The sequence below is a fragment of the Apium graveolens genome, chromosome 4 (assembly GCF_009905375.1).
Source record: "Apium graveolens cultivar Ventura chromosome 4, ASM990537v1, whole genome shotgun sequence".
NCBI lineage: Eukaryota > Viridiplantae > Streptophyta > Magnoliopsida > Apiales > Apiaceae > Apium > Apium graveolens.
The window spans coordinates 11,122,818-11,194,906 of record NC_133650.1 but is presented as its reverse complement, the minus strand read 5'-3'; the positions used below and the strand labels follow the sequence as shown (position 1 = coordinate 11,194,906).

The 72,089-nt window shown below is 37.3% G+C and overlaps 3 protein-coding genes and 1 non-coding gene across 6 annotated transcripts; 1 reads left to right on the top strand and 3 right to left on the bottom strand.

Moving 5' to 3' along the window:
• Positions 1-12,982: 12,982 nt before the first annotated feature.
• Positions 12,983-13,089, bottom strand: LOC141723097 (small nucleolar RNA R71). Its single transcript, XR_012576089.1, has one exon. It is a non-coding gene; the product is annotated as a small nucleolar RNA R71 (small nucleolar RNA).
• Positions 13,090-39,195: 26,106 nt separating this feature from the next.
• LOC141717734 (protein NEN1-like) lies at positions 39,196-43,455 on the bottom strand. The gene is made up of 6 exons (XM_074519922.1): positions 42,964-43,455; positions 42,479-42,636; positions 41,827-41,873; positions 41,519-41,582; positions 39,852-40,597; positions 39,196-39,719 (listed from the first exon to the last, which is right to left on the bottom strand). The coding sequence occupies exons 1-6, from the start codon at positions 43,241-43,243 to the stop codon at positions 39,488-39,490; spliced, it is 1,527 nt and encodes a 508-aa protein (XP_074376023.1). The 5' UTR covers positions 43,244-43,455; the 3' UTR covers positions 39,196-39,487.
• A 1,113-nt stretch (positions 43,456-44,568) lies between these two features.
• On the top strand, positions 44,569-46,520 carry LOC141717732 (putative pentatricopeptide repeat-containing protein At1g74400). The gene has a single exon (XM_074519919.1). It carries the CDS (start codon positions 44,693-44,695, stop codon positions 45,980-45,982), a length of 1,290 nt encoding a protein of 429 aa, XP_074376020.1. The 5' UTR covers positions 44,569-44,692; the 3' UTR covers positions 45,983-46,520.
• Positions 46,521-46,658: 138 nt separating this feature from the next.
• LOC141717733 (ribulose-phosphate 3-epimerase, chloroplastic) lies at positions 46,659-52,526 on the bottom strand. Of its 3 annotated transcripts, none has more exons than XR_012573743.1 (10): positions 52,239-52,526; positions 50,364-50,478; positions 49,855-49,995; positions 49,660-49,773; positions 48,480-48,558; positions 48,189-48,298; positions 48,056-48,112; positions 47,485-47,554; positions 47,269-47,372; positions 46,659-46,936 (listed from the first exon to the last, which is right to left on the bottom strand). XR_012573743.1 is itself a non-coding variant. In XM_074519920.1 (9 exons), the coding sequence occupies exons 1-9, from the start codon at positions 52,349-52,351 to the stop codon at positions 47,323-47,325; spliced, it is 849 nt and encodes a 282-aa protein (XP_074376021.1). In that variant the 5' UTR covers positions 52,352-52,526; the 3' UTR covers positions 47,266-47,322. The 3 variants fall into 3 exon arrangements, 1 of the variants encoding a protein (XP_074376021.1); XR_012573742.1 differs by having other exon boundaries at positions 46,659-46,922; positions 52,239-52,525; XM_074519920.1 differs by lacking the exon at positions 46,659-46,936 and having other exon boundaries at positions 47,266-47,372.
• Between the last annotated feature and the right edge of the window lie 19,563 nt (positions 52,527-72,089).

Below are 72,089 nucleotides of genomic sequence, written 5' to 3'. Positions count from 1 at the left end.
GCACCAGAGGAGCCGCGGGGCTCAAACCCCCATTCCGGTGTGGTTTTGCAAAAACCCCACAACAGCTACACCGGAACCGCGCACGAGGGATCCATGCACGCCGTCGAAGGAGCAACCCCGCACCCATGAGTTACCACTGACGTTAATAAACTAAATTATTAGTTTGTAGTAACAACAATAAATTTAGCTTATCGATTTCTTCTTTAAAATTTTAAGAATTTTTATAAATTTGAGAGAGGGGTATATAAATCTAGAAATTTCCAACCAAAAAAATTAGTATGGCATTTTTGAACTTATATTTGGATAGAGTTGTACTAATCAAAACGCCTCTTGTACTATATTTGGTGTTCCTTATACCATCTGTAATGGAACTCTAAAATCATACTTTTATATTATTTTAATGTAAAAGTTTACTCCAAGTTAATTCTGAAAATCACATCATTTTGGTGTGACACCAAAAAATGCACCATTTAGTGTTCCACCAAAATTTATAGAGTTTTTCAAATTTTCAATACTATCCTTACTTCTTATATCCTTTTATTAATACAAATAATTCATTTTGTACCCAAAAAAGAAGATGAGTATGATTTCAAAATAAAAATGATTCCTTTTTGGTGTGAAATTTGGTGTGATGACTTGAAAAATCTGAATTTTGGTGTGATTTTTACACCAGTTTAGTGTAAAAGTTATACCAAATTGGTACAATGGTTTGGAGATGTTCTTACCCACAAAACAATGACAAAAAGTCATATATACAAGTATTTTGTACCTAGAAAATAGTATTTGAAGTGTTAAGAGTCAAAACAAGAAAATTACTTATAATTAATTACATGGATTATTAAAAAAATACTTAATATTAAGTACATATGATTATTGTTTCAAAAAAAGTACATACGATTATTAAGTGAGTATTATTTTAAAAATTGTGCATAAAGGTAACCAATTTAAATATGGGACATAGGCTAATCATCTATCCGCAAAAAAAATGTGTACCAAAAAAGACTCTAACATAAAAAATTTAAGCATAATAAAGTGATGATATCACTACTGAATTTACATTAATTTTTCAATATTAAAACTAATCGCGAAAATTTTTGCGAATAGATGATCGTAGTTATCACAGGGATGAGAACACTTAAATATACATAATGCATTTATTGAGTTTATTAACTTAATTATTATGAAAATACTAAACATATTTTAAAAAAATTAAATGTATATATTATTTTTTTAGATAAAATTATAAATACAAACAAGTTTCAACGAAAAGGAATATATTAAGTTACAAATGTGTGAGGTGAACGGGCAACAAACTGCGCTGCCAGAACTCGTTAAATCACAAAACCTAATCGTCGAAACACGTATTCAGCTGATCCTGCTTGTTAGGCACAAAGCATGCGCTAAATAATTCACGCAAGTATACGCGTTCGCAAGTAATATAGAATGATTTCTAGTTCATTCCCACAGATACTCTGATTAATTATATTTAATTATACTTACTCATCAATGTATGATTATTCTTCAATGCCAAGACAATAACAATTAAGATTAGTTAACTAATATTAATTACGAGAATTAAACACTTGAATTAAAAATATTAAACACACATGAGATCCTAACTTCATTACTACTTCATTCAATAGTTATTGTCATTAACCTTAGCATGTAATGGTGATGATATTAATCGAACAACACGAAACTAATAAACGCCAACTGTCGTTGTACGAGTACCATTCTATCAAGTATCCACAATTAAGATAGAAGTTGAGTAGGCATCAATTATTTTGAGACCCTATATGTCTACAGAATTTGACAACATAACGATTTAAGCACAGGTTATTCATGATGATTACACAAGGCAAGTAAAACGGTTAGAGTTACCCACTAATCATGCATACAATGCATGAACCCATGCTAGCATGGCCAGTTCTAAATCTCAAGATCCAATGTCGCTTCACAAGAGATTAACAGGCTATCTTACATGTTTGCGATGCATATAAGACGAATAAGCACAACGTATACTAGATATCATACAATCACCACATACCAAGGTATTAAACAATTAACTAAAGAAATCTATAGTAAATCCGCTAGAATCCCATGATCACGATTAGCCCATAATAGAACTCATCGTCACCATGGGTTCATATGAAAGCATGATAATAACACAACAATATAAGCCTGAAAAACACTTAATAAATAATGAAGTACGTCACAAGAATATTAAGGTTCAAAGCATAAAGAAAACTAGCATCCACAGTTACAACGAATTAAAAGAATCACAAGATAAATGAATGCTTCCTCTTCTTCGTTGTTGCATGCTAAAACGGTCTTCTCAATCTTCTTGCCCTTGCTCTAGATTTTTATTGTTTTTGAAAACGTCTTCCCATAAGGTTTATATAATATCCCAAGAGAACCAGTGCCAACATAAGTCCAATCGTACTCGAATTAATAAATTCAGATTCAAAAATTCCTCCACGCGGCCGCCTGCTAGCATGCGGTCGCCTGCTCCTGGCGCGCGGCCGCCTGCTCCTGGGGCGCGGCCGCCTGCTACCTTTCTAGAAAATTCCTTATTTTGCTTCTGTTTTTACTGATTTCTTCGCTCATCACTCCTAGACTGATTCCAAACACTTCCTTAAACTTTATTTGATGAAAACCACCTATCTAAGCAAGTTATACCCTGAAATGCAAAAACACTAGAAAACGCGTCAGATACACAAAATACTTGAGTTCAAGACACCAATTCAATCCGTTATGAGACGCTCTAAGTGGTATAAAATGCCACTTATCAGCTGTCATGACATTATTGTTCATGACTTTCTATCCTTCTCTCAGAAATTTAACTGCATCAGAAGCCAAAAATCCAAATGTATCAATTGCAAACGGTATAAAATTGTGTTGATTATCCTTACACGCCTAATCATGCTTGTTAACCTTTGTTTCAGCTGCCTTAGTTGCCTCATGGGAAACTATAAACACTCCATTATCAAACTCGTTGAGCGGGAAAACTCTCGTAAGATCAATATAAGTATATTTTCTGGTATTTCAGTTGTATATCAAAATATTAGGCGATCTAAAAGTCGATCTAACTTCCCCTAAAGAGGTAAGAAAGTTTCTTAGCTGGAATCTCGGCTCTCCGAAGAATATCATACAGCACATCTCTGACCATATTATGACGATACTTAAAACCTGGTTATTTTTACGGTGAACAACATGTTTTCCAAATACATCCATGCGAGATCAATATAAAGGACAATGTGCACCGTCTGGAAATAAGGGGATCATAAGTCTGTAGCGCAAGATTATCTGATATTCAGCTGGCGTCATACGTTGTCCTAAACCTTCTATATGAGTAGCGAGTAGAAAGTCATGTGCATGTTTAGCCCCTAAGCACTTAATGTTGTTGTTTGTCGCTCTAAAAAGTCAAACACGATATGTAGATTCTTACAAATACCGCTAAAGTCATAATTTGCCAAATAGTGTATTGGTTTTGGGGGACAGACCCTTTAGTAATTAAGACTGTCAGATCTACATCCGTGAGTATAAGCTGCAGAGAGTCTTTTGCAGAACCAAACTGTTCCCCAATGAGAACCTCATTACATTTCCGCAATATATGGTTCTACAAAGCAATAGACTGTATTCGAGAGACAACAAATGCAAACATGCAGCATATACGCCTAACCCGCCTACACGAATCGGTAAGGTAGCTAACCTCCACTGAAGATCAACAAAACCAGGTTCTTCAGATGTCACAATATTATCAAAAAAAATCCTCAAATAAGCATCAAACTGGGCAGAAGCCTCTACAAAAAATTGTGGCGGACAAGTGCGTGAAAGATAATAAAGTTGACTTAACCCCATACATGCTCTAAAAAGCACCAACTCATATTGGGGGTCATTAAGTTGCTCTAGTACCCCCATAATTTTTACGGACTTGGAGACTCTTTTTTATCAGCTTTTTTTTAATAAACCTATCATTCATGCTTATAGCTCCACCAAGAAGTCTTACACCATTTTGAGGTCGACCAATATCAGAGGAAAATAGCCCATCTTGAGAAATATGCGGATCAATACTAGGCCAAAAAACCTCCATCTTCTTGATGTTCAACCCCGATCCAAATTGAGGTGCTTCTGATTGAATGATAGACAAAGTCTTAGAAACCTGAATTGAGTCCCCAATCATAAGATCGTCATCCAAGTACCAAGCTTGTATAGAGAGATTGAAATTATCGCGTATTTTTAGAATCAATGGATACAATGTAAGGATAAAGAAGAGAGGACCCAATGGGGCTTCATGTTGTATTACACAAGCCGACCAGATGAGTCCAGTTCCCAAAAATAGTTTAACTAGTTGCCTATAAAGAAATTCTGCCCATGGAGAGATGGATGGACATTTGAGTCTAATCTCTTGTAAAATTTCCCCCTATCAATCATACTGAACTATGTGTTTACAAGAAGGTTAGTGGGAGCCATGTGGCATTCCTAGTACTATATGTAGATGACATATTACTAATAGGAAATGACATACCTTCTCTACAGGCTGTTAAGACTTGGTTGGGAAATAATTTCTCGATGAAGGACTTAGGCGATGCTACCTATATATAAGGGATCAAGATTTATAGAGATAGATCAAGGAGATTAATCGGCCTAAGTCAGAGTACATACATTGATAAGGTATTGCATCGTTTTGGGATGCAAGAGGCAAAAAGAGGATATGTCCCAATGTCTCTTGGGATAGTGATCTCAAAAGATAACTGCCCTAAATCATTAGATGATAAGGGCCGTATGAACAAGGTTCCATATGCTTTGGCAGTTGGATCTATAATGTATACGATGATATGTACTCGTCATGATGTTTCGTATGCCTTGAGCATGACGAGCAGATACCAGTCTAATCTAGGTGAGGGTCACTGGACAGCTGTCAAGAATATTCTTAAGTACTTAAAGAGGATTAAAGATTCATTTTTGGTGTATGGAGGAGATGAGAAGCTAGTTGTAAAGGGTTACACTGATGCTAGCTTCCAGACAGACAGAGATGATTCAGTATCTCAGTCAGGTTTTGTGTTTTGCCTTAATGGAGGTGCTGTAAGATGGAAGAGTTCAAAGCAAGAGACAATAGCTGATTTTACAATGGAAGCTGAGTATATTGCTGCTAGTGAAGCAGCCAAAGAGGCTGTTTGGATGTGGAAATTCATAACGGGACTTGGTATGGTTCCATCAATCACAGATCCGGTTGATCTCTACTGCGATAACAATGGAGCCATTGCGCAGGCTAATGAACCAAGGGCCCATTCCAGAGCAAAGCATATACTTAGAAGATATCACCTTCTTCGAGAAATTAATGAGAGATGAGATATACATATATGTAAAGTGCATACTGATGATAATGTTGCAGACCCACTGACTAAGGCTTTGTCGCAGCGGAAGCGCGACGGTCATACTAGTTTCATGGGTATTAGATACATGGGTGATTGGCTCTAGTGTAAGTGAGAGATTGTTAGTGTTTGTGCCCTAGAGACAACACTATTATGTTTTATTAATGACATTTGGATTATTAATATTTATGTTCTATCGATTATTCTTTTAAATAATTTATTAAGTCTTAATTTACTGTGATATAAATATTAGATTAATAAATGTCCTTGGAATATGATATGAATTCTATATCTCTAAGTACGTGACTTAGAAATGAGATTATGTGAATAGTATCGATATTCCCAAATATCCCTAGTCGAGTTTTATTATTAAGGGACAATAATAATGCATTCAGACTAGTGTGTTTGTTGACTGATAATCACATCTCATTGATCATATGTATAGTGATACTAAAATCAAAAACACAAGCAGATGTAAATATACATGGTGCCGGATAGACCCAATGTGAGATTCTACATGTCTGTTGTGTCATAAGTAATTCTTACAGTGATAATGATGTAATGGTCCTTCGACTTGAAATTATTATATTTTTATATGATGATTAATATACTTTAATTACATCAAAAATTTCCTTTGACCGGGTAATGATAAAAGTGGACTTCGGGTATATTAAGAATCGTGTGAGAAATATGAATGATCTAGAAAGGATTTAACCCTCCTAATTATTGGAGAGATATTATTGGCCTCTTGCGTGAGCTAGACTATGAAATGCGTGGCACCGCGCTCAAATGTTGATTTGAAATAATAGTCTACTCATTGATCAAGGAAAGCTGGATTAAACCATGAAGAGGATGACACATAACATGCCTCGAGTTTAATCTATAATGTTTGGTTTAAGGGATTATATTACTGTATACATTATTCACGAAAGGTTTAATCAATCACCGATTTAATTATTATTACTTGAGTAGCAAAGATGTATTACTAGATGCCACTCATTTTTTATAATTTAAATATGCGATATTTAAATTATTGCTAACGTAATAATAACTTATAGGGTCGCACAAAGAAAGCATGGAGGAATATTTAATTCAAATTCAGATTTGAATTAAAAAGGAAATTTAAATTATTTATTATTAATTAAGTTGGACTTAATTAATGGGATAAATGAATTTCGAATTTGTATATTATAAAATCCAAAATTCAGTTGTTATTTAGTAATTGAGTTAAACTTAATTATTATATAAATAGAATTTCAAATTTTAATAAACTCTAACTTGGATTAGGGTTAGGACTGTTTTTGGCCTCTCTATATAAACATCCTCAAGGCTAAAATTAGGGTTTCATTTTTATTAGATACAAACATAAAACCCTAGCAGCTAAAGGTGAGAGAGAGAGAGAGGAAAACAGGTACGTTCTTGGCGCTGGTACACGCCTCCTCCGTACCAGCTTTCGTGTGGATACCTCTACGACATAGATCGTTAAGGCGGGATACGTGGTGTTCGGTTAAAGCTAGGATCTCCTTTTGACAATCATAATCGTAAAGGTCTTTAGGGTAAACATCTCATCCACGAATTAAATATTGTTTTTCGCATGGATCCTGCGGTGGGTTTCGATTTATTCTGTTTTTACGATTTTATTTATTATTTTCGCTGCGTTTTATGCCTCGAAACCCAATACTTATATGTCCTTGCAGTTGGTCGATCGTTCTATTACATATCCACGAGGCATTGTGGAGGATGTCTTGGTCAAAGTGGACAAACTCATCTTTTCTGCTAACATTGTAATTCTTGATTTCGAGGAGGATAAAAAGATTCCCATAATTTTGGGAAGACCATTCTTGGCTACTGGCCGAACCTTGATTGATGTGCAGAAGGGTGAGCTCACTATGCGGGTGCTGGATAAGGATGTAACTTTTAATTTATTCAATGCCATGAAATTCCCCACTGATAATGAGGAATGCTTAAAACTGGAATTGGTCGATTATGTGGTTACTTCAGAACTTGATCAAATGCTAAGGTCTGATGCCTTAGAGAAGGCCTTGTTGGGGAATTCAGATAGTGGAGATGATGAAGGTGATGAATAGTTGTAGTATTTGAATGCTTCTCCTTGGAAGAGAAGGTTGGATATGCCTTTTGAATCTCTTGGAATGTCATAACTGAAAAATGTTGAGGGGCGTCTCAAGCCATCTATCGAGGAAGCTCCTACACTCGAGCTTAAACCATTGCCTGAACACTTAAGGTATGCTTTTTTAGGTGATGCATCTACTTTGCCTGTTATTATGGCATCTGACCTTTCAGGTAATGATGATGAAAAGCTCTTGAGAATTCTGAGAGAATTCAAATCGGCAATTGGATGGACTATAGCAGATATCAAGGGAATCAACCCTTCTTATTGCATGCATAAAATTCTGCTAGAGGAAGGAAGCAAGCCAACTATTGAGCAACAGAGAAGGCTAAATCCGATAATGAAAGAAGTTGTGAAAAAGAAAATTCTCAAGTGGCTAGATGCATGGATCATCTATCCTATTTCTGACAGTTCTTAGGTGAGTCCAGTTCAGTTTGTGCCAAAGAAAGGAGGCATCACAGTTGTTGCAAATGAAAAGAATGAGCTCATTCCTACTCGAACAGTCACGGGATGGAGAGTTTGCATGGATTATAGGAAGCTAAACAAGGCCACTAAGAAGGATCACTTCCATCTTCCTTTTATTGATCAGATGTTTGACAGGTTGGCTGGGCATGGGTACTACTGTCTTCTGGATGGCTATTCGGGTTATAATCATATTTGTATCACTTCAGAAGATCAGGAAAAGATGACCTTCACTTGTCCGTTTGGTACTTTTACTTTCAAGAGAGTTTCTTTTGGGTTGTGTGGTGCACCTGCCACATTTCAGAGATGCATGATGGCTATCTTCTCTGATATGATTGGTAAGAATGTGGAGGTGTTCATGGATGATTTCTCCGTGTTTGGTGATTCTTTCGATGTGTGCTTGCAAAACCTTGGCGTAGTTCTTAAAAGGTGTGTTGAGACCAATCTGGTTCTCAACCGGGAGAAATGTCTCTAGTAAAGGTCTTGAGGTGGACAAAGCCAAGGCGGGGGTCATTGAAAACCTACCTCCACCAATTTCTGTTAAGGGAGTCTGCAGCTTTCTTGGTCATGCAGGTTTTCATAGGCGGTTCATCAAGGACTTCTCTAAAATCTCTAAACCCTTGTGCAATCTTTTAGAGAAAGATGTCCTTTTCAAGTTTGATGATGAGTGTCGAGCTGCTTTTGAGATCTTAAAGAAGAGTTTAATCATGAAACATTTCATAACTTCACCTGATTGGAATGAGCCTTTTGAAATGATGTGCGATGCAAGTGACTATGCAGTTAGAGCAGTTATTGGGAAAAGGAAGAACAATATATTCCATGTGGTCTACTATGCTAGTAAGACCCTTAATGGTACATGTGGGATGAGCCATTTCTGTTTAGGCAAGGGCTGACCAAATCATCAGGAGATGTATTCCGTACAGCGAGACGGAGGGTATCTTGCGAGACTGTCATTCAACTGTTTATGGATGCCACTATGGTGGAGAGAAGATAGCAGCTCGTATCCTTCAAGCGGGATTCTTCTGGCCTACATTGTTTAAGGATGCACATCGGTTCGTTTTGAAGTGTGATCTTTGCCAGCGTGTGGGTAATATGTCTAAGAGGGATGAGATGCCTCTTAATGTGCTTCTCGAGGTTGAGGTCTTCGACGTTTGGGGAATTGACTTCATGGGACCATTTGTATCATCTTGTAATAATTAGTACATCTTGTTGGCGGTTGATTATGTCTCGAAATGGGTTAAAGTCAAGGCTTTGCCGACGAATGATGCTAAAGTAGTGCTTAATTTTCTTTATGAGCAGATATCACAAGATTTGGGACTCCAAGAGTCATAATTAGTGACGATGGACTGCATTTCTGCAATCGTAAGTTCACTGCTATGATGCAGCGATATAATGTGAATCATCGCATTACTATAGCCTACCATCCTCAGACTAATGGTCAAGCTGAGGTGTCTAATAGAGAGATCAAGCGTATTCTGGAGAAAGTTGTGTGTCCATCAAGGAGGGATTGGTCTGTGAAGCTGGATGAAGCTGTTTGGGCGTATCGAACGGCATACAAGACTCCGCTAGGCATGTCTCCGTTTCAATTAGTTTATGGTAAGGGATGTCATTTGCATGTGGAGCTAGAGCACAAATCGTATTGGGCTTTGAAGAAGTTGAGCCTTGATTTGGATGCAGCTGGTTAGAAAAAGATACTTTAATTGAATGAACTCGATGAGTTTCGACTTGAGCGTATGAGAATAACAAGATGTATAAGGAGAAAGTCAAGAGGTGGCACGATAGGGGTCTAGTTCTCAAATCATTTGTGTCGGGGCAACAAGTTCTTTTGTTCAACTCTCGTCTCCATTTTTTTCTTGGAAAATTGAAGCTGAGGTGGTCAAGGCCGTTTGTTATCAAAACTGTGTTTCCATATGGAGCGGTGGAGATTTTTGAGAATAATCCAGGCCAAGCGTTCAAGGTAAATGGACAAAGGTTGAAGCATTACTCTGGGAATACGGCAAACCGTGAGGTGGTTAGTGCCGTTTTATTGTCCATTTGATCTCGGGATTGTAAGTCAAGCTAGCGACGTAAACCAAGCGCTTCTTGGAAGGAAACCCAAGTTTGTTGTACATTAGTAGATAGAGGAAGAAGAAATCAAGAAGAAAACTCCAAAAAAATCAAAAAAATGAAAATTTTCAGTGTCTACTTAGCACGGCGCGCCTGCATTGGGAAGCGGGGAGGCCGTGCTGAAAGTACAGAGACTGTGCGCGCCCGTGCTGCCTGGCGGGGTGGCCGCGCTGGTTTTCCAGAAACACAGCGCCCACGCTAGGATAGCGTGCGGCCGCGCTGGCCCCTGAAGCTGAAAAAAATAGAAAATCGAAATTCAAAAACAAAATCAGTCTATATCCAAATTTTCCTCTCCCACATTCCATATTTCCCTCTCCAAATCAGTTTCAATTACCCCATTACTCCCATTATTCCCATAATCAATTTCCACTTCTATTCTAAACCTAATTCTCTTCCTATATATACATACACTTATACACAATCTTCGCCATCACTTCTCAATTCTCAAACACATAAATCGCTCTTAAATACATCTTTTCTCTCAAACTCATTCAATTTCAATGGCACCTTAGAGTCAAAGAACCCAAGTTAGCAGCAGCACCACCGATTCTTCTAGTGTTGGGGGTGTGAGACCCAGGTTTGCAACTCCGGAGGCTGAGGCGGAGTATACGAGGTTGCTATCGAAGCCCATATCCAAGGAGCGAGGTTTTCTGCTATCGGGGAGAGATGGTAAGTTTTTGGAGATGATTCTCGAGATGGGTTGGGTTGCTTTATGTGAGGCACCCGCTGCTGTGCCCATGAGTGTGGTTCGAGTTTTACGCGAACGCGAAGGCGGATAAGAACGTGTATTCTGTGGTTAGGGGATTTGATAAGTGGCATTTTATACCACTTAGAACGTCTTATAATAGCTTGAATTGGTGTCTTGAAATCAAGTATTTTGTGTATTTGATGCATTTTTCTAGTGTTTATGCATTTCAGGGTATTAATTGCATTTCGGGAGAGAATTCATCGATAACAAGCCTTGGCATGTGTTTAGCATTGCAAGAGGGAAGATAGGAGCAGATTGCAGTGAAGAAACGGAAGAAAAATGGATTAGTTTCCAGAAGGGGGCTGAGCGCCCGCTCAGCTCTGCTGAGCGACCGCTCAGGAAGCTGAGTGCCCGCTCGGGAATGCTGAGCGGCCGCGCAGGGTCGGATATTCAGAATTAATATTTTAGACTCCTATTTCTGTTTGACTTCCAACTTCTGAGTTAGCTGGGCTTTATGGGACTCCTATATAAGTAGATTTTAGAGACGTTTCAAAAAGGTTGGATCGTAGTATTAATCGAAGAGCGAGAAGATTAGGAAGAAGACCGTTTTAGCACACCACAACGAAGATGAAGCATATTTTCTTGTGATTCTTTATTTCGTTGTAACGTTGGATGTTAGTTTTCTTTACTTTGAACCTATTTATTCTTGTGACGTACTCTGGTTTAATATAAGTAGTTTTAGTTATTATTCTCGTGTGTTATTATCATGTTTTCATATGAACCCATGATGACGATGAGTGCTATCATGGGCTAATCGTGATCATGGGGTCGTAGCGATTTACCATGGAATTCTTTAGTTTTTTAATACCTCAGTATGTGATGATTGTATGATATCTAGTATTGGTTGTGCGTAATCGTCTTATGTGCGTCGCGAACATATAAGATAGGGTGTTAATCTCTTGTGAAGCGACGGTGGATCTTGAGATTTAGAACTTGCCATGCTAGCATAGGTTCATGTACGAGTATGCATGATTAGTGAGTAACTCTAACCGTTTTATTCTCCCTGTGTAATCAAAAGGAATAACTTGTGCTTAAATCGTTATGTTGTCAATTTCTGTAGACATATAGGGACTCAACATAATTGATGCCTATTTAACTTCTATCTTAATTGTGGATGCTTGGTAGAATGGTATTAGTACAATGAAAGTTGGCTTTTATCAGTTTCGTGTTATTCGATTAATATCATCACTGTTACATGCTAAGGGTAATAATAATGGCTATTGAAAGAAGTAGTAATGAAGTTGTGATCTCATGAGTGTTTTAATATTGTTAATTCAAGTATTAGTTAAGTGTTTAATTCTCGTAGTTAATTGTAGTTAATAACTAGTTAATCAAATTTAAGTGTTATTGTCTTAACATTGAGAAGTAATCATACATTGGTGAGTGAGTTTAATTGAACATAATTAGTCTGAGTCTCTGTGGGAACGAACTAGAAAGTATTCTATATTACTTGCGAACGCGTATACTTGCGTGTGTTATTAGCGCATGTTTTCGCCCTAACAAGTTTTTGGCGCCGCTGCCGGAGACTCGGCGTATTTGTTTAGTTTATGTACTTACCATCATTGGTCATTAGGACTCAGTGATTAAGATGTGTTACTTATTGTTTCCGGTTGTGTTTCAGGTATTTTAGCGAGCGTTTATGCAAACTCGTTCTCGAACTCGCAAGAGGACTTTAGATACGGCTGAGGAGACAGAAGAAGTTCTTGATATTCCGGAGAAGATAGATTTTGAAGATTCGGATTCAGGAAGTGAGCAGAAAGAACCATTAATCATGGGTGATCGTATTGTTCAGGCAGATCCAGCTCTGATGGATTTTTCTCGGCCTAAAATTGATGATATTCAGTCTAGCATCATGCACCTGGCTATTGAGGCCAATAACTTTGAAATCAAGCCGGGCACTATTCAGATGGTGCAGAATTCTGTTTCTTTCGGAGGTGCTGCGACTGAAGACCCCAACATGCACATAAGGAATTTTGTCGAGATCTGCAGTACTTTCAAGTATAATGGTGTGACTGATGAGGCTATCAAGCTGAGGCTTTTCCCATTCTCTCTGAGGGATAAAGCTAAGGACTGTTACATTCTGAACCTACTGGGTCTATTACTACTTGGCCATATCTTGCGCAAAAATTTCTGGTTAAGTTTTATCCAATGGCGAAGACTGTTGCTATGAGGAGTGCTCTTACTCAGTTTGCACAGCAACCTATGGAATCTATGTGTGAAGCTTGGGAGCGCTACAAAGGGATGTTGAAAAAGTGTCCACATCATGGAATGCCTGATTGGATGGTGATCACTGGTTTCTATAATGGTTTGGGCGCCCAATCTCGGCCCATGCTCGATGCAGCAGCTGGAGGCGCCTTGTGGGCCAAAAGCTATACTGAGCCTTATAATCTTATTGAGACTATGGCTGTAAATGAGCATCAAAACCCAACTCAAAGGATGATGCTTGGGAAGATAGCAGGTATTCTAGAAGTCGATGCAGCTACAGCTATTGCAGCGCAGCTCCAAGCGCTGTCTATGAAGGTCAATTCTCTAGCCACCTATGGGGTCAATCAGATAGCTATGGTCTGTGAGCTTTGTGCAGGTTCTTATGCTACGGATCAGTGTTCTATTGTTAATGAATCTGTGCAGTATGTGAATAGTTATCAGTGACAGCAGTAGCCTGTGCCAGCTACGTATCATCCTAACAACAGAATTCATCCAAATTTCAGCTGGAGTAATAATCAGAATGCTATTTAGCAACCATATCAGCAAGGCGTGAGTAAACAGTTCAATCCACCTGGATTCCAGCAACCACAACATTATGCTCAAAGGCAATCATATCCTCAATAAGGAGGTGCAGCTCCACCCTCTAGTGCTGACTTTAAGGAACTTAAGCTGTTGTGCAAAAGTCAGGCGGTTTCTATCAAGACCTTGGAAAATCAAATCGGTCAAATAGCCAATGCAGTGCTCAATCGTCAACCTGGCACACTTTCCAGTGATACTGAAGTGCCAGACAGGAAGGAAGCTAAAGAGCAAGTCAAGGCTATTACCTTAAGGTATGGAAAAGTTGTTGATGCTGAAAAAGCAAAAGAAGGAGAAGCTGAAGCTGGTGATGAAGAAGCTAAGCAAAAGGAGAAAGCGGCAGAACCAAGGAAGACTACTGTTGAACACACTCTGCCTGAGGGTAATACAAGGGAGAAATAACTCTATCCTCCACCATATTTCCCTAAGAGATTGCAACAACAAAAGCTGGATATGCAGTTCGGTAAGTTTCTGGAGGTGTTCAAGAAACTTCACATCAATATACCTTTCGTTGAGGCTCTGGAGCAAATGCCTAGTTATGCGAAATTTATGAAGAGTATTTTTTCAAGGAAGGTGAAACTGGATGACTTTGAGACCGTTGCTCTAACGGAAGAATGTAGTGCTGTGCTGCAACAAAAGTTACCTTCAAAGCTTAAAGATCCAGGTAGCTTCACCATTCCTTGCACCATTGGCAAGTTGTCTTTTGACAAGTGCCTTTGTGATTTGGGAGCAAGCATCAATCTGATGTCGTTGTCGATCTTTAAAAAGTTGAATTTGCCTGATCCAAAACCCACCTACATGTCTCTATAATTGGCTGATCGTTCTATTACATACCCACGAGGCATAGTGGAGGATGTGCTAGTAAATGTGGATAAGCTCTTCTTTCCTGCAGACTTTGTTATTCTGGATTTCGAGGAAGATAAGAAGATTCCCATAATCTTGGGAAGACCTTTCTTGGCTACAGGTCGTACCTTGATAGATGTGCATAAAGGTGAACTTACTATGCGGGAGCAGGATCAGGATGTGACATTCAATATATTCAAAACAATGAAATTCCCTACAGAAGATGAGGAGTGCTTAAAAGTAGATTTGATTGATTCTGCGGTTATGTCAGAACTTGATCATATGCTAATGACTGATGCATTAGAGAAAGCTTTAGTGGGGGATTTTGACAGTGATGATGAGGATGGCAATGAACAACTACAATATCTAAATGCTTCTCCCTGGAGGCGAAAGCTAGACATGCCATTTGAATCTCTTGGTACCTCTGACCTCAAAAATGCTGAAGGAAAGCTCAAACCATCTATTGAGGAAGCACCTACCTTGGAACTTAAACCATTGCTTGAATACTTGAGGTATGCTTTTTTAGGTGATGCATCTACTTTACCTGTTATTATTGCATCTGACCTTTCAGGTAGCGAGGATGACAAGCTCTTAAGGATCTTGAGAGAATTCAAATCGGCTATCGGATGGACTATAGCAGACATAAAAGGGATCAGCCCTTCATACTGTATGCATAAGATTCGGCTAGAAGAGGGTAGTAAGCTGACTGTTGAGCAATATCGCAGACTTAATCCTATCATGAAAGAAGTGGTGAAGAAAGAAATTCTGAAGTGGTTGGATGCAGGAATAATTTATCCTATTTCTGACAGTTCTTGGGTAAGCCCCGTGCAATGTGTACCTAAGAAAGGAGGTATCACTGTGGTAGCAAATGAGAAGAACAAGCTCATCCCCACGAGAACAGTCACATGATGGAGGGTATGCATGGATTACAGAAAGTTGAACAAGGCCACGAGGAAGGATCACTTCCCTCTTCCGTTTATTGATCAGATGCTTGACAGGTTGGCCGGGCATGAGTATTATTGTCTTCTGGATGACTATTCGGGGTATAATCAGATTTGTATTGCACCAGAGGATCAAGAAAAGACTACCTTCACTTGTCCATTTGGCACGTTTACTTTTCACAGAGTTTCATTTGGGTTATGTGGCGCACCGACCACTTTTCAGAGATGTATGATGGCTATATTCTCTGACATGATTGGAAATAATGTCGAGGTGTTCATGGATGACTTTTCCGTCTTTGGACATTCGTATGATGAATGTTTGAATAATCTTCGTGCAGTACTCAAAAGGTGTGTGGAAACTAATTTGGTGCTCAATTGGGAAAAATGTCATTTTATGGTGCGTGAAGGCATTATTCTTGGGTATAAGGTCTCTAGCAAGGGTCTTGAGGTGGACAAAGCCAAGATGGGAGTCATTGAAAATCTTCCACCACCCATTTCTGTGAAAGAAATCCGTAGTTTTCTTGGTCATGCGGGTTTTTATCGGCGTTTCATCAAGGACTTTTCAACGATATCTAAGCCGTTGGGCAATTTGCTTGAGAAGGATGTGCCTTTTAAATTTGATGATGTCTACTTGACGGCTTTCGAGACTCTCAAGAAGAGTTTGATAACTGCACCAGTTATTACAACACCTGATTGGACAGAGCCTTTTGAGATGATGTGCGATGTGAGTGATTATACGGTGGGCGCAGTTCTTGGGCAGCACAAGAATAATCTCTTTCATGTGGTCTACTATGCTAGCAAGACCTTAAATGGGGCCCAAATGAACTACACCACTACTGAGAAGGAGCTCTTGGCTATAGTTTTTGGTTTCAAAAAATTTAGATCTTATTTGCTTGGGACAAAGGTGACAGTGTTCACTAATCATGCGGCCATTCGCTATTTGGTTTCCAAGAAGGATTCGAAACCAAGACTCATTCGTTGGGTGCTCTTACTACAGGAATTTGAGCTAGAGATCAAGGATCGAAAGGGTACCGAGAATCAAGTAGCTGACCATCTCTCTAGATTGGAGAATCCTGAGTCTACTTCACATGATAAGACATTGATCAACGAATCTTTTCCGGATGAGCAGTTGTTCACAGTTCAGGAGGAAGATCCATGGTTCGTAGATATTATAAATTATCTTGTCAGCAATATAATGCCTCCTAATTTGACCACAGCTCAAAAGAAGAAGTTTCTGCATGAGGTGAAGTGGTATATGTGGGATGAACCATATTTGTTTAGACAGGGAGCTGACTAGATCATCAGGAGATGTATCCCATTCTGTGAGACGGAGGGGATATTACGAGACTGCCACTCCACAGTTTATGGTGGACACTATGGCGGTGAGAAGACGACAGCTCGTATTCTGCAAGCAAGTTTTTTCTGGCCTACTTTGTTTAAGGATGCTCATTAGTTTGTTCTAAGGTGTGATCGTTGCCAAAGAGTGGGAAATCTTACGAGAAAGGATGAGATGCCGTTAAATGTGATGTTTGAAGTCGAGGTCTTTGATGTTTGGGGAATCGATTTTATGGGGCCTTTTATCTCGTCCTGTAATAATCAGTACATCTTGCTGGCAGTCGATTATGTCTCAAAATGGGTAGAAGTCAAAGCTCTACCGACAAATGATGCAAAGGTAGTGTTGAATTTTCTTCATAAGCAGATTTTCACAAGGCTTGGGATGCCACGAGTAATCATAAGTGATGAAGGGTCGCATTTCTGCAACCGTAAGTTTACTTCTATGATGCAGCGCTACAATGTGAATCATCGTGTTGCTACTGCCTATCATCCGCAAACAAATGGTCAAGCGGAAGTGTCTAACAGAGTGATCAAGCGCATTTTAGAGAAGGTTGTTTTTCCGTCAAGGAAGGATTGGTCTGTAAAGCTCGATGAAGCTGTTTGGGCTTATAGAACAGCATATAAGACTCCACTTGGGATGTCCCCGTTTCAACTTGTGTATGGTAAGGGATATCATTTACCTGCGGAGCTTGAGCATAAGGCCTATTGGGCGTTGAAGAAGTTGAACCTGGATCTAGATGCGGCTGGAAAGAAGCGAATGCTTCAGCTTAATGAACTTGATGAATTTCGACTCCAAGCGTACGAGAACAACAAAATGTACAAGGAAAAAGTGAAAAGGTGGCACGACAAGAAGCTTTATCCTAAGTTATTTGTGCCGGGGCAGCAAGTTCTTTTATTCAACTCTCGTCTCCGACTTTCTCCTGGGAAGTTGAAATCAAGGTGGTCTGGACCTTTTATTGTTAAAACTGTGTTTTCACATGGAGCGGTGGAGATTTTTGAGAATGATCCGGACCAAGCATTCAAGGTTAATGGTCAGCGTTTGAAGCACTACTATGGAGATACAACAAACCGGGAAGTGGTTAGTGTCGTTTTATTGTCAACTTGAGTAAGGTACGTTACGTCAAGCTAATGACAAAAAAGAAGCGCTTCTTGGGAGGCAACCCATGATTTGTTGTTATAGGAACCCTTAGAAGTTAGTAACCTATCCAAAACCAAAAAAAATCAGAAAAACAGGGCAAGGAAAAAGAATTCCAGAAGACCCCTGAGCGCCCGCTCAGCTCTACCGAGCGACCGCTCAGGGGCCGACTGGGAGAAATTTTTTTAAGTCCAATAAAAATCCAAAAAAATCTGAAAAATTAAAAAACAAAATACAGCCCAATACCCACGACCTATTTCCCCATTATCCCATGTTTTTAACCCTCAAACCCACTCCTAATCAAATTTTACCCTAAACCCTACCCTATATATACATACACCTATTCCATATACTCCCCATACACTTTCAAACCTTAAACTCTCTCACATATCCAAAAACACAAATCTTAAACACTTTTTCTCAGTTTCGATGGCACCCAAGAGATCCAGGACTATCGATAGCAGTAACACTGTCCCTACTGCTGATTCTTCGAGGGGTACTGCTGCGAGGCCTCGTTTAAATGATAGGGCTGCTGAGGAGGAGTATACTAGGCTTCTGGGTAAGCCGATTTTGAAGGAGAGGGGGTTCTTACCATCGGGGAGAGATGGTGAGTTGTTGCCTATGATTGCTGAGAAGGGTTGGATTGCTTTCTGTGAGTCTTCTGAAGCAGTTTCAATGAGCGTGGTTCGTGAGTTCTATGCGAACGCGAAGGCTGAGAAGAATGGGTATTCTGTGGTTCGGGGGATGACGGTGGATTATCACCCTGCGGCGATTCACCGTGTGATTGGGAAGCGACAGAGGAAGCCCACGGAGGACCTTCAAGATTGGGACTAACGAGTATCGCCATTTTCCGGCGATTGCGATGAACAGGTATGCCCGTGCATGGAATGCTTTTATTTGCGCTAATATTCTGCCTACTTCACATGCACATGAGGTCATAGTTGAGAGAGCACAGTTATTATGGGGAATTTTGAATGAGAAGTACTATGTGGACCTTGGTGAGTTCATCTACTTGGAATTCTGAAGTTTTTGAGGGGAGCTAAGCACATGAACATCCCTTATGCATCCACGGTTACAAAACTTTTCCGAGCAGTGGGAGTTCAGTGGCCATCTCATGAGCAGTTGCAGTTATCGGCCGCTCCTATTGACTCCGGGACTCTGCATGCGATGCAGGAGTGGACCGGTGGAGAGCCCGAGGAGCATGGGCTGGGTTATCGTCTTCTAGGAGGGCGTCCAACACGAGGTGCTACCATGGCGAGGCCAAGGAGAGATGAGGTTGGTTCTTCTAGAGCTCAGGAGGGTGCTGGGATGGCTGATGCCCAGTATAGGAGGTTGTCGAGGAGGATGTACGCTATGTACGAGACATAGAGCAGCTTTGCTCAGGAGCTCACCCTTGCACTTGGGACTGCTTTTCGAGGCCTTGGAGCTGACATCCAGTGGCCAGTTTTTGGTGAGGACTCTGCATATCCGCCTCCTGATACACCACCCTCTGAGGGTGATGATGATGATCTCTCCGAGCAGGTATACCCTGTGTTCCTTTCTACTACCTTCACTGGGGACAGTGAAGATTATAAGTTTGGGGGTGGTAGTTAAGGAATATTTTATGTGTGTGTCATATAGTTGCATATTCATGATAGTTTAGTTCATATAATTGCATTTTTTTTGCCATATAGTTTTTTTATTATTTATAGCTTTATTTATCATGTCATGTAGCTCATGCATATACCATGATCCCTTTTGCGCTGATTTACCAATTAATTTGTGATGTTGATGCGAGTGTAGTGATAGCGTTAAAGTGATGTTGAGTCGTGTAGGTTGATATGCATGCTAGAAACACTTGTAATTTCACTAAGTCTTAGAGAATGCTTAAGGACTAGATTGTTGTTATGGTTTGATGGTTTTCGAGGTTAATCTATTGATTATGCTTAGAATTTTATAATAGGTTCTTAGTGATAAAAGGCATGAAAAGAAAAAATGGAGTGAAAAATGGAATTCATTGCTAATTGTGGCTAGGTGTCAAATGGCTAGTAGCCGGCTCGTATTTTTATGCGAGTAGTCTAGGGTTGAGCAAGATGGAGCGAAACGCACTTGCTCAGAAATTTTGAGAAAAAAAGAAAAAAAAGAAAAAAAAAGAGAGTTAATGCATAATTGATCACGAGTGGGCTCTTTGGTATTCGAGTTATTAAGTTCTTAGGGGACTTTGTGCCTAGTGACCTAAGGCTTTTATAGTCTGGGATCCGCTAACCTAATGCTCGCTACATAGATGCCATTGCATAAGTCTTTTGTGGACCTCACTCATTGCGAGGTCAAATAAGCATTTGTTGTTATAAATAAAAAGCATGATTCCGTAATAAGCTCCAGAAATCTTGAAGTGTTATAAGTCACTTTGTGCCTAGAATTTTTATTCTTCGTATAATCATGTGATTTTCTTGAGGATAGTTGAGTTATGATAATGGATCTAGTTTCGAAGCATATCTGTTAAGCATCTGCACACACCACGTTTCTGGCTGTATGTTTTTTGACTAATTTTGGCTTATAGCCTTACAAATGAGTATCTGTTCTCAACAATTTTCGGGGTGAGCCAGGATCGAACCCAGGATCTGGGACGACAGAGGATAAGCCCTTTACCACTTGAGCTATCCAACCGTGCTCTTCTGGCTGTATGTTAGTTTGCATGATTTGATTGAACTTTATTCGCCTAATTGCATTTGTTGAGATGTCGTAAGTTGGTTGGTTTGGTCGTAGTAAGGGGGATCGCTACATTTCATATAGATTTCATTCATGCATATTTTTGTTTTGTTTTTGAGTCTGTGACGCTTGAGGACAAGCATCGATTTAAGTTTGGGGGTGTGATAAGTGGCATTTTATACCACTTAGAACGTTTTATAATAGCTTGAATTGGTGTCTTGAAATCAAGTATTTTGTGTATTTGATGCGTTTTTCTAGTATTTGTGCATTTCAGGATATTAATTGCATTTCGGGAGAGAATTCATCGATAATAAGCCTTGGCATGTGTTTAGCATTGCAAGAGGGAAGATAGGAGCAGATTGCAGCGAAGAAACGGAAGAAAAATGGATCAGTTTCCAGAAGGGGGCTGAGCGGTCGCTCAGCAAAATGGATCAGTTTCCAGAAGGGGGCTGAGCGCCCGCTCAGCTCTGCTGAGCGACCGCTCAGGAAGCTGAGCGCCCGCTCAGGAATGCTGAGCGGCCGCGCAGGGTCGGATTTTCAGAATTAATATTTTAGAATCCTATTTCTGTTTGACTTCCAACTTTTGAGTTAGCTGGGCTTTATGGGACTCCTATATAAGTAGATTTCAGAGACGTTTCAAAAAGGTTGGATCGTAGTATTAATCGAAGAGCGAGGAGATAAGGAAGAAGACCATTTTAGCACACCACAACGAAGAGGAAGCATATTTTCTTGTGATTCTTTATTTCGTTGTAACGTTGGATGCTAATTTTCTTTACTTTGAACCTATTTATTTTTGTGACGTACTTTGGTTTAATATAAGTAGTTTTAGTTATTATTCTCGTGTGTTATTATCATGTTTTCATATGAACCCATGATGACGATGAATGCTATCATGGGCTAATCGTGATCATGGGGTCGTAGCGGATTTACCATGGAATTCTTTAGTTAGTTGTTTAATACCTCAGTGTGTGATGATTGTATGATATCTAGTATTGGTTGTGCGTAATCGTCTTATGTGTGTCCCGAACATATAAGATAGGGTGTTAATCTCTTGTGAAGCGACGGTGGATCTTGAGATTTAGAACTTGCCATACTAGCATAGGTTCATGTACGAGTATGCATGATTAGTGGGTAACTCTCATCGTTTTATTCGCCTTGTGTAATCAAAAGGAATAACTTGTGCTTAAATCGTTATGTTGTCAATTTCAGTAGACATATAGGGACTCAACATAATTGATGCATATTCAACTTCTATCTTAATTGTGGATGCTTGGTAGAATGGTATTAGTACAATGAAAGTTGGCTTTTATCAGTTTCGTGTTATTCAATTAATATCATCACTGTTGCATGCTAAGGGTAATAACAATGGCTATTGAAAGAAGTAGTAATGAAGTTGTGATCTCATGAGTGTTTTAATATTGTTAATTTAAGTATTAATTAAGTGCTTAATTCTCATAGTTAATTATAGTTAATAACTAGTTAATCAAATCTAAGTGTTATTTTCTTAACATTGAGAAGTAATCATACATTGGTGAGTGAGTTTAATTGAACATAATTAGTCTGAGTCTCTGTGGGAACGAACTAGAAAGTATTCTATATTACTTGTGAACGCGTATACTTGCGTGTGTTATTAGCGCGTGTTTTCGCCCTAACAGGATTAACGGTGGATTATACTGTGGAGGTGATTAGGGGGGTGATTAACCAGCCCGAGAGACAAGAGGGTCAGGATGATTGGGTGACGAAGACGGGGGAGGATTTTGACTTAGACTTGATTGTGGCTACATTGTGTGTCCCCGAGACTCATTATAAACTCAAGAGGGGTACGAATGAGTATGCTACTTTCCCTGTGTCGTGCATGAACAGGTATGCCCGTGCATGGAACTCGTTTATTTGTGCTAACATTATGCCTTCATCCCATGTGCATGATGTTACAGTGGACCGGGCACTTGTGGGGTATTCTGCAAGGTGATTATGTGGACTTGGGGTCCATTATTTATCAGGGGATTTTGAGGTTCATGCGAGGGAGCACTACGGGTGCTATTCCATATGCGTCGATTGTGACGAAGGTGTATGTGGCAGTTGGAGTTCATTGGCCAGCACACGAGCAGCTATAGATGCCTAGTGCCCCGATTGATAGTTCGACTATAGCAGTAATGTAGGAGTGGAATGGTGGAAAGGCTGATGAGAAGGGGCTCGATTATTCATATGCGCACTTGCCCGGTGGACGGCCAGCTGATCAGACATATGTTGGTGGTTCGGCCCAGGCTAGTAGAGCAGTTTGGAGAGCGCAGAGGGGTGAACCTAGTTCTTCACAGCAGCAGCAGCAGGATATTGAGGGCAGTGCTGGTGTAAGTTCAGCGCAGTATAGGCGCTTAATGAGGAGGATGAATGCGATGCATGACATTCATAGTCGGTTTGCTTAGGACCTTATCTAGGCGTTGGGGGACTGCATTCAGAGCCACAGGTGTTGACATCCAGTGGCCAGTTTTCGGTGAGGATGCTGTGTACCCGCCTCCTGACACTCCACCGGGTTAGGGTGATGATCCTGATTCCGAGTAGGTATGCCTGATTTCTTACTATTACCTTCACCAAGGACAGTAAATATGTTAAATTTGAGGGTGGTAGTTAAGGAATATATGTTATGCGTGTGTCTCATATAGTTGTATATTCATGATAGTTTAGTTAATATAGTTGCATATTTTCCATGTCGTAGTTTTTTTATTTTGCATGTTAGTATGTTGCATATAGATTGCATGGGCATTATATCATGATCCCTTAAGTTTACTTTATCAATTGATTTGTGATATTGATGCCAGTGTAGTGATGTTGTATAGAGGGATGTTAAGTCTTATCGAGTTGATTTGCATGCTAGAAGCAATAAAATTTCACTAAGTCTTATAGGTTGCTTGAGTGCTAGATCATGATCATGTTTTGTTTGTTTATCGAGGTTTAATCACTTGTTTATATCTAGAATGTATGATATTCTCTTAGTGGCGAAATAACATGGATATTTAAAAATTGGAGAAAAATATTAGATTTCATTGCTAGTTGTTGTGGCTAGTAGCCGACTCATATTTATATGAGTAGTCTAGGGTTGAGCGAGATGGAGCGAAACACACTCGTTCAGAAATTGAAAAAAAGAAGAAAAAATAGAAAAAAGAAAGAAAAAAGAAAAATATGTGTTATGCATAATTGATCATGAGTGGGCTCTTTAATACTCGAGTTATAAATTTCATAGGGGACTTTGTGCCTAGTGAACTAAGGCTTGTACAGTCTGGGATCCACTAACCTAACGCTCGCTACATGGGTATTATTGTATAAGTCTTTTGTGGACCTCACTCATTGCACGGTTAAATAAGCATGTTGTGTTTGTTTATGTGTTATCATGTTAGGTCACACAATACTGTAGAAGGAGGTTGAATACAGTGTTTATTACAATCAAATCGATTTCGAACACAAGTAACAGTAAACAGATATATTCAATATAATAAACTCTGTTACAATGGAATTGTTCTTTCTATGTGATGAACAAATATCACCAATAGCTGCTAGGTTACAATGTATGATCTTCTCGATAATGATAACACATATAGTGTAAACCTATGTCTGTGTTTATATAGTACACAGTTACAAGATAACTTCTAATTGATATGGAATATAATTCCGTCTCCTAAAATATATCAATCAGATATCTTATACAAGTCTTCTTATCTTCTAACTCTTTCCATGCATATCTTCTTTTGTTTTAGTCTCGATCTTCTATCCTGTAAATCAGCTTCCTTACTTAATTGTAAGTCCTCCCGCACTTAAGTCCTGATATGACCTTAAGTTCTGATATCCATCTTCTGACTTCCAGTAAGAACTGATTCCAGTAAGTCCTGATATTTAATGTTTGTTAAGATCTGAAAACTAAACATGAAATATATTAGACATGACATCTCAAATATATCTAACAATCTCCCCCAACTTGTAAATTATGCAAAAATATACAAGTTAATAGATTTGATGATGTTAAAAACATTTAAGTTCAATTGCAATAAGTGTTTAATAAGACTATTAACTACAACTTACAGTCCTTGTAGATTTACCAACATCACTGGATCAATCTGAATCCATAATGATTCTTAACAAAATCTTTTACCAGCTTATCTTCAGCTTTTCTCAGAACTTCAACTAAATGTGCTTTGACCTACATCAGTTCTTCATCTTTACTGTCACAAATTTGATAAATGGCTGTTCTGAGAGCTTGAATTGATGTTCTTTCAAGTCCATCACCAAGTCTGATAACGTTAGGATGTGAAGAATTTTCATTTAACATAAGCATCTTCCTTTCAGAATAACTTCCACCTTAGCAGAGTTCTTCAGCATAGGAATTTCTCTTCCATCATCTTCAGTAATCATTGGAATGTACTGAGAAACTTTTGTACCAGAGATTCTGAGAAGATCTCTTTTAGGCTTCAAAATGTATTCTGACCATCTTCTTGTAATATCATACTTTACTTCCAGAAGATAGTGAATATATTGAAGCTCTCTGACAGACTTCTTTAGCACATCAGTATCAGCTAGTCTGTAGGTTCTTCCATCATTGAGAAATAAGATCAATTTCTCTTTTAGATTTTCCTTATCATGAGCATCTATCACAATTTGAGCAGACAACACTTTGTCAAAGTGCTTTTGTTTGATTTGTTCATATGGTTTGTCTGTCAACATGAAAGGATCTCTTAGAGTAACTTCTACTCCTGTTTGTATCTTCTCTTCATCAGAACCTAATCCATCTCTATCTCTAGGTTGCTTGGCTCTCAACCCAAATATTGAGAGTTGATTAATCATAAGATTGGACTTTGGTTCAACTGGAGTAGCTTTCTTCCATAAAAGCTTCTTCTTATCAGCAATTGTCATCTTTTTTAAATCAACTTGAGCAATGTCAGTAGTTGATGTCTTGATCAAAATTTGATGTTTCTTTTGTAACTTACTGTTCTTCATTCTGAACAAATTGAGTAGTGTCAAAGGTTGTTTTAGATTCTTCAGTTATCTTTCTTCTCTTCAGAATTTGAACAGTTTCATCTTCAATCAAATCATCATGCATTGTAGTTTGATAGACAGGAACAGAAGAACTTATCTTTTTCTGAATCTTTAAAGGTTCACCAACCTTTTCTTTTCCTTTTAACTTAGGATCAATCTCAGTTTGTGATCTATTCTTGGACTTTGAAGCCTCAGAATTTGACTTTTCTTTGATCACAGTGCCTTTTTCCTTAGGCCTTGGAGGTTTCTTTACATCAGAAGCTTTAGACTTAAGATTTGTCTTTTCAGCTGCAAATCTAGCTTCTTCCTCCTTGAGAGTTTCAAAATCCATTCCTGGATTTTGTTTCAAAAATAATCTTCTAGCTATCTCCTCATCAAGTGTCTGGATTTTAGGATCTTTGTAATAAACAGTAGTCTACTTCCCCTTTAGCTTCAGAGTTTGTAAAAACTTCTGAGAGTCTTTAGATCCTGACTGAATCAGAATATCAGAACTTGACATCAGACTTTGCTTATCAGAACTTGACTTGTTCTGTGTAGAAGATTTGCTAACATCAGAAATTACTTTATGTGAAGATTTTCCTTGAACTTTTCCTTGACCTTGAACTTTTCCTTGACCTCTGCTCTTATCAGAGTTTCCCTGGTCATCACCTTTGTCATCCTTCTTCTTCAGTATTTGAGTAGGTGAGCATTTGGACTTAACTACCTTCTCCCCCTTTTTGGCATCATCAGGAATTAAGAGAGAGAGAAGAAGTTCAACCGAAGATTGGATTTCATCTAATTGAGCTTTCTGAGAAGCTTGATTTTGTAGGACCTCAATAATTTGGGCCTGTTGCTCCTCTTGAATCTTCTCAATGGCTTCAACTTTCTCAAAAGTAGATCTGATATATCTGTTCTTGTCAAGCTTGAGCTGTAGATATAGCTTATCAGCATTTTCCTTTAGTGTATCAACCTTACCATGAGTAATAGAATGTAGACCATGAAGACTTCTTGTACTCATAGCTGTAACCTTGAGTTGAGTCTTGAAATCAGAATTTGACAATAACTCATCAGCTTTTGACTCATGCTCTGTCAGAATTTTGGTGCTTGGAATAAAATCTGATTCATTCCACTTCTTGGTCCACTCAACTCCCCTGTGAGTTTCTTCCCAAGGTACAGGAGCATCCTGTTCAACAAATTTCTTGACCAATTCTTCCTTTCCCAGAATGGGAGCTGGTGTCTCAACAGAAACACTGTCTTCAGAACTCGAGGAAGATTCATTAGTTTCTGACAACACAAGAGTGTGTGATGCAACTGGAGATTCAGGAACAACTTCATTTAATATCTGAGCATCAGAATTTATCTCCAGAGCTGGTATAGATGGTATCTCAGCATCTAAGATTGGAGAATGAGTTGGAGATTGCTGAGCTGCTGTAGATGGTGCTTCCAGATAAAGAACAGTTGGTAAATTCAGATTATGAATATCTATTTCAGAAGTTGTAGCGTGTTCTTCAGCATCATCTATAGCTTTAATAGGAGAGACAAGAGGTGTTGACATAGTATCTTGAGCTTGAGTAGGGAATGACAGAGCTTCAATTACCATAGGTTCTGATGAGATCAGAGATTCCTGATCCCCTTCCTCAGCTTCAGTTGAATCCTCAGATATAGGCTTGGCCTTGTACCTTTCTGCCCTCATTTTCTTCAGTCTCCTTGCCAGTGAAGGAGTTTCTGTTGGAGCATCAGAACTTACAGATTTCCTCTTCAAAGTATCAGAACTTTGAGCTTCAGTTTCTTTGCAAGAAGTAACATCCTCAGCTTCAAATGTCACAGGTTCTGATGCATGAACCCGTGCTTCAACTATTTTCTCTTCACTATCAGATTCATCTCTGAGAATCATCTTCCTTCGCTTTTGTGGAGGTTGAGGAACAGACTTTGCCCTCTTGAAAATCAAGTCTTTTGGTGTCATCTCTGTAAGAAATTAAGTGAGAAAGATAGTGTTTGCAAGGTGTTTGATAAAAGTCCTGTAAGAAAACGCTTCAGAGGATATTAGAGAGAGAGAGAGAGAGAGAATAGAAGAGATTAAGAATAGAAAAGTAAGTAAAAGATTAGAAAATTTTTTAACTCCCATATATATACTCTCTCCACTCAACAGTTATATTTTTGAAGCATGGCAGACAATTTACACCTGGCAATGTCTGCACAGTCAGTAAAAAGTTAAAGCAGGAGTTAATGGGCACGGGAAATAAGCAATAATTACCGTGCACATGCAGTTTTTCAGGACAAACACGTTTACCACTAACCCTTAATGATTATGACTATTTTTATCTCACCTAAATATATTCTGATTAAATATGACCGTTTCAGTATTTACCACAAATAAGTCAAGTAAAGAATAATGCCACGTAAGCATCAAGGATTCCATCAGGATTTAATATCAGAACTTAACAATCATCATAATATGGCTTATCAACTCAAAAAGTGAATATCTTTTTCTGTGATTCTTCATACAAATACTGACTTGTTTTCTTCAGAGTTTAGTCATCAGAACTTCCATCAGAACATGTTCTCGGAATTTATGCAAATGACACTTAACTGTTTGTCAAAAATAACTTAATCACCACAGTAATTTTCATCAGTCATATGGAGTGATAGTGTGTGCATTCAGCAGAATATCAAATAAAGATTAAAGTCTGATAAACTTCAGTACATCTAAGAAATAAGGCATAACTAAGATAATTGCTTAAAATCTGTCATCAATCATGAAGTCTACTATAGAACAAATTTATGCAAGAGTCCTCCTCGACTGTTTGTGCTCATTTTATGCATCTTTTGAAATTCCTTTTTACAGTGGCTTCTCAGTGTAAGTGAGTCACAACTGCTTATCAGAATTTATGCTATTATCAGAGTATTTCTCCAGTAATCAGAGAATGTGAAAAGTCACCAAGAAAAATTTATTTGCATTTCTAATGCATATTACTTAATACCAGCAATGCACTTGGGTCTTCCCTTTCACATATTTACTCTAGATCTCAAAGGAGTACCTGACTTTTCTTTTCTTTTCTTTTGATAAGTGAGGCTTATCAGCATTTAGTTCATCCTTAAGATTTACTGACTTCAGAATTTGACAGATAAGAAGCAAAAATCTAGTTTGTGACTTAGTAATAAGATACACAAACTAAACTTGACTAAGCTCAATATCAGAATTTGCTTTTGTTAATGAGTTTCCACATAAACAACTAATTCAAACATGGGATGTCTAGTATGTTAAAGAATACTAGGTCAGCATCTAGCACAGTTATCCTCATTGGATTGAATTGTCACTGAACATTCTAAACACTTATCAGAGAATATAGATCCACATCAGATAACAATCAGGTTTTAATGAATTTCAATTTAAGCACAGATTTTATGAAGATAAGACAATATGTAAACACTGATCATAAAGTCTGATGCATGAGCACAAAAACTAAACAGATTTAGAGAAAGAACCTGAAACCATTCCAAGTTCATTTAACAGTCTTGTAAAAGTAGCTTCACATAGTGGTTTTGTGAAGATATCTGCTAGTTGTTGATCTGTTGGAATAAAATATAATTCCACTGTACCTTCCATCACATGTTCCCTTATGGAATTGTACCTAATGCTGATGTGCTTTGTCATTGAGTGTTGAACTGGATTACCTGTCATAGCAATAGCACTTTGATTATCACAGTAAATAGGTATTTTTGAAAATTCTAACCCATAATCCATTAACTGATTCTTCATCCAAAGAATCTGTGCACAACAGCTTCCTGCAACAATATATTCTACTTCTGCAGTTGATGTGGAAATTGACTTCTGTTTCTTGCTAAACCAAGAAACCAATCTGCTTCCAAGAAATTGGCAGCTTCCACTAGTGTTTTTCCTGTCTATTTTGCATCCTGCAAAATCTGCATCTGAGTAACCTATTAGCTTAAAATCTGATTCTCTAGGATACCACAATCCTAGATCAGCTGTACCCTTGAGGTACTTGAAAATTCTTTTCACAGCTATTAAGTGAGGTTCTCTTGGATCAGCCTGAAATCTTACACAAAGACAGATAGCATACATGATATCAGGTCTACTTGCAATTAAATAGAGTAAAGAGTCAATCATACCTCTGTAGTTAGTAATATCTACTGATGAACCAGTATCTTTATCTAACTTGGTTGCAGTGGCCATGGGAGTGGATGCATTTGAACAATCTTGCATTCCAAATTTCTTCGATAAATTTCTGGTGTACTTAGATTGACAGATAAAAGTACCTTCTTCATTTTGCTTGACTATAAGTCCCAGAAAATAGCTGAGTTCTCCCATCATACTCATTTGATATTTTTACTGCATTAACTTTGCAAACCTCTCATAGAGTTTGGCATTTGTAGAACCAAATATGATATCATCAATATATATTTGTACCAAAAGTAGGTCCTTTCCATGGTTGAGGTAGAACAGTGTTCTATCAATTGCGCCTCTGTGAAATCCACTCTCCAGAAGGAATTGAGCTAAAGTCTCATACCATGCTCTAGGAGCTTGCTTAAGGCCATAAAGTGCTTTGTCAAGCCTGTAGACATGATTTGGAAATTTTGAATCTACAAAGCCTAGAGGTTGTTCAACATACACCTCTTCTTCCAATTCTCCATTGAGAAAAGCACTTTTTACATCCATTTGAAAGACTTTAAACTTTTTGTGAGCAGCATAAGCCAAAAATATTCTTATGGCTTCTAATCTAGCAATTGGTGCAAATGTTTCATCATAATCAATACCCTCCTGTTGAGAGTAGCCTTTAGCAACCAGCCTTACTTTGTTTCTTGTAATTATGCCATCACTGTCAGTTTTGTTTCTGAACACCCACTTTGTGCCAACAATTGATCTGTTCTTTGGTCTTGGCACTAGGGTCCATACTTTATTTCTTTCAAATTCATTTAACTCTTCCTGCATTGCTTGCACCCAATCAGCATCTTGAAGAGTTTCTTCCACTTTCTTTGTTTCAGTCTGAGATAGAAAAGAATGATAGAGACATTCATTTGATGTTGCAGTTGTAGTTCTGACACATGCTGCAGGATCTCCAATTATTAAGTCAGGTGTATGTGATTTGGTCCACTTCCTTGCAGATTGAAGTTGACTTCTAGAACAGGATCCTCCCCATGATCCATGCTATCTCCATCAGTATTTTCTGATGCTCCCCCTGTAGTTATGCTCTCTGAGACTTCAGAATATGACTTAGATCCTTCAGGATTTGAAGTATCAGAGTTTCCAGAATTATCAGAATTTGGCTCATCAGAACTAGATGAATCAGAACTTGAAGAGCCAGTGACAGGTTCTGATGCTTCTTGAGAGTCTTAAGATGTGGTAGGATCTTCATCTTGCTCCCCCTGGACAAGTGCATTTTCCTTTGGAGTTGTTACCACAGATTCAATGACATCAGTACTTACATGATCAGAGTTTAAGTTATCTGAATTTACGGAATCAGAATTTAAATCTTCATTTTCAAATCTCAGCTGATCATGATCATTGAAATCTTCAAGTCCAGTAAGCTTCTTATCATCAAAAGATACATTGATAGATTCCATGACCACCCATGTTCTTAAATTGTAGACTCTGAAGGATTTTATGGAAAGTGGATATCCAACAAAAATTCGTTCATCAGCTTTTAGATCAAATTTTGACAGCTGTTCAGGATGAGTCTTAAGAACAAAACACTTACATCCAAATACATGAAAGTATTTCAGATTTGGCTTCTTTCTCTTCACCATCTCATATGGTGTTTTCCTTGCTTGTTTATGAGTGTAGAATTCTGTGTAAAACAAGTAGTCTGCACAGCTTCAGCCCAAAAGTAGGTTGGCAGCTTTGCTTCATCAAGCATAGTTCGTGCAGCTTCAATGAGAGTCCTGTTCTTTCTTTCTACAATTCTATTTTGCTGTGGAGTTCCAGGTGCAGAAAATTCCTGTTTGATTCCATGCTCTTTGCAGAACTCTTCCATGATTGAATTCTTGAACTCAGTTCCATTATCACTTCTTATAATTTTAACAGAATCTTTGACCAACTTATCCCGCTGTCTGACATGATCAGTTAGAGTAGATGCAATTTCATTCTTCTTGTGCAAGAAATACACCAAGGTGTACCTTGTGAACTCATCAACTATAACCATAACATATTTCTTTTTTGCAATAGACATGACATTGACGAAACCAAATAGATCAACATGCAGTAGGTGATAAGGCTCAAGAATTGATGACTCAGTTTTGCTCTTGAAAGAAGATTTTCTTTATTTTGCCTTTTGACATGAATCACAAAGGCCATCAGGAGCAAATACTGATTTTGGCAGTCCTCTCACAAAATCTTTCTTTACAAGCTCATTTATGTTGTTGAAGTTTAAATGAGAGAGTCTTTTGTGCCAATTCCATCTTTCTTCAATTGATGTTCTACTCAACAGACAAATTGCAGAATCATCAGAACTTGTTGAAAGTCTGGCTTCATAAATGTTACTATGCCTGTAACCTTTCAGAACCACTTTGCCTGTAGAATTGCTTACAACTTCACAGTGTTCTTCAAAGAAATCCACATGATAACCTCTGTCACAGATTTGACTCACACTCAGCAGATTGTGTTTAAGTCCTGAGACAAGAGCTACTTTTTCAATGATGACATTCCCAAGATTAATATTGCCATATCCCAGAGTTTTTCCCATGTTGCCATCTCCATAAGAAACTCCTGGGCCGGCTTTCTCCACAAAGTCTGAGAGCAGGGCTTTATTTCCAGTCATATGTCCTGAACATCCACTATCCAGTACTAGGATGTTTTTCCTGTTGCCCTGCAATCACAAAGACCACTAATGGTTAGTTTTAAGGACCCAGACTTGCTTGGATCCTTTGGCCTTTTTAAGTTTGTTAGCATTTGCAGCGGATTTAATATCAGAGTTTATGCTAACATGTTGTTTATCAGAACTTATATTAGACTTTGCATCATACTTTACACTAGAAGGAATTAAAGTAACTTTCTTCAAAGAAGGTTTTATTTGATAATAATCATAGTACAAACTATGATATTCCTTACAAGTATAAATGGAATGCCATAAACTACCACAATGAAAACAAGGATTTTGTGGCTTAAACCTAACAGACTGACTCTTAACTCCTGACTTAGGAGGTAAAGAGTTTATATTCTTATTCTTCCTGCAAAAAGAAGCAAGATGGTTAGAGTTTCCACAGTTATAACATTTCTTTCTAGGAGCATTAGGAACAGGCATATAATTATTGCTTTTATTCACACCTTCCTTTCCATTCCTATTTTTCCTAGCTGCCTTTACCTTGTTGACATTCCTTATTTCTTTCAGCTTATGCTTAAGCTACTTCTTAGTCATTAAGCCTATGTTAACTTCAGCTGGTTTATCCTGTTCTAATTTGTCAGAAGTTGACTTTTCCTTAACTTCTGCTACAGACTCTTTTATCTTTTCAGAATCAGACTTTACAGTTTTAGCTACAAACTTAACAGGATTTACCTTTGGCTTAGCAGTCTGTTTAACAACAATAGGCTCAATTTGTTCAGTTCCTTTTTCACTTTTATCATCTCCATAACCTAAGCCCTCTTTCCAGTTTCCACTACTTAATAAATTCTGAGTTGTTCTGCCAGAATTAGTCCAAGTCCTGATAATCTCTCTTTCTTTTTCTAACTCAGTTTTCAGAGATTGATTCAGTTTTAGCAATTCATCTCTAACATAAAAGGCATCATCTCTTTCTTTCTAAGTTTGATGGAACATAACTAACTCTTTTTCCAAATAGTCATTCATTTTCTTATAAGCAAGATTTTCAGAAGTTAATCTTTCACATGTTAAAGTTTGATCTCTGTAACTAATAAACATGGTTTTAAGATATAATCTCAACTCAGTAATATCATCAGTATGAAAAATATAAGTTGTTTGAGGTACCTTCAATTCAGCAGTTTCAGGGCTGCCATCAGCATTTGCCATTAAAGCATAATTCACCTCATCTTCAGAACTGAAGAGTCTATCCAGCTTTTCTTCTTTGTGATAAGTGCCTTGCCTTTTTCACTCTTTCCTTTCTCACAATCAGGAGATATGTGGCCTCTTTCACCATAATTGTAGCATTTGACATTTAAGTTGTCTCCCCTGTCAGACTTTGCATTTTTGCCTTCATACTTTCTGAACCCTTTCTTATCAGAACTTCCACCTTTCTTGGAAAACTTCTTTCCCCTTCTGAATTTCCTGTAGGCTATCTTTGTGATACCCTTTACCATAAGAGCACACAATTTCATCATCTCTTCATCAGCATCTACTTCAGGTAAACTTTCAGTTTCTGAATCATCATCATCAGAACTTGATGATTCTGAATCAGACTTTATGATGAGAGCCTTTCCTTTGCCTTTCTTTGAGACAGCCACCTTGGGGGATTCCTCCTCAGCTTTAAGAGCAACTGTCCTTGACTTTTTCCCATGTCTTTTGCTCCTTTGATCCATCTCAAGTTCATAAGTCTTGAGCATACCATAAATTTCATCAAGAGTAGTTTCATCAAGAGCATAGTTGTCTCTTATAGTAGTACACTTCAAATCCCAACTTTCAGGAAAAGCTAAGAGGAATTTTAGATTTGAATCTTCAAGATCATATTCCTTGTCCACCAATGACAGATCATTCAAGAATTTGACAAACATGTCATATAAGCAGTTAATGACTCATCAGCTTTTGAGTCAAAGTGTTCATACTCTTGAGTGAGTATAGTCCTCATGTTCTTCTTGGCATCTTGTATCCAAAGCATCACATATCTCCTTTGCAGTCTTGCAATGAATTACCCTGTTTGACATGACATTATCAATGGAACTATGCAGCAAATGCCTTATCTTTGCATTCTTGGCAATGGATGAGATATCTTCAGCTGTATACACACTTTTCTCCTTTGGTATGGTCTTTGCTGGCTGATCTGCAACTACAACATAGAGCTTGGTTGGCTTATGTGGTCCTTCATTAATTCTGTCAAGGTATTTTGGATCTGTAGCTTCCAGAAACATATTCATCTTCACTTTCCATATGGGATACTCAGAAGGTCTCAGTATGGGAACCCTAATAGTCTCATATCGACTGTGGGTTTGAGTCCTGTTTTAGTGGGCTTGGTTAGAGTTTCTGCTTTTTCAGACATGATTGTTTTGGATCTTTACTGTATGTGCGTTAACTGGGAAGCTCTGATACCAATTATTAGGTCACACAACACTGTAGAAGGGGGTTGAATACAGTGTTTATTACAATCAAATCGATTTCGAACACAAGTAACAGTAAACAGATATATTCAATATAATAAACTCTGTTACAATGGAACTGTTCTCTCTCAGTGATGAATAAATATCACTAAGAGCTATTAGGTTACAATGTATGATCTTCTCGATAATGATAACACATATAGTGTAAACCTATGTCTGTGTTTATATAGTACACAGTTACAAGATAACTTCTAATTGATATGAAATATAATTTTGTCTCCTAAAATATATCAATCAGATATCTTATACAAGTATTCTTATCTTCTAACTCTTTCCATGCATATCTTCTTTTGTTTTAGTCTCGATCTTCTGTCCTGTAAATCAGCTTCATTCCTTAACTGTAAGTCCTCCCGCACTTAAGTCCTGATATGACCTTAAGTTCTGATATCTATCTTCTGACTTCCAGTAAGTACTGATTCCAGTAAGTCCTGATATTTCATGTTTGTTAAGATCTGAAAACTAAACATGAAACATATTAGACATGACATCTCAAATATATCTAACATATCAATAAAAGCATGAATCTATGTATAACTTCGATATAAGAATTGAAGTGTTGGCAGTCATTTTGAGTTTAGCGTTTATTCTATTTATAACCTTGTGATTGCCTTGATGATTAGTGAGTCATGATTATTGATCTAGTTGCGATAGTATATCTGTTAAGCATCTTGCACACACGCACGTTTCTAGCTTGTAAGTTGATTTGTAGGATTTGATTGATCTTTGTGCGAATAACTGCATTTGTTGAGATGTTGCTCCTTGGTTGGTTTAGTTAATCTGAGGGGATCGTTGCATTGCATTCATGCATTTTCATTTCTTGCTCTTTGATTCTGTTTATGCTTGAGGACAAGCATTGGTTCAAGTTTGGTGGTGTGTTAAGTGACATTTATATCCACTTAGAATGTCCTATAAAGGCTTGAATTGGTGTTTTGCACTCAAGTTGTTTGTGTTTTTGATGCATTTTTGCAGTGTTTTGCATTTCAGGCATAAATAAGGGATCAAGGAGATTTAACATTGCTTTGGTGCTAAATTGGTGTTAGGAAGCTGCTAGGGATGTTTGCTCGTGGATCGCCATCTCAAACCGACCAAGAAAACAAAAATTAGAAGTTTTTCCATAAGGTCAGCGCGCCCGCGCCGGGTTGTCAGAGTTGCAGCGCGCCCGCGCTGGTGAAGCGCGCGCCCGCACCAGTCGGGATTTCAGAATCCTGTTGCAAGTAGAAGATGGATTTTCTGGGCTTCTGGCTTGATTAGGTTGTTATATAATGACAACTTAAGGTCATTTTTAATAAAAAGCACGTATTGGAGACTAAGGAGAGGCAGCGAGAAGACCTAGGAGCACAAATACAACCAAGGTGAAGAGGATCTAGTTTTTCTTATGATTCTTTATTTTAAGTTGTAATCTTGGATGCTAGTTTTCTTGTTTGTTGAACCTATACTCTTGTTTAACGTACTTTGGTTATATATTCAGTTTAATAAAGACTTAGTTATTTATACCATGCTTTCATCGGAACCCACGGTGATGATGAGTTCGGTTATGGGCTAATCGTTATCGTGGGGTTCTAACGGATTTATATATGGATTTTAATAGTTAACTTGTTTCGATACCTTGGTATGCGGTGATTGTATGATATCCAAGTATTGGTTGTGCTTATTTATCTTACGAGCGTCGCGAACTTATAAGGTAGCGTGTTAATCTCTATTGAAGCGAAATTGAATATATGGGTTTAAAACTTGTCATACTAGCATAGGTTCATGTATTTGATATGCATGATTCGTAGGTAATTTTAACCATCTTACTTGCCCTATGTAATCACGATAGATAACTTGCGCATTAAACCGTTATGTTGTCAAATTCTATAGACATATAGGGTCTCAATATAAATTGTGTCTATTCAGCTTCTATCTCTTTTGTGGATGTCTGGTAGTAGGGTATTCGAACAACGAAAGTTGACAATTACTAGTTTCGTGTTATCTGATTAGTGTCATCACCATTGCATGCTAAGGTTAAGAACAAAAATGCTATTGAATGAAGTATTTAATGAAGTTAGAATCCCATGTTTGTGTTATATAAGTAAATCAACTTTAATTCTCTTAGTTAATATTGTTAGTATAATCTTGTAGTTATAGATAATCTCAACTTGTTATCATCTTAGCATTGAATAATAACCATACCATTGTTGCATAAGTGCATAAATTGAACTTAACTTAAAAGAGTCTCTGTGGGAACGAACTAGAAATAATTCTATATTACTTGCGAACTCGTATACTTGCGTGTAATATTAGCGCGTGTTTTCGTCCTAACAACCCATCTCGCCCACTTGAAGTTCCTTTTGAAAAGCATTTGATGCAACGATGAATAATTTCAATATTTTCCAAAAGAGGACTTTCATCATTAAAGAAACTAGGCAATGTAGGAGAATGTGCCTGGAATATTTTTCTTCAAGTAAAAGCCTAGTATTTGGAGTGTCTGGAGCAACACCAAATGATGTCAACACCTTGACAGCTATTGAATAATGATCATCCGAAATTTTCCTCAAACATTGCTTAATATTATCCTTCATAGGGTAAACATCTAGTTTAAGATTAAGTTGGATTGACGTCTCCTCAAAAAACCTGTCAAGAAGCTTAAAAGGCCCATCTGACTCGCCCCAAGTTGTCAAATAATTAAGAATAAGCTTCTGTTTGCATGGCCTTTTTGGTCCCCATATCCTTTTTTCTCGATTATGACCGGGGTTAAAAGACCCTTAAAATGCATGCGGGTAAAATGAGAAGTCGTACCCAAGAATATGATAATCATAGCCAAAATAGCCTTAAGAGCGCCAGAAAATTCAAATCTGCATGCATTAGGAATACTTTTTACTGTCCGAAATGAGCATTGAAGACTTTGTCAAGTATACTAGCATAGTAACATCCAAAATACAGGGTTGAACAATAGACACAGGGACCGTGGAATCAACAACGCTTTTCAGGACATAATCAGGTGAAGAAATATCCTGAATAAAATAGAAATAAAACTGTCTAACTCAGATGCGAGAGATGAAAAGAATTGACCATTTACATGCTTCCAATATTTGCGAACCGAATGCATACTCGTACAAATACCATAAAGCCACTTGTCAACTTGACGAAGCACGTCATTCACTGCATTAAAGGTTTCACGATCTTTATCAACTAGTAGACAATTAGAGTGTCATAATCAAAATGGTGTTTATGAAGATGAGTAATAAATTAGGTACATGTAAGTCCTCTTCCATCGACAACATATGCACAATTATCGAATCCCTTAAAAGGACAATAAATATATGTTTTGCCTTCTGCCATATACTTAATAAACCAAAAAAGATAAAAATAAAAATAATCTAAGCTAATTAACAAACGGCTAATAAGCGACACCAAACAAGAAACCCGCGGTTCCTTACTAACAAAACACAAGTTTAATACCCGCAAGTTTTGGCTCAGTTGGTTAAAGGGTGAATAATTATCTTCTTGGTCACAGGTGCGAATCCCACGGGAGGAGAATTTATTATTATACCTTCTGAAACAGAGTCTGTCTATTAAGTGAGATTTATCTTGGTTCACGTGATTTGCATACTATTGTATGAGATCGTGGAGGTTTATCTTTGTTCACGTGATTTGCAGGCTATTGCGTGAGCTCGTGGGGTTTACCCGGTGCTTACCCGAAGGGCAGTAGCCGCGGGCGGGTTCTCTATGATAAAAAAAATACATGTTTAATCTAGTTATATAATATTATAATATATATAGAAGCCGATGGTCCCTTTTAATCAGCACCGCGGTGACATGGTTTTGTCACCAGCGTGCATATCCCCTCGTTTTGTCACCAACGTGTTAAAGTTTGATATTTATTATTTTATTCAGATAAAAAAACTTAAAAAATATTTTGTAAACTATCCTTTCTTTTTCAATTAAAAATAAGTTTAAAACAAATAAAGTGAGCTAACTAAATAAATTTGCTTCACTAACTCAAACCAGACCATAATTTGGCCATCAGAAACATCATAATTTGGTGCATTATTTTGCTCAGGCCATCAATCAGAGCCCAAACTTTCATTTTCTCCCCCTTTGTCCATTCAATCAATGTCTAAACAAATATCTAACGCACCCCATCATTCGTCTGATATCTATTTTTCTCATGACATTGACCTGACCTGTACATACATGGTCAAAAAAAAGACCTGTACATGCATAAATATCTTATTTTCCAACCAAACCACGTGACTCACCCTGTCGCGTTACCATTTCCTCCACAATTACAATAAATAATCAATACTATATTCTAGCAGCTAACAATTTTTTATTTAAATCACAGTAACTTTTTTACAGAAATGAAAGAATCACCATAATTGCCCACATAGAATTAACAAAACAAGCTTGTCTGCAATATGAATCAATTCAAATCAAAGTTCAAAGTTTGTACAACTGGGTCACAAGAAGGGCTTCTTAATCTTAACAAACCCAAACTAGAGAATAATCTCTTTTTTTGTCAGATAATCCTGAAATTCAACTGGAGTCTTTTATTTTAAGTTTAAAATTATGATAAGAATGACAATAGTATGTCTACAGGTTGAAACAATTTAGCCTGAAGCGACGAAAGAATGATATATAGTAGTGGTTGGTGTTAGCTTATGTATTTCTGGCTATGACCTCCCTCAACTAGAATGAACGACCAGCTTCTTCGCCACTAAACGGATACCAGCATTCTGTTGGTAGTCATATGGATCCAATGAGAAGTACACATCCATGAAAGTCCCTGGAGCCAGTAATGCATCAAGTTCAGCAACGTCGTATCTGCTGAAAACAACCTTTTGTGTCGATGAAGATTCTTTCTGGTATATCTCTGTGGACAATTTTGCACTATTCCCATCCCATACTGTAGGTAAGCTGTGACAATATAACAGAACATGTGTGATATTAGAGTAGCAGCACAATTTTATGATTCAGCACGTTCATTTGACGTACAAAAGTTGGAACTACACAATAATAAAAATGAAAATTAAAATAAATATAACTTACTGAAGTCGAATGGTAGGTGAATTTACGAAGCCGGCCTTTCTAGTAACAACAGGCCTCCAGTCAGAACTGCTTCCGGAATCCAAAGACATCTTGTGTGCGAGATTATCACATGCATCTAGAACTTGGCAAAGATCCGAAGATGCATCCAGCACAAAACTTAACCGTGGCTGGCCAGCATAATCAACAAATTTTGTACTTAAACCAAACCGAACTTTCATATGTTCACAGCAAACATGCAAGACTGAATTATTATGCAATATCTGTAATTTGTGAAGCCCTTGAAAAGCTGGGGAGAGGACAACAGTAATAGAAGGTACAGAAATATTATTAGGCTTTAGAAAGTCACCACGGTCCCTAAAAGCATCAGATGAGTTTGCTGTGGACAAATTTAGCGACTCTGAGATAGATTCCATAATGGTGTCATCCGGTTGAATACGTCCTTCTTCTACTAGATTGCTAAGGGGACTCATGTTAAATGGGTCAGGTGCAGGAGCGCTACAAGTTTCAGCAAGATTTAATTCACAATCTCCTAATCCAGGAGTCATCAGGGAAAGGATGGGATGATTGTCCAATGTATTATTTTGGGGTGTGGATATCGGTTGATCTTTAATCAGGCTACTCGAAGAGGGTGTACTGTTGTTCAGACCTGTCCCCTCTGGAGAAGATTTCTGATTACCACGATTTCTAGTAATAGCATTAGGAGAAACCCAGCTGTTTGCAGTAAATACATCTGGGAGGCTGGACTCCTGCAGTGGTAGCAAATTCTCAGTCTCTTATTACAATCAGCAGCTATGATAACTTTAATTTTAAACACAGTACTACTTAGTGCATAACTATTAGTGTCGATGACCAAAAACAGAATTCAACAAGAACTGAACATCTCCGGACTTATCACTTTGCGGATGTTTATATTTCAACATAATTCAGAGTACTGTAAATTAAGATAGCGCAATGCCTTCCAGGCATCGGTCTGATCTAACTGAGAATAAATGGATACATGAACTAAATTTCAGTAAACAAAAGGTTTCTGCTCTTATATGTTGCATAGATGATTTTTTAGGCAAAGTCCTGAATGAAGTTCAACATATATCTCATATAAGATGCTAAGACAACAGAGCTTGTAAAAAAAACTCGATAAATTCAACACTGCATACTCTAAGAACCTATCACAAAATGGAATTATATAAGGAATTTAAAAGATTCATGAAGGGGGTAGAATCATTATCACCGTATCTGTAATTTGAATTTGGTGCGCCTTTTCACATTCAGCAATTAAGGTACATTTTTTAAACTGTGCTATGCACAATAGAGAATTAAAGATCTAAAGGGAGAATTATGCCTGAACTAATATTCTCTAGGTCAGTTATCCACACAGCGATCTAAACTTCAAGTAAATTACAAATAACTAAAGTAAGAAACAAATAAATATCTAAAAACTGGCTGGGATCCAGGGACACTACATGACAATTCGACAGTGAAGATTATATTTGTGAAGGTGCAAAAAATAGAAGACAAACTAATCAGACAGATGAGACACTTTAGTTCGCTTGACAATAATCTATTAATTACCAGACTTGACATATGTCTATGCTGGAAATTAGGCGTAATAAAGGCATTGTCAGAGATATAGAAGTTCCTTGATTTATGAAAAACAATCATTAGCTTACCAAAAACAGAACAGTTGCACAATACTTGAGAACTTCAAGATTCATCCGAACATCATCTAAACTTCTGAAAAACAATAATATATAACTAGTCAAACCTTCAAACTGATACATGATTAATTTCCTCTATGATTTGCATAAACATACATATATTTTATTCTCTGTAATGTGGACAATAAGAAAACAACTAAACGAAGGAAAAAAATAATATACAAGAAGCGAAAACTTAAATGTAAATGCCTGACACCCACCATCACCCAAACACACAGAAAAAATGGTTATGTTATAGGCAACTAGGTAGGAAAGAGTACCTATGTGATTGCGCTCCAAGTCCAAAATATGTTGCAAGCGAAGCCATCTACAGAAAAATTTAAATTATGTCAAAATTAGAAAAAAATATATTTGGACTAATTGATGAATGATGAGAATATAGACTTGTATATAAAGATTAATGTTTCTCTTTCAGCATAACAAACTGTTTCCAGGTGAGCTTGCACAGTTTGACTGCAAGATTTTAAACTCTAGATGCTTAAGGAGCATTCTGAAAATTTGAGGCACTAGCATCTCTAAAAATTGTATCGAGCAAACAGGAATCCAACTATCAGTGGATAATCGGAAAACCACAGCCATATACAAGAAAAATACGGACACTAAAAATAAAGGGAAATAGAGGCTACAATTTTCAGCTTTACATGACGAAATGAGACTGATAAACCTTATACAGTTAAGAACTCTACTACATACAGTCAAAGGAAATCGACATGAAAGTAGAATACAATATTCAGCAAATCAGCTTAAACTGTCTACCAATCAAGGACCAACTTAAGCATTCACAATGATACCAAAACATAAGCATCTACAATGACACCAAAACACCTAAATTTAACATAAACATAATCTCTTTCATCTAAACATGAATGCTAACAAATCCTTCGAGAGAACAAGGAAGCAATTCTAACAAACCTTCATATCACCAGCTCTCCTCCCAAATCTTTGAGTCAACAAAGTCAAAGAATCGATAGTTCCCTTTGGCTGAGGAGGAGGCCTATTAATCTCCTGAAAAGCATCTCTTAATCGCGGACAATCAAACCTGTTTATATTATGACCCGCCCAAATCCTCCCTACAAAAACAAAACAACACAGGCTCGCGCTCAGGTAAGAACAGTCGAAAACTATCATTCTCTCCTAAAATTCCACAACAATTATTCTCACATTTCTCAACTTGAACCAAAATAAACCACAGAAAAAAACCACACATACAAAAATAAGTTCTTTCCAAAAAAAGTACAGTTCTCTGTTCTCACGCTAAAACATGTTACCTTCTAAAATTCCACAACACAAACAATAAAAAAAAAGCAACACATAAAAAATAAGTCCTTTTTCTTAAAAGTACGAAAAACTGTTCTTATGCTAAAACATGTTCTCGGGTGAGTTAGGAAACAACAAACCATCAAGAATATCGAAAACCCGGTCAGCAATCTGAGCAAAAGAGGGGGCAGAAACAACATCTTCACGAGAAATTCCATTACAACGCACAGACATGGCAGAAATTAAGGAAATATCAGAGGGTTGAACAAGAGTGGAGTAATTGTCAAGCTCCATGAGCGTTTTAGGACAAACTAAGATCGACCCGAATTCCAAAATGGCATGTTTTTGACCGGGTCGGGCAGGGATTGTTGTTTCCAAGTCGAAAAAAACAATCTCTGATTTGTCTTGGCTTGACACCATTTTTGTGTGTTGAGAGAGAATGGTGAAAATGGAATGTTTGTGAGGAGAGAGATGTAGCTGAGGGTGTTAAGTAATGGGTTTTACTATGAGCTTTTTTTTTTACTTTTTACTGCTGGATTTGCGATTAAGTAAAGTACATTCTTTACTTTTGGGGGTTCCAAATTTCAGTTTTTGGATATGTTCTTTACTTTGCTTGGATGATTGTATGAGAAAAAGGATTTTGGTTCGAGGAAGATTGTGAAATGAAGCAATCATAATAGCGTAGTAAGGCTTTCAAATGATAAAACATTTAATGTTCAATTATCAACATAATTTATGATCTCTTATCATTGCACTTTTGTGATAATTCTCTTCCGCATGATTCTAACTAGATTGTCCAAAAAACCCATTGGATCGGATTTTAATTAGATTTTAAAAAATCCGATTTTTTTGAAAAGGATTTGACTGGGTTTTTTAAAAATCGGACAGGGCCGGGCCGTTTTAGACCCGCGATCTGGACCGGATCGGATCGAACCGGGTTTTATCTGGATTTTTTTATTTATATATTAAAAAAATATTTTCATATTTTATAATTCAAATTATGAGTAGTTTAAGAAAATAATATCTTGATATATCAAATAGAGTAGTTTAGACACCGAAATAAATAATTATTTTTAATATAATATATAAATAATCATATATACCTTAACTGATTATAATATTATAATATAAATTTTTTATAATCATAAAAAAATTGTATATTTTTAAATTTTATATAAAAAAATTGTTTTTTAATCGGGCTTTTTTAGATCCGGACTTTTATCTGAACTTTTTTAGATCACGTTAACGTTAAAGTACATAAAAAAAGATGATAAAACATAAATTTAGGACAATTAAAATTTGTTAGTAATTCCTCGTCAAAAAAAGGTCGTTTGTACATTTTAACTAGCTTTCAAACAAATTAAAATTCAGAGAAATTGTGTGTTTGGCATTGTTGTTGAAGATAGTAATAACAAACATCAGTTTTTCGCTGAAAAACAGCTAAAAAACCGTTTGGTAAGATTAAAAAACTGTTTTTTGAAAAAATATTTTTGGCGTAAAAGCTGATATTAGAAAAAGTAAGGCCACCATATTTTTCGAAAAAACGGTTTTTCAGCTTTTGCAGGAAGTAGATACTGATTTCGACATCGAATCTCATCAAAAGTATTATTTTTTATAATTTTTTAAATCAAAACATATACAAATTGTTTCAAAAAAAACATATATAAATTAAAATATTACCAAACAGATTTTATCAACAACCCTTTTTCTTTAACAGCAATTTCAAAAAGTGCACTACTAGAAACTTTTGCCTTCAAACAAAATCGAGCCTGCTCAAGGCGCAAATTTTTGGTTTTCAGTGACTTGTACAACTAGCTCTCTCATCTGCTTTTACAACTTGCATTTTTGTTTTGTGCTTAACTAAAACAAATGAAACTCTTGAAAAGAATTCTCATAATCCAAAACCAAACAGGGTTTAACAAGTACTTATTTTCAACTAAACCCCACTTTCAAACTCACTCCAGACAACAAAACCCCCACCAAACCTTAAAAAACTACCTCAACTCCAGTTCCTCAACAAAAGCTGTCTTATTATTTGCTAACTTACTTCAAAAACACACTTCTTCAATTGACAGCCGCACTTTTTTATACACTATCAAAGCTTGTACTAAAAAATCTTTAGTTGCCGAAGGAAAACAAGTACATTGCATTGCATTGAAATTTGGGTATGAGCCCAGCATTTTTATCAGAACATCACTTATTGATATGTATTCTTCTTGGGGGAACTTGTTTGATGCTCATAAGATGTTTGATGTAATACCCATTAAGAATGTTGTGTGTTGGACTGCGTTGATTTCTGCTTATGTTGATAATAAGAAGTCAAGAAGAGGGATTGAGTTGTTTAGGGAGATGGTGGGGGGGAATGTGGAGCCTGATCAGATTACTTTTACGGTTGCGCTGTCTGCGTGTGCTGATCTTGGTGCTTTGGATGTGGGAGAATGGGTTCGTGATTGTATTCGTCGACAGGGGTTGGTTTTGGACTTGTATCTTGAGAATGCTTTGTTGAATATGTATGGGAAATGTGGTGATATTGGAAGTGCTAAGGTGTTGTTTAGTAGTATGGTTGAGAAAGATGTTACGACTTGGACTTCGATGATTGTGGGATGTGCATTGCATGGACAAGCTGAGGACGCGCTACGACTTTATGCAGAAATGACAGCAGATTGTAGAGATGGGATGAGTAATAAGAAGAAGGGAGGGAATGTGGGTCGCTCAATTGTCCCTAACGATGTCACGTTCATTGGAGTTTTAATGGCTTGCAGTCATGTAGGGTTGGTTGAAGAAGGAAAGCGACATTTTAAAAGCATTACAGACGTTTATGGGTTAAAGGTTCAACCTTCTCATTATGGATGCATGGTGGATCTTTTTTGCAGAGCGGGGCTTTTACAAGAAGCTTATGACTTTGTCATGGCAATGCCAAAACAGCCTAATGATGTGGCGTGGCGAACATTGCTTGGTGCATGCAGCAGCAGTGGAAATGTCGAGCTTGCTGCAAAAGCCCATCGTCATCTGCTCACATTGAAGAAAGGCCTAGCTGCTGATGATGTTGCCATGTCTAATGCCTATGCCGTGACAGAAATGTGGGATGAGAGGATAATTGTCAGAGATCAGGCAACACAGAGAAAAGCCCCTGGTTGTAGTTCGGTATGGCATCAATGAGTTTTTCACTGCTGATGTTGAATTCTGATGTTAGATCTACAGGATAAGATAAGAGTACAAATGTAGAGCTCTTGACTGAAATAACTCAAGATATATCATTTGTAAGCCATGGAGTTCAGGTTATATGATGCATTTATGATTGTTCCAACTGAACTGCTCAAGTTTATAATAGCACAATCCTCCGCCTTAGTGGCTGTATCATGTATGGAAGTCATTTGAAATGGCCAAATGGAGAACTGGGGAGGGAGGGGTAAATTTTATGCAAATGTGGTATAATTTATGTATCGAAGGTCATTTACATATATGTCAATACGTGAAATTCCCTTGACAGTACACGCCGATCCGCACTATTTATCAACTACATTCCCATGCTTGTGATTATTTCTGGAGTAGCAAGTAGTATCTTAAGTTTTGCTAACAGTGTAGCAAGTAGTCAGTTTGTGTAATTTATGGAGTGTAAGCAGATTGAATCAACATTTATTTAATTCTGGTACATGTTAGCTTCATTGGTACTTGCTCTACCATAACAGATAAGAGTTGGACTGTTATATATTCCTAAAAACACTATTATCTGATCTAACGGACACAGGGACTCAAATCATACATTTAATAGCCACACAAGTTTTTGAACTGTAATACTGGTTGAAAAAGTATTTACAGCAACTGAACTCTGGAATTATGAGTGATAAACAAGCACTGATATTTCTGTATATGCATATTAACATTCATAAGAACAATGCGATACAACACAATAGGTACTATCGACTTCGGTACTTTAAACTACATTGGAAGTATGTTATTCACCACTTGTAAAAAATTGGAGCATATATAGTTGTCATCCTTATATCTATTGACACTTCAAAAATCCACAAGTAAAAAGTATCTGACAACATTAGCCAGGCTTGCAATACCGAGACTACAGTATGATCCTTCTTGTTATCTGCAAATGCCACACTAAATAAAATTAGACATTTCAACAAATATATCAATGAAAAGAAGATGAGCTTCAGCTGAAGAATATCAGATAGAATATATTGGTAGTTATAATAAAATTTCTTTCTCAACAACTCACACCTGGAGTGCATGGTAGTAAAATTTCAGAACTTTTCTTAACTACGATTGATAATTAAAGAATTAGTAAAAAAATATATATTATCTCTTCCTCCTTATTTCTTCTCATCACTGATTTTAAAAAGTTATTTTCATTATTCTAACATTGATAAGAATTCCAGCATAATGAAAATCTATAGCCTTCCTAAAATTCAAGTAAAAATTGTTTAGCATACTTGGGCATGAAGAGCGCTGGAAGAGTATAACTTCAATATATTGGACTTCAAACTTTATACAGCAACTGCTACAGGCCTTTTGCTGGTTTTAATACCTTTAATAGCTGTAAAACAATCATTCAGTGCACAAAAAAGATTAGAGATACAGAAATTATGAACAAAATTTTCAAAAAAATCTTGAATTGTCAAGAATTCGTGGAAAATTTGTGTTCATGCCTGCAGCATAATCTTTAGCTCCAAAGACAGCAGAACCAGCAACCAAAGCATTAGCTCCAGCCTCAATGACCTGTCAGTGTTAGGATGGAAAACAATATTTAAGTTATGTAATCAATTTGTCATCTGCAGATGAGAACTAACACAGCGTTAGCAGGTAAATCTTGCAAAATGTTGGAATGTGCATATATTATCTATTATCCAGTCTAATCTCTGCAAAATGAACGACAACAAGATTCAAGACTATGATTGGTAACCCTTTTATAGCATTTTGATGAGACACAATGTTGGACAGTAACAAATAACATCCATTAGATTTTACTATTAAATTGAAAGTTTTGCTATAAAAAATCATTAATAACAGCATTTAGGTGTGCATATCAGGATAAGGGATTGAGGCAGATAAAGCAGCACACAATCGAAGAATGTGCGACCTTGCTGAAAGAATATCCCTTAGAATTGCCTTGCTTCCTAATCACACTGCTTTAGGTAAGAGAAAACTAAAAACAACTCTATTTGGAATCCATGCATTGACAATAAAAAAACAAAGATCATCTGGTTCTAGTGGGGGCACCTTGTATGCATTGGCAGGACCAACTCCACCATCTACCTCAATCCATGGGTTCACTCCCTGCAATAGTGTGATGTACAAATAATCAAAATTTGTTTTAATTCCAGCTACATATAGAAAAATGTTAGACCAGTACCTTCTCCACACACATTCTTCTTAATTCAGCAATTTTCTTAACTTGACTTTCGATAAAACTCTGCCCACCAAATCCAGGGTTCACCGACATAATCAAGACAAGGTCAACAACTGTAACCAAGCAAACAAGATGGCTCAATGTAATTCATTTGCAGTTAAGAGAACTTGAAAGAAAAAGTTATTAGACCTGTCATGACAATGTATTCTTCATTGCTCAAAAAAACATCAAATTATCCAATATCAGTAGAACTTGATAATCATAACACCTATTTACCAACAAGATAACTCTTACCATCAAGAACATACTCAATGGTGCTCAGTGGGGTACCAGGGTTCAAGACAACACCAGCTTTGGCTCCCAAATTCTTTATCTGAGGCAAATAGAAAGCAGTATATTCGCCATATGAGCAATGAAAAAAAGGAGAGTAAATAGTACCTAGCATCTTCATATATTTGTTAAATATTTACACCTAGTATTCTAAATTTTTTCATTGGAATTGTCAATTACTTGTTATCAGCACCTAAGCTTTTGTTTTTAGAGAAAACGGTCAGAAAAATGTTTTTATTTTAGAATATAGAGTGAAAATCACTACTGATCTGTCAACGATTTAATAAATAGGTACACGTCAATAAACGGTTAAAGTGACATGGAAAACAAATTTCCTTCGAGATAACGATAGATAATCTCACCATCTCTCATTCATTTTCTCTTGTCAAAAGTGCATCTGGATTCCAGCCTCCCCTCTACCAAAATAACCGTCAATGGTGTGGCAACTCTCTTCTGCCTTTTGAATTTTTTCTTAATTTATTTATCGGATGAACAGGGTAACAATCACAGGTATATTTCTTTAAATTTTGTTGTGTGCTCCTGTACTATGTCAGTCGTAGTTTAGCAGCAAGAATGTAAATACCAATTTGATTTATTTTGGGTGTTAACTGTTAAGTTAGTGTATTTTGTAGATGAGAGTTATAATCCTTATCCTTAAATAGTCTTGAACCCATTTAGCAAAAAAAAAAAAGAAGTCTTGAACCCATATGAGGAGATTTATGCATCTGAAAGCTTCATGCTGAGCTTCTATCATCTGAGTTCTCTAATTGCTTTGTTATTAATTTATTCTAATTTGGTCCAATTGTACACAGTAGTTCTTGCTTCATTTAATAGTCTAGAAAATACATATTGCTGGCATCACGGGTACTAGAGATAGTGTACCCTGTGTTTTCCTTTCAAAAACTCAAAAGTTCCTTTTTTATTATTATTTTATGAATTTTAAGTATATGTTTTTACTTTATTTGCATCTTAAATGTAACAGAAATGGAGGAAGTCAACATATGTGAGTTCATCAGTTGCATTATACTCGGAAACAGTATGTTCGGCGTCTATTCTAAGTAATGAGTAATACCTAATGCCGCGAGAAAATTAAACATAATTCAACTATCTGAACATTTGTTGCCTGAGAAGAATATATACATACTTCATTGATTGTACGATGCAAATGGATTGTGGCAGTTTGTTCACAATGCACACTGACTATGTCGGCTCCAGCCTTGATAAAATCGGGCACTCGCTGCTCAGGTTCGACAATCATCTGCACTTGTCAAATTCACATTAGCAGTCCAATATAGCCACTATGTAACGCTGGATGAGGAACAAGAAGAAATAAAAATACCAGGTGGACATCAAGCGGGAGATCTGTTACAGGGCGCAATGCATCAACAACAAGAGGCCCAATAGTTATATTTGGTACAAAACGACCATCCATGACATCAACATGTATCCAATCACAACCTGCCTCGTCTACTGCTTTTACCTAGATATAAACCGGGTGTAACAATCAAGTATTCAGTCTCAAACTTTGTAAGATTTACAACCTTATGTCTTGATGTTCAAAATAATTGAAAATGGTACTAGGAACTTGATACAAAAAAGCAGATTATTTTTACAAATGCCAGAATGGTGAAAATTAAGTTTAACTTTAGATTGAATTTACAACGGAATGGAGAGAACCTGCAAATCATTATAGCTAAATCAATTTAAATTTAAACAATTATTGGATTGCAAAATCTCAAGTCAGAATCTGGAAGTTCATCATAACAGCTTTCCAGATCCCACAAATTTTTATTTTCCATATATGTTTACAGATAATCCCATCTCAAACTTTAAAATCAAAACACACACCTGCTCCCCCAATTTCGCAAAATTAGCTGATAAGATAGACGGAGATACTATGATGTCACTCTTAGAAAACTTATCAACCCGTGAACCTGCCTTCACCACAGTTCGGAACTTTTTCCTGGACCAACAACAAGAAAAAGATCATTTGCAATAGTTTCTCCTAAAACAAGTTGCACATGCTCGGTGGAGAACCTGATAGGAAAGGACTAACTAACTTATTATAAACACCAGAATTAAGTAATTGATTGTTCATATTCCCTAGATTATTAGTATTTTCTAATAAATTTGAGCTAAAAAAATCATGAGAAGCAATAAATGCTAGAAAAAACTCAAGCTACGAGCGCTTAAATCTAAAAACAACACATTCAGAAAATTTATCCAAAGCCACAATAGACACATCAGAAGCATTTAAAATAACATAAGTTAGACATCTGCAAAAAGATTACTTGGTTCCAGCAGAAGTAACTTTTTCCAATAATTTTGTTAGCTCATTTTATTCTCATTTTGCTAATAAATATTTGTAACAGAACATTAATTACAACATCCTTTCAGCTAATCTTTGTTTAAAAATCCTGCATAGCATAAATCAATATTCTAGACTGACGGGCACCAATGCATATAGAAACCGAAGGGAAAATGGTAGCCAAGTCAGTTTTGGTTCTTTCTTTGCTACTTCTGTAACTTTTTTGTTTAAATCATAGGGCTCCATATATTTCATGTATTGTTATCAGTACTAAACTGTCACTAAGGAGGTGTTGAATCAGTTAGTATTTGATCAGGAGAACCCAGGGGTGTTCGTAATAATAGAACCTGCGGTTTGGTTTGTTACTAGAACCAAAAAAACAACAAAATTTAATTTTATTATGTTAACCATGGCAATAATTGTGAACGCATTAGTATATCAAACCATAATTTCAAGTTTAAAAGAGGCCAACTAGCAATAAAAAACAATAATTAACATGCCCAGTTAAGCATAACTCACAACAAATTAAAATCAAATTGAGTAACTTTAATTGACTAAATTTATTAAAAAATCAAGAAAATAGAGAGAGAGAGAGAGGAGGGGAGAGAGAGAGAAGAGGGGGGAGAGGGAGAGAGAGGGGGGGGGGAGCGAGAGAGGGGGGGGGGAGCGAGAGAGGGGGGGGGAGATAGGGAGGGGGAGAGAGAGGGAGAGAGAGAGAGATTGAAAAATTCTTGTAACAGAACATTAATCACAACATCCTTTCAGCTAATCTTTGTTTAAAAATTCTGCATAGCGTAAATCAATATTCTAGACTGTCGGGCACCAATGCAGATAGACATCAAAAAGGGAATGGTAGCCAAGTCAGTGTTGATTTTTTCTTTTGCTATTTTTATCACTTGTTTGTTTAAATCATAGGGCTACATATATTTCCTGTGTTGTTATCAGTCCTAAACTGTCACTAAGAAGGTGTCATGTCAATTAAGTTAAAATTTGATAATAAAAGAAGCTAGGGGTGTTGATTATTATTAAACCTGCAGTTTAGTTTGTTACTAGAACAAAAAAACAACAACAATAATTGCAATGCTATCAAAACCATAATCTCAAGTTTAAAAGAGACCGAATAGCAATTACAAACCAATAATAAGAAGCCCAGTTAGGCATAACTATCAAGATATTGAAATCAAATTGAGTAACTTTAGTTGACTATATCTATCAAAAAAATTCAAGAATTAGATACAAAATTAATTGGAGGTAAGAATACAGAGAAAGAAAGAAGGAGAGAGAGGGAGATGAGGGGGGGGAGAGAGAGAGGGAGGGAGATAGAGAGAGGGCGGAGAGAGGGAGGGGGAGAGAGAGGAGAGAGAGAGAGAGAGAGAGAGAGAGAGAGAGAGAGAGAGAGAGAGAGAGCATAGTACCTTGTAAAGGTGATTGAATTAGGAGTGGAGAAGGAAGAGGGGTTTTGAAGCTTAAGACCATTGTGGACTTGAGATTGAGCCAGAGTTGAGGAAGCTATGGAAGCTGTAGCCATTTTTAAAAAAAACCCAAACTTTACAAGAATTGTCAACTCAAATTGGGTGGGAAAGATGAAGAGGGAGGATTAGAAATCAAGAAAACATAGAGAGAAGAAGACACATGGCAAAGAATAAGAGGTGAATGGGGTTTATCTGTAACGGTTGGCTTAGGTGTTGGTGATGAAGGGATGAGTAAAAACAACAACTCAAGGCGCGTGGAATTGATAAAAACGACGACGCCCATCAAAATATCATACAACCGAAAGGACCCATACCAGGGAATTGACTGTTTTTGTTTGTTCAGCTTTTTGCTAAGCACAAGAGCCAACACAAAGGGTGCACGTCATATTTATGAATTAAACAAAGTTCGAACACATTTTTTTATTTTACAATCTTGTGTGCAGTACACACACTGATTATGTACATCATTCCACAGAAGTATGTTACTCCGTCCGGTCCAAAGTTCCAAACTAAGTACTACTGCTGTATTAATTTTTTATACGTTTTCCTAGGGATGGCAACGGGTCGGGTTCAGATCGGGTATTGTAAAATCCAAATCTAAATTCAAATATTTTCGGGTTATTCAAATCCAAATCCGTCGGGTTTCGGATCGGATCGGATATTTTTCGGGTATCCAAAATTATGAATAATGTAGTCAAATTTAATATTATTTATACATACAAACACTATTAATCACATTTATATGATAGCTAAAATTAAAATACATTAACTAATAAGTAGTTAAACACATTATATTGCACGGGTGACATGGTGAGTAATATCTAATATATGTTGATAACATAATATTTAGTATTTTATCACAAATTATTTTTTTATAAATATATACAAAGTACATCTTAAATAATAAAAGCTGATTTTGAAATAAAAAGTTATAATTCACTAAATAAGTTGTTAGATATATTTGATAATGTCATGTCTAATATGATTTATGTTTAGTTTTCAGATTTTACTTAAACAGGACAAATCAGCACTTATACTGAAGTCAGAACTTAAGTCGTCAATACTTAAGGTTCAGGAGATATTTATCAGAAGATAATATCAGGACTTAAGGGAAACGTTCAGATAAGGAAGGCAGCTGATTGAAAGGAAAAGAAGATCAAGACAAACATAAGAAGAGATATGCATGAAGAAGGAATTCTATGAAGAATAGAATACTTGGAAGAAAAGATATCTGATTGATATATTTTAGGAAGCAGAATTATATTCCATATCAATTAGTGATTATCTTGTAACTGTGTAGTATATAAACACAATTGTAACCCTATCAGCTCTCGTGATATTTGTTCATCACTGAGAGAGAACAATTCCATACTGTAACAGAGTTTATTGTTTTGAATAAAGTTTGTTTTCTGTTACTTGAGTTATTAGAGTTCGATTTGATTGTGCTATACACTGTATTCACCCCACTCTACAGTATGTGTGACCTAACAAGTGGTATCAGAGCCTATCTGTTAACACACAAACAATTTAAGATCCAAAAATAATCATGTCTGAAGTAGAAACTCCAACTAAGCCCACCAAAACTGAAGAACCTCCAAAGACACAAATCCATAGTCGATATGAGGCTATTAGAGTTCCCATATTGAGACCATCTGAATATCCCATATGGAAGGTGAGGATGACTATGTTTCTGGAAGCTACAGATCCAGAATATCTTGATAGAATCAAGGAAGGGCCTCACAAACCAACCAAGCTCGCAGTTGCAGTTGCAGGTGAAGCAGCAAAGTCAGTACCAAAGGAGAAGAGTGACTACACTGCTGAAGATATCGCTTCAATTGCTAAGGATGCTAAGGTACGACACTTACTGCATAGTGTCATTGATAATGTAATGTCAAACAGGGTAATAAACTGCAAGACTGCAAAGGAGATATAGGATGCCTTGGAAACAAGATGTCAGGGAACTGATACGATTAAGAAGAACAAAAAGACAATACTCACTCAAGAGTATGAACACTTTGACTCAAAGGCTAATGAGTCATTGACTGATTTATATGATAGATTTGTCAAACTCTTGAATTATTTGTCACTGGTTGATAAGGATTATGACCTTGAAGATTCAAACCTTAAATTCCTGTTGGCTCTTCCTGAAAGCTGGGATTTGAAGGCAACAACAATAAGAGACAACTATAATCTTGATGAAACGACTCTTGATGAAATTTATGGGATGCTCAAGACTCATGAACTTAAGATGGAACAAAGAAGCAAGAGGAAAGGAGGAAAGTCAAGGACAATTGCTCTTAAGGCTGAAGAAGAATCCCCCAAGGCAGCTACCTCAAGGAAAGGCAAGGGTAAAACTCTCTTCACAAAGTCTGATACTGAGTCATCAAGTCTTGATAGTGATGATGACTCAGAATCTGAAAGCTTGCCTAAGACGGATGCTGATGAAGAGATGATGAAGCTGTGTGCTCTTATGGTGAAAGGAATCACGAAGATTGCATACAGGAAGTTCAGGAAGGGAAAGAAATTTTCCAGGAGAGGTGCAAGTTCTGATAAGAAGAATTTCAGAAAATCTGAAGGCAAAGGAGGAAAGTCTGACATAGGAGATTACACAAATGTCAAATGTTACAATTATGGTGAGAAAGGCCACATATCTCCTGATTGCAAGAAAGTGAAGAGTGACAAAGGCAAGGCTCTTGTCACAAAGAAGAAAAGCTGGACAGACACCTCAGATTCTGAAAGTGAGGAAAATTATGCCTTGATGGCAAATGCTGATATGGCAAGTGCTGAAAACAGTTCTGAAGCTGCTGAGTTAAAGGTACCTCAAACTACTTATGCCTTTCATACTGATGATATTAATGAGTTGAGAAGATATCTTAAAACCATGTTCATTAGCTATAGAGATCAAACTTTGACATGTGAAAGATTAACTTCTGAAAATCTTGCTTGCAAAAAGAGGAATGATTATTTAGAAAAAGAGTTAGTCATGTTCCATCAAACTCAGAAAGATAGAGATGATGCTTTCTATGTTAGGGATGAAGTGCTTAAAATGAATGAATCTCTAAAAGCTGAGTTAGAAAAGGAAAGAGAGATTATCGGGACTTGGACTAACTCTGGCAGAACAAATCAGAATTTGTTAAGTAGTGAAAACTGGAAAGAGGGCTTAGGTTATGGAGATGATAAGAATGATAAAGGAACTGTAGATATTAAGCCTATAGTTGTTAAACAAAAGTCAAAGTTAAAACCTGTTAAGTTTGTAGCTGTAAAGTCTGATATTGAGAAATCAGAAGTTAAAAAGGAATTAACTTCTGACAAACTAAAACAGGAAAAGACAACTGAAGTAAACGTAGGCTTAATGACAAAGAAGCAGCTTAAGCATAAGCTGAAAGATGTTAAGAATGCAAACAAGGTAAAATCACCTAGGAAAAATAGGAATGGAAAGGAAGGTGTGAATAAAAGCAATGATTATAAGCCTGTTCCTGATGCTCCTAGAAAAACATGTCATAACTATGGAAGTTCTAACCATCTGGCTTCTTTTTGCAGGAAAAATAAGAACATAAACTCCTTACCTTCAAAGTCAGGAGTTAAGAGTCAGTCTGTTAGATATAAGCCACAAAATCCTTGTTTTCATTGTGGTAGTTTATGGCATTCCATTTATACTTGTAAGGAATATCAGAGTTTGTACTATGATTATTATCAAATAAAACCTTCTTTAAAGAAAGTTACCATTGTTCCTTCTAGTGTAAGTTCTGATTCAAAGTCTGATAGTGTAAATTATGATAAGAAAAATGTTAACATAAAATCTGATGCTAAATCCGCTGCAAATGTTAACAAACTTAATAAGGCCAAAGGATCCAAGCAAGTCTGGGTCCTTAAAACTAATCATTAGTGGTCTTTGTGATTGCAGGGCAACAGGAAAAACATCCTAGTTCTGGACAGTGGATGTTCAGGACATATGACTGGAAATAAAGCTCTGCTATCAGATTTTGTGGAGAAGGCTGGCCCAAGTGTTTCTTATGGAGATGGCAACATTGGAAAAATATTGGGATATGGAAATATCAATCTTGAGAATGTCATTATTAAAGAAGTAGCTCTGGTCTCAGGACTTAAACACAATCTGCTGAGTGTTAGTCAAATCTGTGACATTGGTTATCATGTGGATTTCTTTGAAGAATGCTGTGAAGTTGTAAGTAAATCTACATGCAAAGTTGTTCTGCAAGGATACAGGCGTGGTAACATTTATGAAGCCAAGCTTTCAACAAGTACTGATGGTTCTGCAATCTATTTGATGAGTAGAGCATCAATTGAAGAAAGTTGGAATTGGCATAAGAAACTCTCTCATTTAAATTTCAACAATATAAATGAACTAGTCAAGAAAGATCTTGTGAGAGGACTGTCAAAGTCAGTATTTACTCCTGATGGCCTTTGTGATTCTTGTCAGAAGGCTAAACAAATGAAATCCTCATTCAAGAGCAAGACTGAATCATCAATTCTTGAGCCTTATTACCTACTACATGTTGATCTATTTGGTCCAGTAAATGTCATGTCTATTGCAAAGAAGAAATATGCTATGGTCATAGTGGATGAGTTCACCAGATACACATGAGTGTATTTCTTGCACACAAAAAGTGAAACTGCATCTATCTTGATTGATCATGTCAGGCAACTGGATAAATTGGTCAAAGATTCTGTGAAGATAATAAGAAGTGATAATGGTACTGAGTTCAAGAATTTGATAATGGAAGAGTTCTGCAAAAACCATGGAATCAAACAGGAATTTTCCGCTCCTGGAACTCCACAGCAAAATGGAGTTGTTGAAAGAAAGAATAAAACTCTCATTGAAGCTGCACGTACAATGCTTGATGAAGCAAAGCTTCCAACCTATTTCTGGGCTGAAGCTGTGCAGACTGCTTGTTTTACTCAGAATGCAACACTCATTAACAAGCAAGGAAAGACACCATATGAGATGGTGAAGAAAAAGAAGCCAAATCTGAAGTATTTTCATGTATTTGGATGCAAATGTTTTGTTCTTAAGACTCACCCTGAACAACTATCCAAATTTGATCTAAAAGCTGATGAAGGAATCTTTGTTGGATATCCACTTTCCACAAAAGCCTTCAGAGTCTATAACTTGAGAACAAGAGTGGTCGGGGAATCTATCAATGTCTCTTTCGATGATAAGAAGATTACTGGACTTGAAGATTTCAATGATCATGATCAGCTGAGATTTGAAAATGAAGACTTAAATTCTTATACTGAAAATCTTGACAGTCTAAATCCTGATACTGCAAACTCTGATGGATTAAACTCTGATGTTATTGAAAGTGTGGTGACTACGCCAAAGGAAGATGCACCTATGCAGGGGGAGCATACTCAAGATACAACCACCTCTCAAGAAGCATCAGAACATACAACTGGCTCTTCAAGTTCTGATAAGCCAAGTTCTGATAGTTCTGAAAACTTAAATTCTGAATGATTCAACTCAGAGAGCATAGTTTCAGGGGGAGCATCAGAAAATGTTGATGAAGATAACATGGATCATGGGGGAGCATCCAGTTCTAGAGAAAACCTTCCATCTGCAAGGAAGTGGACTAAATCACATACACCTGACTTAATAATTGGAAATCCTGATGCAGGTGTCAGAACTAGAACAACTACTTAAAGTGAATGTTTTTACAATTATTTTCTTTCTCAGACTGAACCAAAGAAAGTGGAAGAAGCTCTTCAAGATGCTGATTGGGTGCAAGCAATGCAGGAAGAGTTAAATGAATTTGAAAGAAACAAAGTCTGGACCCTAGTGCCAAGACCAAAGAACAGATCTGTTGTTGGTACAAAGTGGGTATTCAGAAACAAAACTGATAGTGATGGCATAATTATAAGGAATAAGGCAAGGTTGGTTGCGAAAGGATATTCTCAACAGGAAGGAATTAATTATGATGAAACATTTGCACCAGTTGCTAGATTGGAAGCCATAAGGATATTTTTGGCTTATGCTGCTCACAAAAAATTTACTGTCTTTCAAATGGATGTGAAAAGTGCTTTTCTCAATGGAGAATTGGAGGAGGAAGTATTTTTGCAAGATTTTGTCTCTGAGATTTTTTAAATTCTGCTGCATTTTTAAATCCTGATATATCCATATTCTGATGACCATTTTAATTATTGATTTAAATTAAGTTCTGATTTTAAAATATCAGTACTTGTTTACTTGTTTTTTTTTGGTCATTCTCATACTTGAATTTTTTTACAGAATATTGGTTTTGCAGTGAAAATGATTAAATAAGTGGGAACAGTTTAACTTTTGAATTAAAACTGACTTACCTCAATTAATGGGATTACTTGGTAAGTGGAACGGTTTTTCCTTAAAAAACTGCATGTGATAAGTGATGATTACTATTTTCCCGTGCCCATTAACTATTCATTATTGCTGCATGTCTGACATGTGTCCAACGGTTATTTTTTTTAACCAAGTATAAGTAAGAGAGAGAGAAGATTATACAATCTTTTATTTACTTTTACACTTTATCTCTCTTTCTTTGCTTTTACTCTCTCTCATCTCCTGACGATTGTTTTTCATACAGACATTTTATCAAACAACTTACAGGCAACCTTAATTTTCAATTTTTCTCATGGCACCTAAGGATTTGATCATAGATGGAGCCAAGTTCGTTCCCAACAATTATGCTGCAATCCTAAATCATGATGAAGCTCCGTCTGAGTTGCATTTTGTGCAAGATCTTCTTGCACACAGTGAAATTGGGTATGCATTAACCCAGCCTTCAGTCTTTTCAAGCCAACAAGTTATGACGTTTTAGCGGACTGGGCATTTTGATAATGGTGGTGCAACTTGTACTCCCAACATTGTTTTTGAAGTCAATGATGATGAGCATGTGGTAACTCCTGGAACAGTTCACAAGGCTTTACATTGTACCAGAAGGCTGTATTTTCTCAACACCGGAGGAACCAGCTCTACAGCAGCTCATGGCCAATTTGGGGTATGAGCAGAGTTTGGCTAAGCTTGGACAGTTGAAACGAGCACATATCAGAAAGGAATGGAGCTTTTTCTTCGACTGCATCACTAAAGCCTTCGGGAATAAGTGTTTTAACTTTGATGCCATTCCAATAATGGGTCAGCACATCGAGTATGCTATTATTAACCAAACTCATTTTGATTTTGCAAGTGTTGTGCTAGGTTTTATAGGGGATAGGATGACAGAGGATAGGAATATTGTCTACTTTGCTAGATTCTGTCAGCTTATATATAATTTCTATTGTGCTGTTGAATCCCAACCTACCACTGACTTATTTCCACCCTTTAAACTTGCAAAACGGGCTTTTAATGACTTGGTAAATGCTGACCTTAAGAAAACGGTGGTTAAACCTTTACAGATTCCTCAATCTGTAAAACAGATCCTGGTAAATGCTGATCCTCAAACCTATAGATCTGTTTATCCTGATGTTCAACCTACCACCACATCCCAAACACCACACCAACCATCAGAACATACCACACATACATCTATACCTCAACCCTCTCTCAGAACATATCTCAAAACTTATCTCACACCTTCACAGACAGCTCAACCTTCATCCTCAGCACCTACTGTGAAGCTTTCATCTTCCAAGCCCAAGAGGACAAAGACTGTTCCTCAGACACCACAGAAGAGAAGGAGGATTATTCTGAGAGATGAGTCTGATAGTGAGGAACAGGTTTCTGCATCAGAACCTGTTGTTAAAGAAGCTGAGAAGGTCCCTTCTCAGAAGGATTCTGGAATTGGGGGATCTAAGCTTCTCAAAAGGCTTAGAAGAATGACTTCTGCTGAACCTCCTAAGGAATCCCCACCTTCAAAGAGATACAAGAAACAGAGAGCTAAAAGGCCAGCATCAGATGATGAGGAAACAGCACCTAAGGAAGGAGATCAGGAATCTCTGATCTCAAAAGAATCGGAATTTGCTGAAGCTACTGCATCTCCCTCTTCATTGTCCCCAACTCAGGAAGCTGCTACAGATAAGGCAAACACACCATCCGTGTCTCCTGTACATGAAACTGTATCTCTTGTAGACCCAGGTACAAGTGCTGAAATTGATATTCATAACTTGGTTGTGCCTGAGGTTCTCTACTTAGAAGCTCCAATAACAATTAATCCATCAACAACACCTTTTACTGATGCTACTCAAACTCCAGAATTATCTACAACACCTTCTCTGCATCTAGATGTTGATGATTAGAATATAGGTGAGCATCAGGATATGGCTGTTGATCAGAACTTGGAAATATATCAGCACTTATAGGATGGTGTTGAAGCCTCGATTGCTTCTCATACTGTTGTTTTATCAGAAGATGCTGATTCTGTCCGTTCTGATGCTTCAAATGCTGATACTACTGGTGATGTTGCTACTAATGCAGATGCTGATGAAGCTGGTCCTTCAGGATATGCACCTCAACAAACTGTTCATAAATCTGAACTAGTTAAGAAGTTTGTTACAAGAGCAGCACCAGTACCTTGGAGTGAAACTCCTAGATGACAGGAGTGGACTAAGGAATGGAACTCAGTTACCTTTGTTCCATCTGACAAGATTCTTGCTGAGCACTTGGCAAAAGTTGATGAAATGTTAATTAATGATGATTTCAAGACACTGCTTCGAGTCACTGCATTGAGTACTAGACATCTGCAAGGTCTACATTCAACAACTCATGCAGAGTTACATAAAATTCAGGAAGAATTGCTCAAGCAAGAAACAGTTAAGAAAATTGAAAAGAAAAAATTCTTCCAACCTACCTTTGACAGAGTTGCTTACATTGAGAAGACCCAAGAGAAGCAACAGTCTCAGATTGATGATATTTTGAAAAATCAAGCTTCTCAGCAATCTCAACTTGATGAAATCCAAGCCTCAGTGGAATTGCTTGTCTCTCTTCTCTTACCTGCTGATGCCAAAAAGGGGGTGTTGTGAATATGTTGTGCACTTGATGAGTACCTAAACAAAACATCTAAGTAGATTTTACTTAGTGAAATAATGTAGCACTCGACGAATAAGAATTATAGTCCCGACGGATAACTCATTTTAGTCCCGACGGATGAGTAACTTATTATCCATCGAGTGAGTAGCTTATGTAATAATGAGTTTGTAGCACAGTGTTGTATACACCTTTGTATAGAATCTGTAGTAGTATATAAGTCATGTTGACTTTAACTAGATATGCAGAATAGGTTGATTAACTGTACATAAGCAATGTCTTGTAATTCTGTATAAGTGAAATGAAGTCAAGTGCCAAAATAGCTATCAACGGATGCTTAACAAAGCTTCGGCGGATGATCAAATGACTTTCAACGGATGTTTAAAATAGCAGTCGACGGATGATCAAGTAAGTCATCGACGGATGATCTGAAAGTCGATGGATGATAATATCAAGATTCAAACATCAGTTGAACAATGAAAGCTGACACACAGCCGTCGAGATGGATACAAACACACTGTGGAAGCCCATTAACTGGGTAATAGAGGACGAAAAGCAGCAAAGATCAAGACTGTTAGATTTTATATTTATTCAGTTCTTTTGACTTTGTAATCTTGGTAATATATAAACCAAGAGAGTAGCAAATAGAAAAATAAATAAGAGAGCTAAGAAACAAAAACAGAGAAATCTTTGTAAGCACTATCTTTAGCATTTCCTGTGTTCTTAGTAGTTCTATTTTGTATAAGCAGCTGTGAGCATTTCTACACACAGAGTTCTCTCGATATATTAAATATATCTCTGGTGGAATTGTTTAAATCCACCAGAAAGTTTTAAAGACTCTTGTTTTTAATTATTCTTGTTTTGATTCATTAAAGTTTATATTCCGCATTGTGCTAATCAAAACAAATATATCTATAATCGAGTTGAACATTTTTATCTTAAAGAAAAAGTTCAAGAATTCCATTCAACCCCCCTTCTGTAATTCTTGCTATATTGTTAAGGGACTAACAATTGGTATCAGAGCAAGCTCTTAATCTACAAAGAGTTTAAAGATCAAAACAATTCAGCAAGATGAACAAGAAAGATGTTGGAGTCAAAATTCCTTTTCTTGATAAAGATAATTACCATCATTGGAAGGTAAAGATGCATCTTCATATGCTTTCTCAAGATGAGGCCTATGTGGACTGCATAGAAAGAGGCCCTCATGTTCCAATGAGAGCTGCAACAGGAAATGAACCATCAGTTCCAAAGCCAAGGCATGAATGGTCTGATCCTGATCTTGAACAAGTCAGGAAAGATAAAAAGGCCATGAACATTCTGTTCAATGGTGTTGATGCAGATATGTTTGATAACATCATCAACTGCAAGACTGCCAAGGAAGTTTGGGACACAATACAGATAATCTATGATGGTACTGAGCAAGTAAGAGAAAATAAAATGCAGCTCCTGATTCAGCAATATGAGCATTTTCACAATGAAGAAAGTGAGTCACTCACTGACATTTTTAGTAGATTCCAAAAGCTACTAAATGCTCTTAAATTGCATGGAAGAGTCTATCAGACTAAAGACTCGAATCTGAAATTTCTCAGATCTCTTCCAAAGGAATGGAAACCAATGACAGTCTCATTGAGAAACTCACAAGATTATAAGGAGTTTACTTTGGAGAGACTGTATGGCATTCTGAAGACCTATGAGCTTGAAATAGAGCAGGATGAAAGAATGGAGAGAGGAAAGAAGAAAGGAGGATCCATTGCACTAGTGGCTGAACTGGAAAAGGAGAAGGAAGTGAAGATGGAAGCTGTGGAATCAACTTCAAAGGCCTGTGAAAGCAAGGGTAAAGGGCTAGCTGCAGAAAGTGAAGATTCTTTGAGTCAAGATGACATGGAGGACATTGATGAGCACCTAGCATTCCTTTCAAGAAGATTTGCCAAGCTCAAGTTCAAGAAGAACTTTGGAGCTGCCAAGCCAAATAGAAACATGGTGGATAAATCAAAATTCAAGTGTTTCAAATGTGGCTTGGCAGGGCATTTTGCAAATGAGTGTAGAAAGTCAGATTCCAGTAAGAAAAGATTTGAGTCTGTGGATTATAAGCAAAAATATTTTGATTTACTCAAACAGAAGGAAAGGGCTTTTATTACACAAGAGAATGACTGGGCAGCTGATGGTTTGGATGAAGATGAGGATGTCAGCTATGTCAATCTAGCCCTTATGGCCAAGTCGGATGAAACAGAGACAAGTTCCTCAAGCAATCAAGTAATTACTACAAACCTTGCATATTTATCTAAAGCCGAGTGTAATGATGCAATAAATGACATGTCTACAGAATTGTATCATTTGCGTGTTACACTTAAGTCCCTCACTAAAGAAAATGCTAAAATCAAAGAAAACAACTTGTTTTTGAGTGAGAGGAATAATGTGCTTGAGTCTCAGTTTGTTGAGTTTGAGAAACTAAAAATTGAGTGTAGAATTGCTATGGAGGAATTAACCGAGTCCTTGAAAAAGGAAGAAATTTTAAAGAAGCAGCTCGATCGTGAACAGGAGGTGATTAAAGCATGGAAAACATCCAGAGATGTTCATGCTCAAATCACCAAGGTTCAAGGAATTGAGTCCTTTTGTGATGAAGCCTGGAAAAAGAATAAGGAGAAACTAGAACCTATTTTGGTAGATGGATTGCTGACAGATGTAGACTCGACGGATGATGAGGACTATCCGTCGGATAACAAATTGTGTTATCCGTCGAATGATAAAAATCCTCATCCGTCGGCTGTGAGCAAACCCATTAGCAAAGCCAAATTAACCAAGCTAAATGAAAAGTACGGGTCTGTTTCCAAGAACTTTGTTTCAGGGGAGTCAAGTCAAGCCAAGAAAGGGAAGAAGGCTAATGTTGGTCACATGATTGTCAAACAGTTGAGTGACAGACTTGAGAAGATAGAGGTAAAAATAGAGACTAAAAGGAAAAAACAATAGGAATGGTAAAGTAGGGATTAACAAACATAATAACTACACACCTGACAAATATGCTCCTAGAAAAATATGTGTCAAATGTGGTAGTGTAAATCATTTGTCTGTTAATTGCAAATCTGCCATGCTTACTCCCATGTCTGTTCAGCCTCAATTCTCTAACATGAATGCCATGCCTCCTATGCCTGTTAATGCTATGCCTACACAGAACATGAATGCACAGTTTGCTAATATGCCATTTGCACCTAATCCATATTATGCTGCATACAATATGCCTCAAATGCCATTTAGCATGCCTTACTGGAATAACATGTTTGCACCAAGCATGCCATTTCCTGTTAGCCATAACATGCATAATAATTCTGTTGCATCTAGTGGTTTCAAAGGCCCAACCCAAATGACTAAGGAAGAATCTGAAATTCCTAAGTCAAATGAGTTAAGACCTAAGAAACAGAAGAAGAAAGCTAACAAGGTAGGACCCAAGGAAACTTGGGTACCAAAATCAACTTGATTTGATTTTGATGTGTGCAGGGAAATAGAAGGAATCTTTGGTACTTGGATAGTGGTTGTTCAAGACACATGACTGGTGATTCTACCCTGCTCACAGAGTTTGAAGAGAGAGCTGGCCCAAGTATCACTTTTGGAGATGACAACAAAGGTTATACTGTGGGATATGTCTTGATTTCAAAGGATAATGTCATCATTGAAGAAGTTGCCTTAGTGGAGGGTCTCAAACACAATCTGTTGAGTATCAGCCAGCTTTGTGATAAAGGCAACTCAGTAACCTTTAACAAAGAAACCTGTGTTGTGATTAATAATCAAAACAACAAAGTGGTTCTCACTGGTGTGAGAAGAGGAAATGTGTATTTAGCTGACTTCAACTCAACTAAAGCAGAATCTGTAACTTGTCTTCTCAGTAAAGCAAGTCAAGATGAAAGTTGGCTATGGCACAAGAAGCTATCCCATTTAAACTTCAAGACCATGAATGAGCTCGTAAAGAAAGAGCTGGTTAGAGGCATTCCTCTGGTGGAGTTTACAAAGGATGGACTGTGTGATGCCTGCCAAAAAGGGAAGCAAATTAAAGCATCATTCAAGAAGAAACTTGATTCAGCAATTGAAGAACCTCTGCAACTGCTTCACATGGATTTGTTTGGACCAGTCAATGTATTGTCAATCTCAAAGAAAAGATTTTGCCTAGTAATTGTAGATGATTTCTCAAAGTTTTCTTGGACCTATTTCCTAAAGTCCAAAGATGAAGCTAGTGAAATCATCATCAATCACATAAGGCAAGTTAACAATCATCCTGATTTCAAAGTTAGAAGAATCAGGAGTGACAATGGAACTGAGTTCAAGAACTATGTCATGAGAGCATTCTGTGAGGAAAATGGGATCCTGCATGAGTTTTCAGCAGCAAGGACTCCACAACAGAATGGAGTAGTGGAAAGAAAGAATAGATCTCTTATTGAAGCTGCAAGGACAATGCTTGAAGAATCAAAATTACCAACATATTTCTGGGCTGAAGCTGTCAACACTGCATGCTACACTCAGAACATCTCTCTGATTAATCAAGCAAAATGCAAGACACCTTATCAATTGTTCAAGAACAAGAAGCCAACTCTGAACTTTCTTCATGTCTTTGGCTGTAAATGCTATATTCTGAGAAATCAAACTGATCAAAATGGGAAGTTTGATGCTAAAGCAGATGAAGGAATTTTTGTTGGATATGCTGTTGGTAAAGCATATAGAGTCTACAATCTAAGAACCAACATTGTTGTTGAATCTATACATGTTGTGTTTGATGATAAAAAGATTGAAGGACTAAAAGATGGAGATTACCATGAGAGCCTCAAATTCGACAATGTTGAGATGGTCAGTGATGAAAGTGATGATGAGAGTGATCAAGAAACAGTGTCTAAGGATAATGCAGACAAATTTACTACAAATGAAGCACAAAACTCAACATCTGTCGAGTTACATAATGCTTCATCCGTCGGAAGGCAATCTGTATTATCCGTCGGAAGACAACCTGCCTCATCCGTCGGTACTCAAAATTCACCATCCGTCGGGTTATCAAAAGGAGCAGGAAGTCAAGGCAGATCACCCATAGAAAGCACCCCAATCTCGAATCAAAGATCCACAAACTCAGGGGGAATTTCTAGCAATCAAAACTCAATCACAGATCAAGACAACATTGAGGTCTCTTCATCTAGGGCTAATCTACCTCAACCAAGAAAATGGACAAAAGATCACTCCTTTGAACTGATTATTGGTGATGTTTCTTCCAGAGTTCAAACCAGGAGAGCAACTCGAGAAGAATGTCTATACAGCAGCTTCCTGTCTAAGGAAGAACCAAAGAAGGTAGAAGAAGCCTTATCAGACCCTGATTGGATTTTAGCTATGCAAGAGGAGCTAAACCAATTTGAAAGGAATAAAGTATGGAAGCTGGTACCCAAGCCTAAAGGAAAGAATCTAATAGACACCAAATGGGTATTCAGAAACAAGATGGATGAAAATGGCATAGTAGTAAGGAACAAAGCAAGATTGGTTGCTAAAGGCTATTGTCAGCAAGAAGGGATAGATTTTGATGAAACATTTGCTCCTGTTGCAAGACTTGAAGCCATCAGAATCTTCTTAGCCTATGCAGCCCATGCCAATTTCAAGGTCTATCAAATGGATGTCAAAAGTGCCTTTCTGAATGGAGATTTGGAGGAAGAAGTGTATGTAAGTCAACCTCCTGGCTTTGAAGATCCAAATTTCCCAGAGTATGTCTATTATCTACTGAAAGCACTTTATGGACTGAAGCAAGCACCTAGAGGCTGGTATGACACTTTATCAAAGTTCCTTTTGGAAAATCACTTCACAAGAGGTACTGTAGATAAAACTTTATTTTTCAGAAATGTGAATGGCTCTAGCATACTTGTTCAAATTTATGTAGATGATATTATTTTTGGCTCTACAAATGAGAAACTTTGTAAAAAGTTTGCCAAACTGATGCAAAGCAAGTATGAAATGAGTATGATGGGAGAACTAACTTACTTTCTTGGTTTACAAGTTAAGCAAGTTAGTGATGGAATATTTATTAGTTAAACTAAATATATTTTTTATCTTTTAAAGAAGTTTGATCTAATGGATTGCACATCTGCAAAAACTCCCATGGCCACTGCAACTAAGCTTGAACTAAACACTACTGAAAAGACTGTGGATATTTCAAGTTATAGAGGCATGGTTGGCTCACTTCTGTACTTAACAGCCAGTAGGCCAGATATAATGTTTGCTACATGTTTGTGTGCTAGATTTCAGGCTGATCCTAGAGAGTCTCATTTGATAGCTATTAAAAGAATTTTCAGATATCTCAAAGGAACACCAAACCTTGGCATTTGGTATCCTAGAGATTCTGGTTTTGATCTAACTGGTTATTCAGATGCAGATTATGCAGGTTGCAAAATTGATAGAAAAAGCACAACAGGAACCTGTCAATTTTTAGGAGACAAGCTTGTGTCCTGGTTCAGTAAAAAGTAAAATTCAGTTTCTACTTCTACAGCTGAAGCTGAATATATTGTTGCTGGCAGTTGCTGTGCACAGATTTTATGGATGAAAAATCAATTGCTAGACTATGGTTTGCAAGTTGAAAGGATTCCTATTTTCTGTGACAACACAGGTGTAATTGCCATCACTGAAAATCCAGTGCAACATTCAAGGACAAAGCATATAGACATCAAGTACCATTTCATAAGGGAACATGTAATGAATGGTACTGTAGAGTTACATTTTGTTCCAAGTGAGAAGCAACTTGCAGATATTTTTACCAAGCCACTGGATGAATCCACCTTTTCTAGGTTGGTAAGTGAGTTAGGTATGCTTAATTACTCTTGAATTTATCTGAATTATTCTTGCAAGTTGAAAAAAAGCCAGAAATTTAGTTGATTTTTGGTCTTGGAAGAAATTTTGGCTAAGTCAAAATTTGTATCTCGACGGATGACCATTATCCATCGGGTTGAGTCATCCGTCGATATACAAATTGTAAATAAAAATCAATTACTTTTCTGGAATATTTTAAAGCTCGACGGATAACATCTTATCCTCATCCGTCGAAGTGTCTAAATCTTAACCGTTAATTCCCTGAACATTATCCATCGAGTATACTTACAGTTTGTAAGCATTACACGACGGATAATGGGTGGAATTTTTAAAAGTTTATTTTAAAACGGTTATTTTAGGCAATTTCTTTTGGGTAATTTACTTCTCTTTATTATTTTTATCCGTTGATTTTGAGTAGAGTATAAAAGCTTATTTCATTCTAATCATTTTCTTTTATCATTCTCAAATTCAACTGTGTTATTTCATTCTCTCTCAAGCAAAAATCCTCTTTCTCTTCAAGCATCTCTTCTCTAACAATGGCACCCGTAGTAAAGATCATGTCACAGACTGGGTTCATCTATGAGAAGAACAACTTCACTGCCTTGGTCAATAAGGGGATTCAGCAATCTGAAGACTATCATAAGATAATGGACTTCGTGAAGAACTGCAAGTTAAGTTTTGCTATGCTGGAATCACCCACAATCTATTGTGAAGTTGTTGAGGAGATGTGGACAACAACAATCTACAACTCTACTGACAAAACCATCACTCTGACCATCAAAGGTAATGTTTTCTGTATCAATAGTGATGTAATAAAAGCATGTTTCAAGATTCCTGATGATAATGTTACTGCACCACACACTGGCACTGATATTGTCAATATGCTAAATTCCATTCATTATGCACTTCCTACTGGAAAACTAAGTGAAATTAGAAGACTAGGTCTTAGGAAGGAATGGAGTTACTTGTGTGATGTAGTAACTAAGGTCTTTTCTGGAAAAATCAGTAATTTTGATTCTGTGAACATTTCCATGCTTAACATGCTATACATGCTAGTTACAGACAAATATTACAATTTTAGTGACCTGGTTGTGTATGAGTTAGGTTTTAAACTAGGTGACTTAGCCAAAAGAGGAAAGAATATTTACTATGCTAGATTTTTTATGCTTTTGGCTAACCATCTTTATGAAGAGATTGTACTTGAGAACCCAACCAACAAATTAGCTTGTTGGGTTCAAGAGAGAATAATCATTACAGATTTGAACAGAGCCAACCATCACAGGGATGTGCCAATGTTCTATTTTCCTGTAATGCTGACACCTCAGGTAAGTGAGGTAAGTTCATCTACACCCTCAACTATTCCAATCCCTTCTATTTCTTTGACATTAGGCATAGCTATGGCAACTGTGACAATGACCAAACAGTTGCCTACCAAAGTTGCCAAAACAACTGTAATTCTTAAATCCAAATCAAAGAAAACCCCCTCTGGTATCTCTCAAAAGGTACCAGTTGAAAAATCTACCAAAGCCAAAGAGGGGAGTGTGAAGGAGGGTAAGATAGGTGAGGGAAAGGGTGAACATCAAAGAAACCCCAAGGATAAGGTTGGAGAGATGAGTGAATCCCAGCCTAGCCACACTGCAGTTTCCCAACAAACTGCAGTGCTTAAAAAGGACAGAAGCTCACTTCTAGCTGCATCCTCCCAAAAGGATGTGGCTATTGAACAAAGCTCTCATCCAAGAGCACAGACCAAGAGGGTTAGGGACACAAGCTCACACCAAACTTACACTAGAAAGAAGAAATCCAAAACAACTGGGGATGCACAGGGCACACACTTAGTGCAAACTGGTGCTAAAGACACAGTCCCTGCACCTTCTCAAATTCAGATTGATGTGGCTCCAATAAATGTGGAGTCACAGCCAAAATCTCTCATTATAGAAGCCACTGAAACACAATACTCACCAACCAACTCACTGGAAATGGACATGATAAACACTTCAATTCCTGATTCTCCTTCTTTAACTCTGTCGGGGAAGCCAAAATCCAGTGCAAGTGAGCATCATCTTTTAGATGATTTGTTGGCTCACTTGCCAATTCTTTCTGATTCTATTGTGACATCTGTGCCTCAAATAACTTCAATCAACACAGAGTCAACAATAGTTTCTCTTCCCACCTCATTCATTTCTACTCTCTCGATGGATATTGCTCATCCGTCGAGTGGTGATTGTGTCCCGATGGATAAGCTTAACAGCAGTTATCCGTCAGATAGCTTTACCACTCACCCGACGGATATCACTTATCCGTCGAGTGTCTCTGCACAACTTCAAACTTCAATAATTTCAAGTGCAGAAGATTTGGTGGTAATACAATCACTCTTAGGACTGAGAGAGGAGAGTGTATTGAGTGAGAGGCTGGGTTGCTCCCAGGCAAAAGGAGAGGAAAATAGTGAATCTCAGCAATCCATTCATTCAGGATTGGCAAAAGTGAGTGAGAGGAGTCCCACCTTAGTAGGTGAAGGTGAGGGTGTGAGGGTGGGGAGCCAGGGTGAGACCCTGATGCAACAAAAGAGAGAACATGAGAGAAAAGCAGGTACTGGAAAAATAAGGATGGAACCAGCCATTGCTAGTGAGTCAATGATTGTGGATGATGCTGAAAAGGAAAGACAATTTCAGCAACATTACAAAGCTGTAATTGATAACATTTCATTGGATGCTGACACTTTTACTCACCCTGTTTCAGCCTATCAACTGTTGGCTGCTCAGAGCAATGTGGAGGCAGAGCAGACTTTGCACTTAGTGCACACCACGGAATCTCTTCAAAGAGATAAAGCTGCTGTAAACAGGATGCCTCCTCAAGCTGGAGAGCCATCTGAAGAATTTGGAGTAAATTCTGATGATGATGACTCTAGTTCTTTGCATGGAAGCATGAACTTAGGGGGAGCTGAAGGCCCAAGTTCTGCTTTAAGTTTACCTGAATGGGCATGGGCAAAGGACTTTACTCCAGGACAATTTGAGGTGTCTTTGGTAAAACAAGTAACAGCTATTCAGCAAGCCCTTCAGGAAGCTTCAGATGCTGGTACCAAGGCTGTTCTTAAAGCTCATCTAGACTCTTTGCACTTAATGAAGATCCAACACTCCAGACAGAATATCAGTGTGGATGAATTGAAAAAGGAGATAGCTGACTTAAAGACATACAACTCTGAGAAGCTGGATTCAATAATGCCATATGGTACCATGCATGATCTTTTACTAAGGTTGAGAAGAGAATCAGATTCTGACAAGAAGATAGCCAAGCTGGAGACCCGAGTCCAGGTTATTGAGAATTCAGTGGCTCTACTTCTTCAAAATCAACAGACTCAGACAAATCTTCTCATGCAACTGGCTAAAGCACAAGGCCTAACTCCTCCACTTGATGATAACAAAAAGGGGGAGAGAGAATCAAGTAAGGGGGAGAAAGGACCAACTGAGGGGGAGAACATTGTAGTTCAAATCAGCAAAGTAATTGTACCTTCAATTACTATCTCCAAGACACCAGTTGCAGATGGTATAGATCTTATAAATGCAGCAACAGCAAATTTGAAAGATGCTGATAAAGAAGAGTTGACTCTGATCAACTGGAAAAAGATTGATGAGGAAATACAGAAAAAGTTTCATTTAGTCAAGGAACCAGATCAGTCAGCCATCCATCACTCTCATGTCAAGCCAATCAATGTGAATGAGATGAGCATGAACTATCTGGAGAAAGGACAATCTTCATGCATCAAGACTACAAAGGCTGAGATAATTCTTAAACCAAGGGCAAACTATCCAAAGTCATCTTTGAAGAACCCTATGGATACTGTGTATGAGACACCCAAGCCTGATAAAAAGAAGCTTCTGTCAAGATCTATTCTCCTCTACAAAGATCCATCTGATTCAGCCTCAAGAAAGAGAATTGCAAAAATATTCAGAAATGGGAAGGAAATTTGTGTGGTAGCTGGACATCCATAATTTGCTCATGCAAAGGAAGAAGAAAAAGCCAGATTGAAG

Excerpts from the sequence above, each read along its gene's own strand:
- LOC141717734 (XM_074519922.1), bottom strand. The coding sequence starts at position 43,243 with ATGGTGTCAAGCCAAGACAAATCAGAGATTGTTTTTTTCGACTTGGAA. Across the intron at positions 41,874-42,478 it reads GGAGAGCTGGTGATATGAAG|ATGGCTTCGCTTGCAACATA; the intron begins GTTTGTTAGAAT and ends ATTTTTCTGTAG. Across the intron at positions 41,583-41,826 it reads CTTGGAGCGCAATCACATAG|AAGTTTAGATGATGTTCGGA; the intron begins GTACTCTTTCCT and ends ATTGTTTTTCAG.
- LOC141717732 (XM_074519919.1), top strand. The coding sequence starts at position 44,693 with ATGAAACTCTTGAAAAGAATTCTCATAATCCAAAACCAAACAGGGTTT.
- LOC141717733 (XM_074519920.1), bottom strand. The coding sequence starts at position 52,351 with ATGGCTACAGCTTCCATAGCTTCCTCAACTCTGGCTCAATCTCAAGTC. Across the intron at positions 48,559-49,659 it reads TGCATCGTACAATCAATGAA|ATAAAGAATTTGGGAGCCAA; the intron begins GTATGTATATAT and ends TATTTGCCTCAG. Across the intron at positions 47,373-47,484 it reads AGCTAAAGATTATGCTGCAG|CTATTAAAGGTATTAAAACC; the intron begins GCATGAACACAA and ends ATTGTTTTACAG.